The sequence below is a fragment of the Carassius auratus genome, unplaced genomic scaffold (genome assembly GCF_003368295.1).
Source record: "Carassius auratus strain Wakin unplaced genomic scaffold, ASM336829v1 scaf_tig00032131, whole genome shotgun sequence".
NCBI classification, from domain to species: Eukaryota; Metazoa; Chordata; class Actinopteri; order Cypriniformes; family Cyprinidae; genus Carassius; species Carassius auratus.
In genome coordinates, this window is record NW_020525978.1 from 1 (window position 1) to 53040 (window position 53040).

Below are 53040 nucleotides of genomic sequence, written 5' to 3' on the forward strand. Positions count from 1 at the left end.
TATTCATTCAGTCGGTTCAGTTTGTTGTTGTTACATGTGGGTTCTTCATTTTCATTAACTGAGCAGAACATCTCAGAACTTTGTTGGTGGGCTCTCGCGGTGTCACAACTAAATTTCAAAAGGCTCCTGTGATTATGGATAAGAATGAGATGTGGAGGATGTGGTTTATATCTAAATCTCTTTACACCATCCTGTGCTGTCCTACTCCATATATTTACAAGCGCACACACACACACACACACACACACACACACACATGTTCTTGCCCATGTAATTAGCAATGTTTCATCTTTTGTTTGTTTAATGCTGTGGGTGTTTGCAGATTATTTGACAGTGGAACTAGTGTGAAGAACAAATCTTTTTCACTGATTTAAATCATTTTGGACTTCCCCAAATCTATGGTTTTAGTCTAAGGAATGTTTATTAGTTTAGCTTAACCTGCAACTGAACTTGAGCAGCACTAAGACAACTGATACCCAAGAACAGGGGATTTCAAACTGGCCTCCAGGGACTGTCTGGGGAACTGAAGTGGGTGGAAACATGAGTGGAAAAATGTATGTAATGTTTTTTAGGGGTTTCAAAGTTTATTTGTTAACTTGAGGTATTCAGTAAATCTTTTACACATTTATGTGTGTGTGTGTGTGTGTGTGTGCGTGTGTGTGTGTGTGTGTGTGTGCGTGAGTGTGTGTGTGTGTTTTGGTCCAAAAATAACAAAAACTACGACTTTATTCAGCATTGTCTCTTCTCTTCCGTGTCTGTTGAGAGAGAGTTCAAAACAAAGCAATTTGTGATATCCGGTTCGCGAACGAATCATTCGATGTAACCGGATCTTTTTGAACCAGTTCACCAAATCGAACTGAATCGTTTTAAACGGTTCTCGTCTCCAATACGCATACATCCACAAATGACTTAAGCTGTTAACTTTTTTAATGTGGCGGACACTCCCTCTGAGTTAAAACAAACCATATCCCGGAGTAATTCATTTACTCAAACAGTACACTGACTGAACTGCTGTGAAGAGAGAACTGAAGATGAACACAGAGCTAACCCTTTCAGTCTGTGTGCGTTGATACACAAGTTTCACAATTTGAGTTGGAATTACTGAAATAAATTAACTTTTCCATGACATTCTAATTTATTGAGATGCACCTGTGTATAAATATACATTATACATATATAAATATATAAATTGAACTGCATTATCTGCAATTGTGTGTTTCTCTTCTTCTGCAGCAGCTCATATTGGCGTGGGCATCAGCGGTCAGGAGGGCATCCAGGCTGTGCTGGCATCAGATTACTCCTTTTCCCAGTTTCGCTTCCTGCAGCGACTTCTGCTGGTGCACGGACGCTGGTCCTATCTGCGCATGTGCCGTTTTCTCTGTTACTTCTTCTACAAGAACTTTGCCTTCACTATGGTGCACTTCTGGTTCGGGTTCTTCTGTGGATTCTCCGCGCAGGTGGAACATTTATTCAGAGGCGCTAAAAAGTTTTTGTTTAGTTTAGTTACTTATTTGATTTTCCCTTAGCCATACTTTAAGTAAAGTTTAAAAAAAATACTGAATGTTGTACATTCTCTAATATAAACTGGTCCTGAGTTACTGGTGTCACATGCATGAGGTGATGTCATAACCTTGGCTCTGTTTACTGTGATTCTTTCATTTAGACTGTCTACGACCAGTACTTCATCACTCTCTACAATATCGTATACACATCGCTGCCTGTATTGGCCATGGGCCTCTTCGATCAGGTAAGAAAAAGATAAAATACTGAATCTTTTTTTGTTTACCTTTTATAAAAAAAAATAAAAATAAAATAAAACTCTTACCTCAATCCTCGTCTATCTCAGGATGTTCCTGAACAGAGGAGTCTGGAGTATCCGAAGCTGTATGAGCCGGGTCAGCTGAACTTGTTATTTAACAAGCGAGAGTTCTTCATCTGCATCGCGCAGGGAATCTACACGTCCGTGGTTCTCTTCTTCATTCCGTACGGCGTTCTCTCTCACGCCACACAGAGCAATGGAGTCCCGCTGGCAGACTATCAAACCTTTGCAGTAACTACAGCAACAGCCCTCGTCATCGTTGTCAGCGTCCAAGTGAGTCCAATATTAAACATTAGCATTTAAGTAGTGCTTGTTGCTTTATATATGGTTTGCGGTTATTTTTTGTATAAGGTTTTGTATAGCCCAAGCTTTTTACTATTGTTTATAGATTGCTCTGGACACGGGTTATTGGACGGCTATAAATCACTTCTTTATATGGGGCTCTTTGGGTACATACTTCACTATCCTTTTCGCTATGCACTCCAGCATTCTGTTCAATATCTTCCCCAAGCAGTTCCATTTCCTTGGTGAGTCAGCACTTTGGCCCAACTGTGTGCCTGCCATCTTAAATAGAAACCCACATTTGATAATGTTTTTACAGTATTTGTGTCGAGGTATATCAGCGTAACATCTGCAAATGCAGACAGCATATATATTTGATTTAAATGTGTGTTACACAGTAGTATAAATATGTGTGGCTTATTTTTGTTTTCTTTTTGTGCGTGCTTTGTGTTCATTAACTACAGGAAGTGCTCATAACACACTCGGGCAGCCAGTGGTGTGGTTAACTATTGCTCTGGCTACCGTCATCTGCATTGCTCCAGTCCTTGCTTTCCGCTTTCTCAAACTGGACCTTAAACCTCAGCTCTCAGATACCGTAAGTGTGTGTTTGACCTTAGTTTGTTTGTCCTAAATTGCACGCCATCTTTGAATTATTATTATAACTGTTATTATCCTTGTTCAATCAAACATTCAGCATCACACAGTAAAAACAAGACTTAAACAATACTTAGACAAAAGAATTGAGTATGTATTGTAGTATATTATATATATATATATATATATATTTATATATATATATATATATATATATATATATATATATATATATATATATATATATATATATATATATATATATATATATATATATAAATATAACTTAAAAATATGAAATAAGTGCCTTTATTTATATGAATTTATTTTAAATACATTATAAATGTTTAAATGGTCCTAAGCATTGATCATTGACAATGAGATAGTTATGGTTGGTTGATTATTGCATATTCCTATTCATAGCATAGATTATATTTGTTTCACATCAGTAAGTTTGACACATTTGTTAGTTTCTGGTCATCCCCTCACACTCATCCCCACCCTTTATTATTTTCTCACCGTCTTTCTGCAGGTGCGCTACACTCAGCTTGTGCTGCAGAAAAAGCAGAAGCCTTGTGGTCGTGTGGGTCGTGGAGTGGGCGGAGGCTGGAGTAGCCAGTGGCAGTGCTCTTGGTCGCTTGGGGCGAGGTGGATCTCGACGCTCCGGTTATGCGTTTGCGCATCAGGAGGGCTTCGGCGAGCTGATCACATCAGGGAAAAAATATGCGCATGAGCTCGCTGGCTCTTGCCTCATTCGCCTCTCGCCACAGTAGCAATTGGATCGATACCCTTCGCAGGAAAAAACATGCAAACAGCACTGGTATGCAGAACACCCCGCCCACTGGAGAAGACAGTGCCGCCTCCTCTCAAGCCCCTCCCCTTTCCACGTCTTCCTCACCAGCAGGCAAGGCAGGACAAGCATGTTATGAATACGTCCTCACTCACAGCCCTGATGATATCGCTCTCAGTGTAATTAGGAGTCCTGAAAGAGAGGTTGGGGAATATAGTACAGGAACTGTGCAGGTAAATATACATCAGAAAACAAGTTCAAGCACAAACTGTATACTAGCGGGGTAGAATTGTTGCATTAGTCCAGTTAAATAGATTACGATCCAAAATAAATGTAAAGAGATTAACAAAAAACATATTGACAAATAAATAGAATGAGATCCACAAATAAATCTTACAGTTACACAAACATTAATTCCACAAATAAATAAAATTATGATCATATTCACATCACTTTTCCTGCCGTTCATTTGTGAATTGCATCTTGCACGTTAGTAGAGCGCTGCTGATTTCACATAGAGTGCCTGATTTCACATAGAGCAGCTGTTTCTAAACAGAGACGTTGTTAACTGAGAAGATGCGCAAACAAACGCTGAAAATGAACTTGGATTTGTGCATCTTCTCAGTTAACAACGGCTCTGTGTAGTAAGGGCTGTCAAAATTGCTAAAATATTACGTTCGAATATTCCCTCTAAAAAACACACAAATATTCGAACTATTCGAACATCTGGTTGTGCATGTTGTCAATGACGCGCATTGCGTCAATAACAGGACAAAATAATACAAAGAGACATAACTACTTGTATAGGTAGTCTATTTAAGTTTAAACATATATGACAACGTATTACCTACACAAAAACAAGGAAATCAACTAAATGGGGGGAAAAAGGTTCAGAAAATGGACAAGACTCCAGACCTCAAGCTCTCTCACCCTCACGTTCTCTGCGCATAATGGTTTAAATGAACAAACAAATTTTTGTGCAAGCAATTTAAGGTTGCAACTGTTGTCCCAAATATAGCAAGCTTCATTCAGTGATTGAAACAAATATTATTAGTATTAATTGAAGTTTTACAGCATATAGAACTGACATTGAATGCTCCGAGCGAGCTGTGCTGTGGTAAACATGGAACTTTTCGTTGACATGAAATGATAAATAATCAAACCTCGGATCCATTGCTTGACAGAACTCCCCGAAGCCTGTCCCATCCGCGATACTGATTGGTCTCATGTCCTTACAAATGAACGAAATTATTTTATCCGTTATGGCCTCTTGTCGTGTTGCAGACAAAGATCTTGTGGCGGGCGATGCAAAGTAACGTTAAGTGTCAAGACCTGACTGACAGTTCCACACATTATGCCATGCTCATTTGGGTGCACATTTCTGAGATTTGACATCATGTTGCTAGTGGTCGAATGGTATGCTAACTGTATCTTAAATAGCTTTCATACAACTTTGTCTCACGGGTCAACAATTTTACCTCACTTTCTCTGCTGCGGTCGAGTTGGGCTCTGCACTTGCTGGCATCTTCCATGAAGACACGTCAACTTTCAGCGTCAACACGTTCAACTTTTCACGTCAACTTTCTTTTTTTTTTACATTTTTGTTTTATTAGAATATTAATTTTCACCTTCGAAATTCTTTTTTTTTTTTTAACTATTCGAATACATATTCGAATTTAAAATATTCGTTGACAGCCCTACTGTGTAGTAACAGCTTCTCTATGTGAAATCACACACCTGATGGAATTTACCGCTAGATTAGAGAATCGGCTTTACTAACGAGATGCGCATTAATGATCGGCCGATCGTGATCGGAGCAGCCCTAATAAGGGCCATAAAATTTGATACGGTAAAAGATGTTTACAATTTTATTTAGTAAGATCATTAGACTGTGTATCAAGCCAAGCCACAGAATATTTTACATATCTTTGAAAATGACAGAAAAACAGCGCTTTAAATTCTATACTGGATACAAACGCATTATGAAAGTTTCATTCAAGATGGAAAGAAAAGCATCAATAAGTAACTGACTAATAAATTACTGGATTCAACCTCATGAATTAACATGCGAATTTGTGTAAAAGGTTAAATTGCCGTCACATAACAGCCAACACAACAGCGTTTTCCAGTTTTTCGGTGAAGCAGTTTGGATGAGATTGATATGAATATGAGTAGATGTGGATCTAACGATGAATATAGCATTGTGCTGTAAATTATATTTTCAAACATTAATTAAGAGTATTACAAAGTTATTGCCATTGTTTGTGCAAGTAAACATACACAAATATAGTGTTATACAACACTGGGCAGAGGGTTGAATCTGTAGGAGAACAAAAAAAAAATTTGTGGATTGAAAGAAAAAGAACATTTCCCCCAGAGAGAAAACGGAAGGAAGCAGACCTATTAAAAACACTTTCATTTCTCACTTTTGTAAGTAGTAGTGGTCTCAGCTCAGTTCCCTAATAATTAAGAACACTATGTTGCTTATATTGTTTTGTATACATTAGTTCAGAAGTTTTAAAAAATATATTAATAGATTTATTCAAATAAATGCTGATCTTTGAACTTTCGTTCATCAAAGAATACTGGAAAGAAATGTATCACAGTTTCGATAAAAAGCATTAAGTAGCACAAATCTGTTTTCAAAACTGATAATAATAAGCTTTGCTAACTCGTGAATAAATTAGATTTTAAATTATATTTAAATAGAAAACTGTTATTTTAAATTGTTCGAATATTCACAATATTCTGTCTGTATGTTTGATCAAATTAATGCAGCCTTGTTAACCATAAGAAACTCAAAACAATACAAATAAATATCTTACAACTCAGCTTATTACTTGCACAATATACAAATCAATGACTTTATTATTGCGGTGGTTGAATTTCAATGGTTATTTAAATGTTTCAAATCTGAAATCTTAGCTGTTTCACATTTTTTCCCCCATCTTCACATTTGCATGTTTTTCAGTACCTGTTCTTTGGACATATATCTCACACAGTGGCAAAGTTTCTTTAAATTCTGATATCTATAAATGTTTAGCTTGACTGTGGGATAGGACAGCAGCTGTTGTTGACACACTGTTGAACAGAAAAAGTATAGCTGTAGTTGCGAGGGGGAATTTAGGGCAAACTACAGTAAATTTGCGGAATAATTTGTAAATTAGTATGCTATTTAATTAAAAAAATAAGAAATGAGCACAAATTATTTATTATTATTTCCCCTGGCATTACATTATTACTCTCTTAAATGCAAAGGGGAAAAAGTCCTTAAATCCATGTTCTCCCGGAAAAAAAAAAACTTTTTGATTAATACTTGAGAAAAATTTGAATTGAAAGAAATCTTTTCCTGCAGAAAAAGTCAGTTACTCACCCTTATGTCATTCCAAATCTGTATGACTTATAAGTCAATGTTTGGTTATCAACATTGCTCAAAATATCTTTTTTTGTGTTCTGCAAAAGAAAGTCATTTTGGGTTTGTAGTAACATGAGGTTGAGTAAATGATGACAAATGTTTTTTTTTTCACATTTATTCTAGTGTAGATCATATCACTGTATGTTTTCTATTGTTTAGTAGTCCTTTCATACTTTCTTCTAGGAAGCACCGTTTGTGTGGAAGGGAACCGGTGCTCGAATCAATGGTGCCAGCAGTCCTGGACCACCTCCTATAGCAAAAGAAACTTCCAGCGGCGAGTGATAGATAGATGGTCCAACTGGAATTCTTCATGGGGATGCTCACACCTTATGACATGTGCTCATGTTTCTGTCTGAGGACATGTGCAGGAAAAACAGCGCCCCAGACAGTATGGGAGTAAACACATGCTAGAACTAAAACACAAATGGAAATGGATGTAGAAGTGTGCATACAGAGAGCAAAAGAACTGTGCTTATTATCAGATTTCCTGTCAGTCAGGAGGACAGATATAATGTTATTTGACTGGTTATGACTGAGTTTTCCACTCTAGCCAAGTTATCAGACATCAAACCACTAAATAGCGTTGCCAAGGCTCAAATTTAATTGACTATCCAAATAGCTTATGTTAATTGTTCTCACAGGCTAAATTACATTTTATGTTAAACTTACATGTATGGTAATATTAATTTGTTTTTAATTTGGAGACAAAAACATCTGAAATGTATACTTTAAAGCATTTCTGTCTTTCATATTTTACTATTCATTTAGCAATACATATCACAATATATCAATACACTGCACATGAACAGTTTTAAGTAAGAGTTGTACAAATATTACTGATAGCTAAATGACCTGAAGTATCAGGTGTTTTTGTTCATTGTTTTGTATTCACATTGGGTTGTTCAGTGTCTGATTTTGTTCATTTGAAATCTCGGTCAGGTCAAGGATTGTCTCTGTGTGGTTTATCTTTTCTTCCGTTTTTTTAATCTCTTAGTGACTTTCTTGTGGTCTCGTACTTTTTGGACCGTTTTGTCAGCATATTGTTTTGCTGAGTCAGCTTTTTGTTTTTTGTTCCTCAGAAGTTAATAGTGCGTTTAGTGAGTTTAGGCAAGTGAACTTTCTTATGTACGGTTAGAGAAGGCTAGAGATTTTTTGTTTTTCCCCACTGCTGAAAATAGCATTAAGATGTATTTGGTTCTGTGATAAAACACTATAGTTCTCAGTGAGAACGTAATTCTGCTGGATGAACCCGTTCTTTCTCATCCATTTCTTTGCACCATGTTGGTGCTGCGACCCTGACTGCTTGACATATGCCGCGTTTCCACCGAAATTACCCAGAACAATTATACCAGGAACTTTTTCCCCCCAGACTTGTTGCTTTCTACATTTCCACCGTGGTCTAAGTACCGGGAAGATTAGGCAAATAGACTGGTGACATAGATCTGCGCGCGTTTCTCAATACAAAGTACGCTGATTTTGGACTTGCATCCTCGGTAGTTCAGACTTTGCGCATTCGACTCGGGAGTGTGATGTCCGCGATGATGCAAATCCAGTAAATTTGCAAACAGCAGTGTACTTGATAACATCAGTCAGCTCGCCTCGGCTACTGCAATTTTTCTCACTGTACATTTACAATAAAACTAATTAATATAAAAAATACCACTGCCTCCTTTCGTTTTCATTTAAACATAATAACAGCTGCAGAAATTTACTTAGTTCAGTGTATATGTGTATATATACAGCAATTACAATGAAATTAAATATTATATCAATTTGCCTTTTTTATTTTCATTTTAACATATTGAACAAATTGAATACATACCAAATATTACCCGTTAGATTTACCCAAAACAAATTATATTTTATGTTTAACCACTAAAGAGACATCAGAGCCAGCGGCACATATCAGAAGATCTAGCAGAGGTGAAGCTGCTTCTCGGCGGATAGATGATCACTGAGCTCCCGCTGATCGCGTGGAGCTCACCATCTCCGGGATCAGTGAAACACATTTTTAAATAGGCGCTGTTAAATAAACCACAGATTTGAGTTTTAAACAACTACATTCTCGCCTGAAATAATTTTTAAATTACATTTCATGACACAATGAAAGTAATATTTTGAAAATGATCCAAATGAATGGTGGTTGAAATCACAATGCTGCGTGAACTCAAACAATCAGCATGTTTAGCGCCCAAGTCCCGCCCCTGAAAGTTCCGGAACTTTGAAAAAGTACTACCTCGCCAGCAGGGACTTTCTGAGGGGCATATTTTACCCGGAACTTTATTTAGTTCCTGGTTCCTGCGGTGGAAACACACGAGTACCGGCCCAAAATCCCTAGTTCCTTGGTAAAGTTCCTGCGGTGGAAACACGGCTATGAAGTCCAATTCAACCTCAAACTTTCCTTTACTGGACCTGGAGGGTTTAGGCTTTTGCATTGATCCAATGAACTGTAATAGATGTGTTTTAACTTTTTCTTTTTTTTTTCTTTTTGTAATGTTGGATTAAAATAATTCACATCAGAGTTACCACATGGATTCCACCTTGACCATCATGATCCATAATGTGGCATTCAACAGTGTTTGGATTTAGGTAAATGGGCTAATAAGACTGTAAGCGCAGTGGTGTGTGTGTATGTGTGGATGTGTGTGTGGTGGAAGTGTTGTTGTGAATGGGTGAGACAGACCAAGAAAGTTTTTAAAGATGTTTGAAAAGATACTGAGCTCCAAACTTGCTATGTTCCCTGTATAAGGTAGGCCTAGCTTTCATACTGTGAAATAGGTAACAATGATATGCCTTAAAAGCTAAATGTGTGGGTGTTTTTTTTTTTTTTTTATTATTATTGTGTATCTCTTTGCATCAACACATTTATATATTGCAATAAGAAGTTAAAGGTGCAGTAAGTGATTTCTAAGAAACACTGTTGAAAGTGGATCTGACTGAGCACCAAAACACACTTGTAGCCAATCACCAGTAAGGGGCGTGTCCAGTAGTGATGGGGTAGGTGCCTATGTTGAATAGCATGTTCGGAAATTTGGGGGCGGAGGCAATATAAGGGTGTGATTATATTGGGTAGGGGCGTGTTTGTTTTTGGTGATTTCGGATATCAACAGCATTTCTCAGAAATCGCTTTCTGCACCTTTAAAGGTCATTTTAGTCTGTTTCAGTGTCTTTTAGCCAAATCCAAATGATCTGTGAAGTAAATAGTATGACCACTCTTGTGAATGGGCTTAGTGCAAAATAAAATAAAAATAGATGTGATTAAATGATTTTAATCAAGTAAAAACCTGATCATGGCTGTGTGTCTAACAATTTTTGAAAGATAAATCATTTACAATGGAATAGTCCTCATTTGCTCATCATCATGTACAATTTGTGAGAAACAAAAGGAGAAATTTTGAAGAATTTTTCTGCTCATTCTTTTCCATGCAATGAAAGGGGACTAAAGATGTTTATAAAACACTATAAAAATGGGCCATATTATACTTATCTCACGAGGGAAATAGTGATGCTCGATTCATTCTGTTCGGTCAGATCTTTTCAATGAATCAGTTCATACGGTTCACAAGACAAGTCTGAATGATTTACTCAAGAGGTTTTTTCGAGATGCATCGGCGCTGCGCCGATCGGGGTATTACATCAAAGTACAACGAGAGCGATTAAAAAGCTTAAAGGTGTCATATGATGCAATTTCAATTTTTCATTTCTCTTTGGAGTGTTACAAGCTCTTGGTGCATAAAGAAGATCGGTGGAGTTGCAAAGACTAAAGTCTCAAACCCAAAGAGATATTCTTAATAAAAGTTAGGACCCTTCCACACCCTCCCAAAACACCTCGTTTAAACACACCCCCACATGTCTACATCACGATGTGGGACAATTTGCATAATGCTTCCCAAATGGTCATGCAAAGAAAGAAGACGTAACCTTGTATTCTCACTGTTGCCGTCGGCGCCATGTTGTGGAAATGCTGTTTCATTGTGAAAGTGATAATACTTTATTTGGCCTTCCAAAAGAGGGCACAAATAGAAATCAGTGGTCATGTTCCACAACAGTTCAACCCAAATATTCAGATGTGTGCAGTGCATTTTATGGGACTTTTTCTGGGACGTCTCCTGACTCTGGGAGAGAAGACTATGATGCCAGCTGTTCTGACTTACAGTCTGTAAGTACATTTACATATGTAAAGAATTTGCCACTGATGATTCAAATGTGAGTTTGGAGCAGTGAAGAGCAGTGGTTCTCAATTCTAGTCCTCGCGCCCCGTTTCTCTTTTTGTTTGTTCTATACGTAACTGTCCTGCGTATATGTTCCATTCGAAGTGCATTGAAGTGTGGGAGACATAAATGTACATTTTATTTACTTACAGAGGTATATGATGTAACACTTGTCCGTATGTGAAGACATTGCGCAGCGCAAATACATGAATGAATGTTCTGAAGTAAACTTCCAATGAACACTGTGTAGGGACCATGTCAATAGGAACGCAGTTCATGCATGGAGCATACTTCTAACGAGCTGACTATATGAATTAGGTGTGTTAACAAAAGAGAAATGCAAAATATGCAAAGCCTGGGGGGCACCAGGACTGCAATTGAGAACCGCTGGTGTAGAGTAGCGCTTTTGGTTTGTCATTTCTCCAATCAAAAATGCAGATATGGTTTTATGCTTACGCTGCACTATGTAACACAATGCGTAAAAACACAGTGCAAGTCATATAATCCGTAATTATGTCCCCACTGGATGCAACAAATGCCTCGTTTGTAATGGGTTTTATTGTTATTGTCACATCTGTGTTCTGACTGGCACACGCATCACAGTGTGGCAAGGGGCATAACATTTCCATCACATGCTTGAGGCATTCGGGCAATCATGACACTCTATATATCTCCAATCAGAGCACACCTTGCTTTTCAAACCGATGAGCTTTGTAGAAGACTGCATTTCAGAAAGTCGGGGCATAGAGGAAAAAACAATAATGTACAATATGTGGAAAATAATGTGTTTTTTAAAACATAGCCCGCAAATTTCATTACAGTCAAAAACACAAAATGATGTTCTTTTTAGCAGCATCATATGACCCCTTTAAAGAGTCATCTACACTCCAATTACTCTTGCAGGAGTCGCGGTACTTTGGTGTCACGCCGATCGGTCTGCGCAGCTCCGTGCATCGCGAACGAGTCTATTGAGCTGATCTGGTTCTACAGTTTATCAGTGATTCAATGATCCAGTCACAGACATAAAAAGTACATTGAATAACATAAATGGCTACCACGTATGGATGCAATAGTGGAATATTAATATTGTTATATGCATTTTAAGTAGCCCATATTTTAAATTTCTATTTTTAGTTTCCGTCCTTAATTGTTAATACATATCTACACATACACATATAGGCTAGGCTATATATATACACTGTAAAAAAAATCCCGTAAAAAAACGGTAAAATTCCGGCAGCTGGGGTGCCGGAAAATTACCGTTAAATAACGTGCACATTAAGTAACAGTAATTTTCCGTAATTCAAAAATACAGTTTTTTGCTGTAATTTTACATATTTTCTGTATTTTCTTCAGCTTTTAATGTTTGATAAGATGTTTTACATAAATATTGTGGAAAGTTAATAAGAAAAAAACCATTAAATTATCATAAAGTTTGAACACTGCTTTAATTCAAATAATCAGCCGTAAGTGCAAAAATGTGTTTTAATAATTTATTGACCAATCTGCAAGAATATACAAATAGTTTGTTCAGGACTGCAATTTACTAATATTCTTTGTACAAAACTGCAACAATATACCAGTATAGAGATTATAGCTAAACTGCAACAATATTCCAATAAAAAAATAAGCCCAAAAGTTTAAATTAGATCACAACTGCAACCACATACAATTCAGTTTTTTTTCATAACTGCAACAGTATATATATATATATATATATATATATTTAATAACTGCAACAACACACAAAAGAATTGTTCAAAACTGCAACAATATAGCAAATTGGTAAACAAATAAAAAATAAGAATTAATTTGTCCTTAAAACTGAACCACCTGTGAACAGATTAATTCATCTTGACAACAGATGATGCATTAAAAAAAAAAAAATCAACCATGAAAGCAAATAATCAGCAAGTATTTTAAGTCTTTGACACTGTCAAGAATTTCTGCTAGGCAATGTAGGAAGATCTGACACTCCAAGTTTTACTCCATCCTTTCAAAGTCCGCAATCTTGTTAATCAGTGAAAGAACCTTTGGACTGACTGCTGATTTCTTTCTCGATGTGGTCTTCTCCACTTTCGATCCCTTCTCGGGGTTCATCTTAAAAAGGAATCTGTTGAGTAAAAAAAACATATTTAGTAATAAAACATGGACTGTACCATATGCTGTGAATATATTTAAAATAAAAGCAGAACAATAAGAACTTGTAAAGGGCATGCTTGTGGTGGATGTTGTGAAGAAGTATGTGAGAGGTAGTTGTGTGTGAGGCAGACTAAGAAGGTTGTGACAATGTAAGAGAGTGTGTTGTGTGAGGATGAGAGTGTGAGGATGCATGTAGGGCTGCACAATTAACCACATGCAGTTGTCAGATGCATTTGCAGATGAATCGCATTAGATTATGAACAGGATACTGCATAGCTTGTCAGTGAACTACAGCTCTGTTTATTAAATGTTGCTTAATTTGAAAACAGGTGATGGATATTTACTACTAATCACAGGACCGACTTTAATGACGAGACACGCCTGAAAAACGCATGTGATTAATTATGCAGCCCTAGAAGGTTGTGTGGGGATGCGTGTGAGAGTATGTTAGTGTGTGTGAGAGTGTGTGTGACTGTCTATGTGAGAATGTTTGGATGTTTGTATAAGGAAGTGTGTGTGAGAGGATGCGTGTGTGAGAGTGTGTGAGTGTAAGGATGCATTTGTAAGAATATGTGAAAGTGTATAACTGTGTGTGAAGATGCGTGTGAGAGTGTGTGTGTGTGAGAGAGAGAATGTGTGTGAGGTTGCATGTGTAACTGTCTATGTTAGAGTGTGTGGATGTTTGTATTAGAATGTGTGTGAGAGTGTGTGTGAGGATGCGTGTGTGAGAGTGTGTGAGTGTAAGGATGCATTTGTTAGAGTATGTGAAACTGTGTAACTGTGTGTGTGATGATGCGTGTGAGTGTGTGTGTATGAGTGAGGAAACGTTTCTGAGAGTGTGTGTATCTGAGAGTATGTAAGTGTGAGGATGCATTTGAGAGAGTGAGTGTGTGTGTGTGTGTGTGTGTGAGGATGCATGTGTGCAAATGTGGACATGAGTGTGCGAGTGTGAAGATGCATTTGTGAGTGTGTGTATGTGAGAGTGTGTCAGTTTGAGGATGTGTGTGTGACCGTGTGTATATGTGAGAGTGTGAGGATGCATATGTGACATTGAGTGTGTGTGTGAGAATGCATGTGAGAGAATGTGTATGTGAGTGTGAGGATGTGTGTGTGTGACTGCGTGTATGTGAGTGTCTGTGTGTGTGAGTAGGCATGTGTGACTGTGTGTGGGTGCGTGTGTGACTGTGTGTGAGAGTGTGTGTGTTAGAGTGAGTGTATGTAAGGATGCGTAATTCAGTGTGTGTTGAAAAAGTGTGAGTGTGTGTGAGAACACACGTGTGAGTGTGATATGTGTGAGAGTGAGTGTATGAGTGTGTGTTTTTACCTTTGCACAATCTCTTGCGTTTCTCCTTGGTTTCCTGGGTATGAAATGTTCAAGCAGTTGTATGAAGCAAACATCAGAGCGTTGCAGAAGATGGTGATGTGGTCGTTAACTATGACTGGGTGAACAGAAAACATAAAGTTCATAAACCATAAACACCACAACTATTACAAGTGTAATATGTGAACATCTTTGCATTTTGCAACTCACCCTTTCATGTTGACCATGGTTTTAGCACTCACTGAACTTATCTGTAAGGAGAAAAAAAGCATGTAAATGTGAAATTTTAAGGAAATCTACAAAAATACAAAGAAATATATTGATAAATGTTTTATATCTATGGTTCTGAACCTTATCTGCGCCACCTGTTCATCCCTATCAGTGAGTCTATCAATAATCCCTATAAGCTATAACAGTCTTTAATTATAGAAGGGTGATTAAAACAGAAGTTGTGAAACTTTTTTCCCTAGGCGTAGATTACAAGATTACAAGGTTATATGAATTCTCAGATGACACACTGCAGACATTGTTTTTTCATTCACAATTTTAACTGGTCAATGGTTTCACCAGCTTTTTGAAACACTTTTAATATTTTAAATATTTGCTTAACCGATAGACAGATATAAAGGGTAACCAACAGAAATAATTTATTAAAAAGTGATTAAATACTGACTGTAACGATATTTCAGACCCTCAATAAGACTATATCTGGAAGTAAAAGAGTAAAACATGCAGACAAATTAAAGTAGTTAAGTGAATTTCATTATACAAGCGTAATAACCAGTGCTTGAAGAGGGAGAAATGCATACGAACATAACGTTTCAAATCGCGCGTCACTTTAAGCGCTGGTCCTAATGAGTCTGTTTCTAAATTCAGAATTTTCATCCAATCTCGCCTCGAAAAATATGATTTTTTTTTTTTTTTTTGCTTTTAGACGACGCCTACTATTATGTATATCAAAACTGATTAAAAACACTGCATTATGCGTCGAAGTTCGGTAAAGTTGGCAACATCTACATATTCGAACTTAACATTAACTGAGCTAACTGTTAAATTTATGAGTTCTTAAACCACAAATGATAATAATATTTAATAACAGTATCGTAGACAACCAGCTAACGACTTTCCTTAAAGTAAGCCTGTTTTTCCCTCAGGGACAAAATAACATTAGAAGTTAACGTTACCCACACTTAACGACTAACGGCACTGGTCAGCGCCGAAGTTTGAAATACTGGTTTAACGATTCAAAAAGGTAAACATTCTAAATTTTAGAACTCATATATAGTAGAAATAGCATTTAGTAATGACCAAAATGAGAAAACATGAACTTTACCTGCTTATTTTCGCCTCAGATTGAAGATTGACCGTGAAACTGAAGGTCGAGTTATTCCTTCTGCGCGCGCAGCAGCTCCACTGCGTGCTTGGAGGAGAATGTGTCCTTGCGCTAGGGCGGGAATTCCTTCAGTTCGAATATTAAATTTTTTATTTTTTTTATTTTAATATCAGCATATTATTATATTATTATATCAAATTATGAAACGGTACTATGAGAATAAATCCGTAATAAAACACCAAACTGAGCAGAACTATTTTGACAAGCGGAAGAAGATGTGGTCAGTTGACAGTACTTTGGAAATACGATTCTTTCGAGAAGGATTTTTCAACAAACCTGTTCAAAAAAGGATTAACCTGCTCTTTTATGCAAACACGCAATGTAGGCTACATATACAACATATTATATCAATAGTAATAATAATAATAATAATAATAATGAACGTTAACTTTTGTACAGTTGTTATTTATATTTTTAATCTATTAAAAAATATGGCATTATATTATTAATGCCACACACACGTACACACACACACACATACTGCACATACTACATATAAATATAGCGCATTATGTGAAATAAATCTTCAAAAATATTTTTGGGACGTTATGCACATTGACATGTTTTTCATGTGATTTTACATAAGATATGTAAATTTACAGTCTCTTTCTGTAATTTTACAATTTTAAACTGTATTTCAAAATTACGTGGAAAAAAACTGTAAAATAAAACAGTAAAATTCCGTAAAATTACAGTTTTTTTTACAGTGTATATTACTAGCAGCAGATCCAGCTAGGTCACGTAGTAATGTTTTAACAACAAACAACTGACCGCAAACAAGTTTGTTTCTCGGTCTTTGCCCTTTCAAATAGGAACTCGTATGTCTTGGTGGTTCATCAGTGTCGCAAGCGCAGATTTGCTAAAGTAACAGACCTCATGTGCTGTGAGGAGAGGAAGGGACTGCAGTCCTCTGGCTCTCTCACAAACTAACGAGCTCCGGATCGAAATCTAGTCTCAACTGAAAATATATTTTGTACAGAAGAATAGGGTTCGTTAACGCTTTGTCCTAGATCTGTAGGATACTATGATTAAAATAATAATGCAACCGTTTTAAGTTACATTTTAAATTGTAAGTTTATTTTTTATTATTTTGGCTGACTGAAATGTTGTTATGAGGAAAATGTAAATTTTCATTGTTAAACTTGCTGAACAGATTGATATTATGACTCGTTACCATATTGTATATTTTGATGGAGGGTTATTTTTATTTTATTTATTTTTATTTTATTTTTTTTATTTGCAAGTGAAATCTCGTTCATAATGTGGAGTCGATCTACACTCAAGTTTATCTTCGGTGTATTAGCTGTGATTAAAGTTCAGTCAGCCTCAGAAGAGCTGTGTCCTCGACAAGGTAATAAACCATTTCATTTCGAAACACAAATATTCATTTGTGGTTGAATTTGTGTGATGAACTTAAATCAGTTATTATTAACCTGTATTGTATATTTTGACTTAAAAAAAAGAAAAGATGATATCTCTTCCATGGTCTTGTTAGGCTGTAGCCAGAGTGATTCATCTCTGACTCAGTGGTTAATGGTTAATGACGAGCGCGTGTGGTTTACAATAGCCTAATATTAATAGCAATTAAGTTAAATTAAGATTAAAAACTTTCATAACGAGACCTTTCTTTTTTCATATTGAATGTTTCCATTCAAAACTTTTTGGAAACGTTTTACCTCACATTCATTCATTATTTTTTTCTGCGTTCAGTCTTAAAATAAAACAAAACAAAAACATATAAACATAATGAATAATGAAATTATTGTATTTTATTTATTTTTTTTTGTTAATTATGAGGCATAGAAGGATGTGATGCATGGAGGGAAAAAAAGTTTCATGTAAACTTCTGTTGAAAATAGTTTTATTGTGCATCATTTGCAGCCAAACCTTTTGTGTATTTCATACACAACAAATTATATTAGCCAAACAAAAGCAAAACAAAAGAGTCCTTTTTTACTTAAAAATATGAACATTTAATTTTTACCAAAAAAAAAAAAATGTTATTGAACACAATATTTAATTTGAGATGTGGTGGAAATTCTGTGGGGAAAAAGAGACAAAAACTCTTCTGTGAAATATGTATGTCTACTCTTGGACACTGTTAGCAGACAACTTAAATATTGATAGATCATTTCCTACAGCCCTGAGAGCCTGAAGTGAACATAACTGAATTAACACTCGAATCAAAGGCATCTCTGAGTATGATGAGGATTTCCCTGGTAATGTTACAGCAAATGTTTGTGTAAGAATGAAGCATATAGTGTAGATTTGATATGCTTTTAGTAATACTTACATACTAATTGTTACAAAAAGTGCTGTGAACTTGGATAAAAAAAGTTTACCATTTCTTTTACATATAGTGATCTCCTATAAGCATAATGGAGTTATATCATGTCCACTGATGCAACATAACTTAGAATGATGGAAAGAATGAGTGACAGTGGGGAAGAATCTGGGGGATTTTAATAAAAGGATGTGAAAGCAAAAGTTCCTGTTCACTGCATAATTTTATATAACCAACGCTATGAACTGTGGGTATAATGTACTAGAATAAGAGACCAGTACATATGACACATCCTGTAAAGGATTGCCAATGTGATTAATTATCGAAACCTGTTTTGAGTCTCTACAGAGCCCCTTCCTGGAGTTTTTGTCTTGAAGTTAGGAAGCAATGTTGTGCTTGGCTGCAGAGGCGGTGTCTCTGTGGACGGTGTGCCATTGGCTTCGTCCAGTGTCACAAATAAAAAATACAGAAACAAGCAGACAGAAGACATCACTGTCAGCTGGACACCCCAAAGAGGTGCTGCTAATGCTACACAGCTAATCAGTATGAATGGAAATGCTAAAACTGAGACATACAAAAAGTTTGATTCTGGTATGTATTCCAAAGCTAAATGGGACACAACAGTCACCGTTAAACCACCTGTAACCGTAAGAAAGGAACATACCACTTCTAGACGTGTTTTGCGTGCTGTCAGTCAAACTACTGGAAAGGAGGAGGAGGTCTTTGATATCACCATGGGGAATGATTTTCATCATGACTATTATGAGGACTATGATTATGAAGATGAACGGTCCAGGGTGACAAGAGGCATCAAAAGGCGAACACGCTGGACTCTCAATGGACGACAGTTGCATTCTGGAGTGGAAAGGGGAGGCATTTTAAGACGGCCATATATCAGCGGGGCAGATGCTGGGAATTACAGCTGCTACAGAGGAGAGAGACTTATTTCCAAATTCAGAATCAGCGTAGGGGGTGAAGACCTTCTTTCACACTAATATTGATAAATGATTTACAGATACACACAGAGGAAATTCACATCCTTGCCCTTTTTTTCCCACAGTGCCCCCAGAGAGTCCCACTGTCTACTGTTACAAGAAGTTTCACACCAGTAAAGTCCGCTGTGATTGGACATCCAAAACTCAAGTAACCCCGCGGCCACTGTGTTACCTACTTCTTTTTAGAGAGTGAGTGAGTGAGTGAGTGTATGTATTTAGCAGCAGTCAATACTTTATTAATAAATTACTCACTGACTCATGCCATTCCATACTGGTATGCTTTACCTATATTTATATATGTGAATTTAATGTAACAAAAATTTGACACATCACATAATTTATCACAGAATAACATTCGGAACCCATGTTAATAATAACCTAATGATTTTATTTATTTTTTTAAATTATGATTATCATCTTATCTCTCTTGTGGGTAACACTTTAGAAAAAGGTTCCATTAGTTAATGTTAGTTAACTACTTTTGTTAACATGAACTAAGCAAGAACAATCCTTCTACAGCATTTATAAGTCTTAGTTCATGTTAATTTCAACATTTACTAATGCATTATTTAAATCAAAAGTTGTGCTTGTTAACATTAGTTAATGCACTGTGAATTACCATGAACTAACAATGAATAACTGTATTTTCATTAACTGACATTAACGAAGATGAATAAATACAGTAATAAATGTATTATTCATTGTTTGTTCATGTTAATTAATACATTAACTAACATTAACTAATGGAACCTTATTCTAAAGTGTTACCCTCTTGTGCACTTCTCTTCTTCTCTCTCTACAAAGATCGTTTGGTAGCGTCACTCGTGTACCTTGTTCATTCTCCCGCTCGCGCTGCTGGTGTGCTTTCCACATGGAGGAGGGTGACAGAGATCTCTATGGGGCAAAACTGTGTGTGTCTAACACAGCAGGCAGTGCCACAAGCCCTTACATCAGGTTCAAGCTTCATGAAATCAGTGAGTGCTTGTGTTTTCCTTGTTTATTAGTCGCTTACACTTTTAGAACAGCATCATGTGCTGGTGAAACAAAAATCTTTTTCTCCGTAGTTAAGCCTGACCCTCCGACCTTCGTGGTGGTGAGAGCGGTTGAGGGCCAGAAGCATATGCTTAAAGTATCCTGGTCTTATCCCAGTTCCTGGAAGCATGACTTCTATACCCTGAATTTCCAGCTGAGATACCGACCACAGCTCACAGAACAGGTAAAATGGGAAGGCTTGTAAGTATAAATCTTGAAATGGCACAATTGTATTTATGTGTGTATTTAGTTCCAGTCAGTGCTGATAGATGACAGGACTTCCTGGACAATTTATGATGCTCTGCCACACACTCAGTATGCAGTGCAGCTCCGGGCCAAGGATGAGTTTGAAGGTGTCTGGAGTGACTGGACTGACACTGTCTATGCAGTCAGTTGGGCAGGTAACAAAATACATGGCAGTTTCTAATACTGTGAAACTTGCTTTAATTGTTTTATAGAAATTAGTTCAATTTTGGTGTATTTAAAATATTTGGTGTATTTGGCACATACCTGTATTATTGATTTTAAGAGCAAAGATCAGTGTTCAGCAGATAAGAGGCTCTAAACACATCCTGTCCAGATTCTATGAGAACATCATTTACACTGTTTGCTTTGGGGAAAGCGTCTAATTGTCTGATGGACATTAAAAGTTTAGTTCACCCACAGAAAATGAAACTTTTGTCATTAATTACTCACCCTCATATTGTTCCAAACCTGTAAGACCTTTGTTCATATTCAAAATGAATATTAAGATATTTTTGATAAAATCAAAGAGTTTTCAGACCATGCATAAACAGCATGCTCATGGCCAGAGAAGTAGTAAGGACATTGTTAAAATAGTCCATGTGACATAAGCAGGGCCATCGCTAGTGGGATGAAAGGTGGTGACCCCCCCCCCCCCCCGGTGATCTCAACCGGCTGGCTGAGTCCAGCCTAAAAAGATGCTCAGGACAGTTGACGGACCAATGTTGTGCATCGCCATGAAATAGGGTGACCATATGCGCTGTTATTGACCAATAACATGCATGTATTGTACATAATCGCTGCATGTGAGAAGGTGAGATCAAGAGGGAATGATCAAAAAGATGCAAATAAGCGCACATGCATGTTCATTCGATTGACTTGAAGCATCGCTGCGCTTCGAAAGCATAAGAAGCCGTCTGCTTTGCTCTTTATAGCTCTCATGAATGTTACACAACGATCAACCTGCACAGTGCAAATAGCCAAAACCTGGATACGTGCATTTGTACGTGTTTTTATTACTTGCCACTTTAAACATTCAAAAGAGTTTAAAGCATTCAAACACAAGACAGAAAAACTCAACTGAGTACTCGAGAAGATGTGAAAGAGCCCACTTCAGCAGCCACGTGTGCATGCAGAGAGACGGGTCTTTAAGTGCTTCAGCACCAAAATATGCCTCTTCTTGCTCTTGTACCGACAAATACATACAAAATTATGTCAGAATACCCGTATTGGAAAGTATTCTTGAAAAAAAAAAAACTATCAGTTATCGCTGACCGTGCCTAATTTACTAGCTCTGCTGTGCAGGGCATTATAATTTATTTATGTAAGTGAGTACAGCAAAATAAAGTAAACTGTTGTATATTATACCCAATAATTCTTCATACAGTGGACTACCAGTTAAACAGATTAAAAAACAATTGGGACCAACAATTATTCAGGCACTTTGACCTGACCATGTTTTGCCAAACTTTTGTTTGTTTTTTTCATTGCTAATGCAACCTTTTAACAACAAACCTTTGCAACCTTTTAACAAGAAAATTAAGCATTTCTTGGTAATTGGTCAACAAAGTATTGATAGTTGTGTAAATATTTTCATAGTTACAGTTCTCTGAATTAGGGATATGCCGGTGTCAAATTTTCATGTTGTGTTTAATTGCTTTTATCACAGTATACATGAATTTAGTTTTGAAAAAGTGGTCATAATACAGTATAACAAGTTAAATAACTTTTTTCTTATATCAAAAATAACTGAAAATGTAAATACAATAAAGCAATACAGAAAAACATTTAAAGTTTTACACAGATTGAAGTGCAAAAGAACTATAAAGACCCATCACTTTACAATAAGACCTCTTAAGTTAACCTTAGTTAATGCATTAACATTCACAATGAGCAATAGCTACATTTGCTACATAAGTTATTAATCTTTGTTAAAAAATAGAAGTCTAAGTTCGTGTTAACTCATTATAAAGCAGCTGCAACTTTCTGTTTTAAAAATGTGTTATTAAATATTGGAATACCTAAGATTAATGAATGTTCAGAATAATTTTTCATGGCAGTTTATGTTAAAGGTATAGTTCACCCAAAAATCATAATTATGTCATTAGTAACTCACCCTCATGTCATTCTAAACCAGTAAGACCTCCATTGATCTTCAGAACAGAGTTAAATATATCTTAGATTTAGTCCGAGAGCTCTCAGTCCCTCCATTGAAGCTGTGTACGGTCTACTGTCCATGTCCAGAAAGGTAAGAAAAACATCATCAAAGTAGTCCATGTGACATCAGAGGGTCAGTTAGAATTTTTTGAAGCATTAATGGAGGGACTGAGAGCTCTCGGACTAAATATAAAATATCTTAAACTGTGTTCCGAAGATCAATGGAGGTCTTTCTGGTTTAGAACGACATGAGGGTGAGTTATTAATGACATAATTTTACTTTTTGGTAGAACCAACCCTTTAATGTTAAAGAGAGCAAGGTAAGATGAAGCTGCAAATCATTTAATATTAATCAACTTTTTAAAATACGTTTTACGATAGAAATGTTAAATGACTGACATCTATATCCAGTTATGAAAAATTTTCTCAAATATACCAATTTTGAGAGAGAGAGGAAGAGAGAGAGAAAGAGAGATGTGTAAATTGTCTTTGACTATCTCTCTCTTTACAAACAATGAAGCTATTTTGTTCCTTGTTGTCGAGAAATATAATGTAATGATTCAGTATCGATTAATCAAAGTCAGGTGGCAGCACTGACAAGTTTATGAGCTTCTGAATGTTAAAAGTTAAAAAGTTAAAACCCCAGCTACACACAACCCGTGAAGATCCCGTAACGACACGTGACATCAGAGCGAGAAGTTTTATGTATGAGTCGAAAACATTAGACATGTTATACTTTCAATGAAGCAAGCGAACGATCTCTGCGTCAGCGCGGAAAGTGAGGAACAAACTGATCTCTGCTTCATTACAGTTTGCACATATTTTTTCGTCGCAAACGTTGGTCTTCCTTCCAAACCGCTGGTAAAAGAGTCACGCGATAACGTGCGTCATCACTTTGATACGGCATTTAGATCTTGCTTTTGTTCACACAGAGCTCGTCCCGGGTCGAACCCGGAAATATTACTAGGTCCCCGACCCGGTTTCAGTGCGGGAATCAATCCCGGGACGTGGTTGCTTTCACACAGAAGGCGATCCGGCAATGTTCCGGCAATATGCCGGGTCCGACATGCAGTGTGAAAGGGGCTATAAACTATGTCCTTACTACCTCATGGGCATTGAATGTCGTAGTTGCTGCTCACAAATCACAAATATCTTAATTTGTGTTCCAAAGATGAACAATTCTTACGGTTTGGAACAACATGAGGGTGAGAAATTAATGACAAGCTTTCATAAAAAACTATAATTTATGAAAGGTTGTCACATAAAATCAATTTACAGATGTAAATTTGGTCTTATTTTTTTTTCAGATTCAACAACTGTAACATCTATATCTCACTGTTTTAGTAGTAGCTTTTAGGACCATCAGGTTGTGACAACCATTTTTTTCACCCATTTTTTTCACAATTGCTTCATAGCTCCGGAGATGACAACTACCTCTAAGAGCATTACTTTGGTGAGTTCATTCAACAAAATATAATACATAAACACACTGACATATCTCATATCCTTTAACATGCCTGTTTAAAATAGTCAAACCTTTATATTTATTATTTCTTCAATTGTCTTTCAGGAGCCCTTTGAGATGTTTCCTGAAGGTTCAGGAGGATGTGGAGAAGACCATGTTGTAGTTAAGTGTGAGCAAGAAAGCATGGGTAACATGTCTCATTGTTCTCCTTCAAGTACTGGTACTCACACATCTGCTAATTCTATAATGAATGCAAACAGGAAATTAATGTGACACCTTACTGGAAAGTCAAAATAGGAAATGTTCACCATTACATGTTTAGAGTTGAACAATATGCTGTAATGTCCACTCGTTTCAGCCTTCAGTGACATTTCCCCTCTGTCCTCACTTCCTCTTCCTCTCAGGTTCAGGGGCAGTAAATGGAGCTAATGATACTGACTATGCTACAGTGTGGCTGTGTGTGGTGTGTTTTTGGGCTGTGTTTTATTGTAGTCCTCATCATGCTCACAGTCTATTTACTCAGGTAAAACTCTTTACATTTTCCATCGTTTAATATCTAATTAATGGTAGTTTAGATCTAAAAAAATTATTTTGTCTTTTAAAAAGTTGTTCCAAGTCTGTTTCTTTATTTCTCCATCTAGTCCTCGTTTACTCCCGTTTACTTTCTACTTTCTACAGGTATAGGCTGCATTTCACGTCTAGAACAGGAAAACAGACTTTGCCCTTTGCATTTCTCCTTCATTACCCTCGGCCTCTTCCCGCTCCTGCTCTTTCTGAACAGCTTCCAGAGGAGGAAAAGTCTCTGCTGTCTCCTCCAAAACACAGCCAGCAACATTTCCTTCCTGTTCAGTAAGAGGAGCAGGAGGGCATTCGTCTCATTAACATGGATTATGACATGAGTAAACAGAAGAAACCCCACTGTAGTGTATACAAAGAGACTGACTAAGATTCACATGCTGTTTTTATGTGATTCGGTAGACTTTTATGAGTTTGAAAAGAAATACTGAGTGTTATTGAATAGACAAAGTATTTAATCTGTGACTACATTTCATCCGTTACTGTATATCATGGATATTTAGACTACTTTCAAAACCATTTGTAAATAAGGGTTTATTAAATGTTGACCATGGCAGTCTCACACGTGAAGCAGAAGCACTTTCTATAAGTAGTTCTGAATAAGTGTGTCTGCTAAAAGAATTACATGAATGTCAACCCTCTGAGGTCTTTAAAGGGGGTTTTGGGGGCCTGGAGAAGTTTTGACATGTCCTGACTTTTGTGCTTGTAAACATGTGTATAGCTAAAGTCTGAAAACATCGTATTCAACAGAAACTGGGCTACAATAATATGTAAATAGCATGTTTGTAGATGACTGTGTTTTTGAGAAAACAACTTTTATACATGGTTAGAGAAAAACTTTTGAAAAAAATTTGAAGTCACTGAAATAAGGTCATAAAACACATACAGAACATTTGTTCACAAGACTGTCAAACCTGGAGCTTGTAGCCTAGAATTTTTGCTTCAAAGTGACGTGAAAATCGTCTTGTTTACTCGCTCACAGAAAACAATAGATTGATTTAAATGTAAAAAAAAAAATTCACATTTGCACACATTCACTGGTCAAAAACTATATATTGATAAGTAATACAACACCATATAATTTGTTTTTACTATCGAAAAATCATAACAGGTGCGCCCCCACGCTGTTTCGTACCTCGTCACCTTGATAACATATATTTCTAAGAAATTTTCTTCTTTGATTTATGATTGCTGATACACTTAATTTATTAACATTTAGGCTAATCATGTTATGGTATACTCTCCGCTCGTCCTGACATGTATAAAATGTAGTAAAACATGGTTTACGACAGTAATGTAGTAGTAACTAAAAAAAAAATTACAGAAGATCTCTGTGAAATCTTTATATTTTATCATGCAGAATGTAATTCATGATTCATTCCAAAGCTTCATTTATTTGATCCAAAATACAGCAAAAACAGTAATATTGTGTAATATTTTTTACAATTTTAAATAACTGTTTTCTATTTGAATATATTTTCAAATGTAATTTATTTTTCTGATCAAAGCTGAATTTTCAGCATGATTACTCCAGTTCAGTACTCTTCAGTGTCACGTGATCCTTCAGAAATGTTTTTCACTGCAACTGTACTTTTCACACTATTTTTATTTATTTTTTCATTGCTGACTTATTTTAGGGAAAGTGTAGTTAATAAGAGACCTTCAAGAGACCAACATCCCTGGTCCACCAAAGTATCAAATTTTTGCCAGGTAGGCTGATACATGTTGGATATGTTATAGTAACGGTATGGCTATAGTTTCTTATAATCTGGAATTTAGTTGTACCGTAGTGTTGGACATAATTACTTAAATTATATTTCAAAAAAGTTTGTCAAAAATACTTGACTCATTGCTCACCTTCCCCTCTTCTCAATGTCATTCATAATCATGTTAACCAAATAATACAAATTAGCTTATAAAACCAAACAGAATAGCTAAAAAAGAGAATATATATATATATATAATTGATATAATAAAAGGGAGGGTGTGCCCTTTTTCGGTTTCAGCACATGCCCCTCAAAAGGTCTGTGCACGGCCCTGTCAGCAGCAACAACTGCAATCAAGCGTTTGTGATAACTTGCAATGAGTCATACACACCCTGACTTCTTAGAGGACCGCACTTGGAACAGCGAGGCTCTCTTCTCCCACTACCTCTCTCTATTTCCCCTTTCACACACACGGGGTGGAGCCTTTTCCCCATCCAACTCGAACATTCAATAACAGGTCACAACACAAAAATAAATAAAGTGCAACATTAAGCACATTGTGTTATCTACAGCACAACAACATTTCGAAAATGCTCCAATATTCAATTTTACATTTGAAAGAAAAGGTAGTTTTAAGGTAATTAAGTGATTGAGTTGAACTTACTTTTATTTTACGGATCTTGTTCTCTGCTGTTTTATTAGATATACATATTGATTATCGTGAGAATCAGAGGTATGTAGGCTATGAAGCATTGTCTAATGAAACTATGAAAAGGATGAGTCTGTCTCTTTTGCCCATTGTTCAATTCAATTCAAGTTTATATGTATAGCGCTTTTTACAATACAAATCGTTACGAAGCAACTTTACAGAAAATTACGTTTCTACAATATTTAGTAGTAGCTTATAAGTGGTGACTGTCAGTTTGTGCGCATATGACAGGATTTTTCAGAAAAATGAATACAAGACATAGTCAGCCAGACGATGAACATTATTAACAGCAATTATTATATGATGCAGTCACACTTGTAGCAATATTTGTTAGTTCTGTTTGTTGATTCAGGTTTAGCATCATCTCTTCTCAGGTGTTCTGGATCCAGACTGGAGCTTGTGTAAATCCTAGTTACCACGGGATGTAAATGGAAGGCTAGGTATAAGGCTAGTTAGGTACGCAGGAGCTATATAGGGCCTTATAGGTAAGTAATGATAATTTGTAACTGATACAGAACTTAATAGGTAGCCAGTGCAAAGACTGTAATATTGGAGGAATATGGTCATATTTTCTTGACCTTGTAAGGACTCTAGCCAATGTATTGTGGTCTACCTGTAGCTTGTTTATTGATGAATCAGGACAACCACCTAGAAGTGCATTACAATAGTCCAGTCTAGAGGTCATGAATGCATGAACTAGCTTTTCTGCATCAGAAACAAATAACATGTTTCGTAGCTTGGCAATGTTTCTAAGATGGAAGAATGCAGTTTTTGTAACATGGGAAATATGATTTTCAAAGGCAAGTTGCTGTCTAATATAAGAGCCAGATTTCTGTAAGGAAAACCACTAGATTAAACATAAAATAGTAGATTTGAAGGCTCAGCAGAGAAGAAATTCAAGTTAGAATGAACTGCTTCAACAGTGCTAAACTTATACTAAGAAATTAGAAACCTGTACAGGGATTAAATTGCATCATATACCATGCTCATGAAGTGATAGTAAAGTAAGCCTTCTGTCTGAATGACAAACAGCCTGTCTGTTTAGTTTGTCAAACATCCAAGAAACATAAAAAACATGACCCCTGTCCTGTTAATGATGTTGTGCAAGATCAGAAGGTGAGAGTTTATAAAGGTCAGGCTTAAGAAATGACAAAATGCTGACATTTCTGATAGTAAATATTAATAAATGGTTTTATTTCACTTTGTTTCTTATCATAGTAAAGCTTTATACAGTAAAGGTAAGTTTTGAAACGGTTATTGTGTGAAAGAAGACATTTTCAACTCAATAAACGTGATAAAACGATTTGGATTATGTTAAATGTGAGATTTATACTAGCACAATTAAACACAAACAACAAAGAGCAGTCAGATCTGTCTTTTTAAATAGTTCTGGACAGTGTTAAAATCTCATCAGTTGTAATAACAAGAAAGGTTGACTCTGTTTGCTTTCCTTTGCAAGTAACCAGTCTGCGTGTGCTTGATTGTGTTCTCTTCTGTTCCTCTACCGTTCCATACTCTGTATATGTAGCCATTATGCCAGTTTTAAGGATCCTCCATCCACCACCCGGGGCTCCACGTATTAAACATTATAGATAGCTATATTAGTTAACATGAACTAACATTAAAAAACACTTCCAAATGCATTTATTTACATTAGTTAATGTTCATTTGATAATTTACTAATACATTATTCAAATAAATCATTGCATCTGTTATAATATTAATGGACCTGAGCTAATGTGAACTAACAATGAACAGTTGTATTTTTATTAACAAAAGAATAATACACTACTTTAACAAATGTATAGCTAATTGTTAGTTAATGTATTAACCACAGTTAACTTATATGACTTACTGTAAACTGTAAACTCGTTCAAATGTCCAGACTCTCAAACTTCTCATAGCCTTCAGACATTGTCTGGGATTTAAAAGAGCAGTGACACTTTTTACATTAAGCAATGCAATTTGAAACCACCAAGAAGGCTCGCCCATGTTCATAATAAAGAAACTATTAAGATTGACTGATTATTTATTTCAGCAGAACTAAACGCTGAAACTGTAGGGGGCTCCAAAGTCCCAAAAATACATTGCTTCAAATTAACAAATAGAGCTAATTCTTGGATTTAGACCCTGCTTCGTGACTGTGTCCACGTATAATAATTAATTGTTTGCCTTAGATGCTTTTAATCATGATTTCAGACCACGTTTAAACTAGCCTACGATATATGTCCAGTCAACTTTGTTTGTGAAGATTTTTATTTAGGCATATTCATGCATACTAAATAAATAAATAAGAAAGACTTTAATTTATTTTCAAAACAGCTAAAACGTTACTTGAAGTGTAACATTTATTGTGTAGTTGCAGAGCCGACTGTCCCTAATAGGTCACCAGGAAAAACCTTTTCCTTGAAACATCTAAATAAGTTTTCATAATTTAGAGGATTATAAAGGGAGGTTTGGTTGTGCCCCTCGCCTCCTCAGTAGAAACTGTGGTCCGGGGGCAACTACATCCGAAACATGGGCGATTAAAAGGGCACCACCTATTAATCTCAAGGAAGGGCACCCCCAAGGACTACCAGTAGATAGAAGTAAATACCTAATGTACTGGATTGAGGTTATATCTCCATGAATTTGAAGTTGTTTGCATACAGTCACTCCACAGACACTCAGACACTTGAATTCCAACATTGGAGAAATGTAAATTATTCAGACTTAGGCCAACCTACAGGGCCATACAAGTGGGCAACCAAACTCTTAGGCATGGCTATTGCCAGGTTTATTTATTTATTTATTATGACTTCTAAAAACCACATGACTCCAGTTCATTAATTAACATTTTGTCAAGTGAAAAGCTGCATGTTTGAAAGAAACATTCTCCATTAAGCAACGGATTAAAGTTAAAAACATCCTAAAGTTGGATTTGTTTCTTACAAACAGGCAGCTTTTTACTTCACAAGATTCTTATTGATGGACTGGATTGGAGTGGTGTGGATTACTTGTGGATTATTGTGATGTTTTTGTCAGCTGTTTGGACTCTGATTTTGACGGCACCCATTCACTGCAGAGGATCCATAGCTGAGCAAGTGATGTAATGATACATTTCTCCAAATCTGTTCTGATGTAGAAACAAACTCATCTACATCTAGGATGGTCTGAGGTTAAGTACATTTAGATCAAATGTTCATTTTTGGGTGAACTATTCTTCCTTTAGTGTTTAAAGGCTTTCTAAGGCCGCTGTGTATCTTAAGATGTTTATCTCTCTCTGTCTCCTATGCTCTCCCAGCTGGATTGTTCCAGTTTGGGCAAAACTCCCCAACTTCCCACTTTCTGGTGTCATACATACCTAACAGGAAGTACACAACCACAGACTTGCCGACTGCTCCCGTGGGCTTCATCTTTCACTTGTCAGGGATTCTACCATCTTGTAATTGGTTGTAAAAAAGAATTCTGTCTACCTCAGGATTCAGGCAAAAAAATATAACATTTTAAAAATAGGATTTGGTTTATGGATCAGACTAGGGCTGGGTATTCACAATGCATTTGCAGACAGTTTATCTTTGCTAATTCAATGCTATTGTTGCAAGAAATCTTTTCTGAACATTTTTTTTAATAAACAATTAGTGCTTAAGTTTGAGGTCAATTTTTGAAAGAAGTAACTTTTGTTTGGCAAAGCCTTCATTTATTTGATAAAAAATTATTAGAATTTAAAAGAACAGTTTTCTATGTTAATATAGTTTAAAATGTCATGTATTCCTGTAATGCAAAGCTGAATTTGTGGCATCATTACACCAGGCTCATCTAGTTGACAATGTGTCCGCTGACATTCAGGGCTGTTGAAGTTTAGCCAATTTTGTTTAAATGACGTGTTGATTAGTCAGAAAAGTGCATCACCACAGTCTTCGGGACTACAGGAAAATTCCAGGCAAGTCTGTTTGGTCAGATTGGAGATGAACTCCTTGGCCTCCAGGAACAGGATTAGACACCCCTTTAATCCATTCTATAGCAGCTAAAAAAGCTAAATGTCCAATAATCTCTCTTCAGCATCACAGAGAACAACAAAACAAGTATGAATGTTTTGTGACAGCAGGTCTCTGCTTTGGTCACACGATCTTGTTACTTTAAATTGCAGGAAACAAAGATGTCTGTACAAGTCCTTTAACTTTGTCTTTTTTTTTTTTTGTTTCAAGGTACTTTCCAAGCTTCCCTCAAAGACACACAAACACACCACCAGTATGAAAAAATAATCACCATGACAAGCCTGTTGTGGAATTTTCCATTAATTATTAAATACTGATAGAATGATCATACTGCAGACGCGGACTAAAGCGAACAGCAGACTGAATACAATACATCACTTTTCAGATAATCCATGACCCAGCAAACACAATTCAACATGTTCAACCGACAAAATCAAGCAACAAAAATCAACAGATGCCCACAGGGACACTGATCAGACAAAACCTTAAGAATATGTCAGTCCCTGTTAGTACAATGTGAATTGGCCTTAAATCTCAATGTGCAATATACAAATAATGCAACTCTGAATATGTCTGAATATGTAAATGTAACCTGATACTCAGGCATACTTGGCAGCCATGTTTGACTGTTATCACAGGGTCTATAATCTACTGTATCAAAAATGTAATGTTTGTTTTTGTCATACTTTGACATTGATAGATTATAAGAGAACTGTGTGTGGAAATTAGCCAGCATCAGTTGTCCGTGGCAAACTGGCAGACTGAATAATAATTTTCTTTTTAACTTGATTGACTGTTTTGTAATTGACATATTTTTGCCTGGAAAGAGTGGTATAGGAGAGACTAGGAAGTGCCTCACATAAATCAGCAAAAATATTTAACATACAGTAGTAACTGAGGCTATCTACGTGTGAAAGCACAAAAAAAAAAACCCATAGCAAACAATGATTTGAGGCTCACATTTAGCCTCCTTTTCCTTTCACTCCCTTGTAACACACAGCCTCACTCTCAAGCTAGTCCTTAAAAAAAAAAAAGGAAACTTAAACTGAATTAGGGAAGTCTACCAAACAAACAAGAAAGACGGAAAAAGAATTAAACTACTGTAGGAATGACAAGTGAACGACTGCATGTGTTCATTTTTACGTCAACACATTTTTTACTGTAACTAAAGAGTCACATTTTCCGAAAATCTGGTAATTGACAGGAAGTGATGTGCTTGTGATTCTGTAGTGTACTGCTCTCTCACGTAGCCGTGGTGGAGTTTGATGACATGGAAACAAACAGTGGTCTTCAGCGTCATAATTGGTGCAGTCCAAGCTTTGTGAGAGTGTTTTTAACGCAGCGGCTGTGAGAGCGATGGGAAATTTGACATAGTTCTCTCTTCTGACTGCTGTCATCAACTCTCTACTTTTCTATATTTTTGAAAGACGTGAAAAACACGAAAATGAGGAAATAATTTAAAAAAAAATTATTTCACTGCTATAGACGTTTACCTGAAAACTTCTGCTTCTAAGAGATCCGGAAATGTGAGAATGATCTATGGTCTCCATGCTGCCGAGCTATCCATGGTGGCTATGAAGAGACATTTTTGGCTAAGCCTGGCAGACAGTGAGGAGATGGAGAAAAACGTTCTCCTCGATGTGCCAATTTTGCCTTCTGATCTTTTCATCACAAAGGTCGAGACTGTGTTTAGGACGTTTTGGGAGGCGAAGGTGCACTTTATGACTTTTAAAACCTTTATACCTCGCCAGTCCAGGCCCAAGCCAGTTTGTCCTGAGCTTGGGGCATAATTAGGCCTCCTCTCGTTTTGGAGGGACATCACACTGAGGCCTCATCTCCTAGAGCTTGGTCATCTTCTGCTAGCGCTGTTAGGCCTCCTCTCGATACAGAGAGGCCTTCTCTAACCAGAGCTCTGCTAGGACAGCATCTGTGATTTGTAGGCTCTCTATAAACCTCCTTGTGTGTGTGTGTGTTTGTGTATTGATGAGGTTTATCATTTAGAATGTAAGTAAATCTTTTTATTCTAAGATGTTTATCAGATGTTTATTATTATTATTATTATTATTTTGTGTATACCGTGACATGTAAAGTGGGTGTTATTAACTCACGTGCAGTGTGCATATATATTATTAATAAAGAACCTATCTGGGATGTTCTTGGTTATATTTTTATGTTAGGAGGACGTAGTGACACCGTTCAGTGTTGTCAGTTTGGGGATTTTGATACCAAATTTAGCTCCTTTCTCATTGTAGGTGCAACTCTTTTTTTTTTGCGACAAGGAGCTATTTTAGCTATATTTAAATAAAACTAGGGATTTTTTGGAGATATTTTATTTTTTACCTGGTCACATCCTGCCAGGGATGCACATTGGTGACACATAAAACAAATTCCCAACATTATGTGTCTTTTCCAGCATGTTTGATGTGCTTGCAGATCACAAGCATTTCCTAATTTCACTTCAGAATTTTTGTTACACTTAATCTTTTGTTATATTTTTATACTGTCATCATCTGTAAAGTATATATATAGCAGCTAACACTTTCAGTGTGTAACAAGCGTTAAGCTTACTTGACTACAACAGTTCATGATTCATAATTTAAGCTACTTAGTCAGCACTAACAGTAGCTGGACCCCTGTTCATGCCGGAAAATATTGCAACCTCCTTTCAGAATGAGTTGATTATTTCTTTAAAAATTACATATTATATATATATATTTTTTTTGAATGCACATGCCAGTGTTCCACGTCCTGCGTGAGAAATGCCAGTCAAACCTCCCACTCACTGAGTCATGCAGCCGACAGTGACCTTTATTTGGTCCCGTCTAAAAACCCAATAAAAATCCACCATTGCTTAAAGTTTCTGAATGCATCCAGTGATTGGCCTATATCAATGCCAAAATAAAGTGGAAAGTCAGTCAAATTATTGAAATTCCAAAGCTAATGTATGAACAAAATGGATGAATCTTGGTTAATGTTAACAAATAAATTAATGGAAAAAAAAATTGCATGTGTACAGTAATATTTTTATTAAAAAATGAACTTACCAACTGATAGAAAGATCCACGAGCAGAAAGACATGTTAGTGAAGGCATAAATAGTCAAAGTGAACAATTTTTTTTAAAGGTGTACATTTATCTTCACTAATTTCCCTTTCTGCTCTGTTCCTTATTTAATGTTCCTTATTTAAGGAGCAAACGACAGACACAGTGGTTGTGTTATCAGGCCTTGGAGAGGCTTTTATTCATCAGAAAATAAACATAAAATGGGGGAATAAAGTGTCCAAAGGAATGTTCAAAATAAACAGACAATCTGTTTACTAGTTGTGCTGGGGAATGGTGAAGGAAGGGCAGTATCGAACAGGAGGGTTCTAGGTAAGGGCAGTGTCCGGCGGTCGCACTCGTCCTCTTTGTGGCCTGAGGCTCAAGGGGCAGTGGCTCGTCTTCCCTGGCCCATGACGTATGAGGAGATTAACAACCTGGCTTCCAATGAAATTTCAGAAGGCCTTCCATGTCTTGTAAAGTTACTTTCTTGCTTTTACACTTTCAAACGTAAATGTTGCCTGTTCTTTTGACATGTTTCTAAATGCTGAAATTCAAAATGCCTTACTAACGCTACATCTTCCAGTTGATCTGGTTGTTTAAAATGTATCTGTGATCATTACAAATAGTGGTAAAAATCAAACTGTGAAGTGAACCACAAGAGAAGCAGGAGCTAAATGAAGCTTGAATTGAGTGAAATTATTTAAACACTGTTGTTCCTGGCTGACAAACAGATCTAAGTTATGTGTGGGACTGGGACTCATTTTCAGTTTAATTTTATGGGGGAATTTGATCTTGTCGGCATAATATAAATTTGAGAGTTACATTAGGAGCTGTGTGAGTATGTTTCTCATAAAATTATCTTCAATTGACCAACAACCTTTTTAACAACCTCCCCAGCTGTGCTATTTAGGAGATAATCAGCCTTTAGTCATTTCAGCAGTAACTGAAACCAGCTTTATGCACTGAGACATGAAATGTAATTATATTTAAATCTGACAATCCTAATTGTTACTAGAGATGTTCCGATACCCTTTTTCTCTTCCCGATACCGATTCCGATACCTGGGCTCAGGGTATCGGCCGATACCGAGTACTGATCCGATACCTGGGTGTATATCTGTATATACAGCTGTATATACTACTAGCCCTGTGTAAATTGCTAGAATTTTTTTATGGTGTGCTTCAGACAGATCCCTCAATAAAACATGAACAAATACATGGTGAACTACTGTATTTATTACAGTATTTTTATTATCTAACATGAATTTGACAGTATTATTTATTTTCTTATGCAAAAAAGAACTTCAAATGCAGCCAAAAATCTAACACCGCAAACTAAAAAAGGTATTTAAGTTTTACAATATAACTGTATAAAAAAACTGCAACAAATAAGTCTAGGAATATAAAAAAAGATCTATTAATCAGATAATCTCTTTACAACAAAACAAGTAAAAAACAAGCAACCATCTAGGCATAATTATTATTATTATAGAGATGTATTATTATTACTGTAGGCTACAACAGTAGCTTTATATATTGTCAATTTACTCATGTAAACCAAACATTTATTTTAATGGGCTGCCATGAAGATCTTTGAGTGTCTGTGTTTATGATATGACAGTATTCTCAAATGAAACGGTAAATTCTCATGAAGTGACGGTTTATGCGTTCGTGTCCTCATGACACACAGCAGAGACTACAAAACAGCGAGCTCTCGCGCATCTGTGCCAGTCACCCACAGAGATGTAGATTTTGCGGGAGTAATATTTAAATAGTATTTTGCAGTTTAATATTCACAGACACTAGTATATATTCGGCTACTGTCTGGAGCCCTGCGTTTTGACTTACACGGAAGCGACTGAACGCAGTTGCCGGTACTGAATATACTCGAGAGTCTGTAACTACCGGTACTACAGAGACATACTGCTAACCACTGATCTATAATATAGTAGCGGCTTCACTGTCTTTTGGCAGTTTAGAATGTGATGAGTGATCCAGTCATATATAGATAAGGGCTGCTAACGCGTTTTCATTTCTTCTTCGCTGCTCTAAACAGGGGTTGCTTGTGGCAACACAGCACAACTTCCTGTGTTTTCAATGCATTTTGAGCAGCGAAGAAGAACCGTGCAGCGGTTAGGCAAAGCTTGCGGTCATAACTAGGTCTTTTTTAAGAAAATGGTATCGGATCGGTATATGGGTTCATGTACTCGCCGATGCCGATGCCAGAATTTGTTGTGGTATCGGAGATATTTCCGATACTAGTATCGGAATCGGAACAACTCTAATTGTTACTGATTTTATTTTAGCTTTAGAATTTTTTTGTTGGTGGCTAATTGAAGTTCTGATAATATGGTAACATAGAATTGTGTCTAAAGTCTTTGGCTAGGCTCACAGCTTTCTGCCTCACATATTTAAATGAACATTGTACATTAAATAATAACTATATATCAAATTTGGTCTTTTAATTGAACTTAACATATCCTAATACATTATGCCATATTAAGTGTTTGTTTTTTTCTACAGGAGGAAAACGCTTTACGAAAGACTTTGCGTGTAGTAGTAGGCCTACTAATTTAGTTTTAATCGTTTAATCACCACCACAGCATCTTGTCTCCATTGGCAACATGCACGAACGTGTTGATTGCAAGTGACGTCACAGGTAGCGGAGAGTGCAAGTAGCGATTGCAAATGACATTGCAATTTAGTTTCTTTTTTCTTTTCTTCACCACCTGGCTACTGTTGTAAAATGTTGAAAGATTCAAACAAAAAGTTATCAATAAATAGAAAAATAATAATAATAAAGACTGCAAGTGACGTGGCTAGCGGAAGCACAAGTGTCTGAGAGTGCAAGTCTGAGAATGCAAGTCTGAGAGTGCAAGTCTGAGAATGCAAGTCTGAGACTGCAAGTCTGAGACTGCAAGTCTGAGAGTGGAAGTCTGAGAGTGCAAGTCTGAGAGTGCAAGTCTGAGAATGCAAGTCTGAGAGTGCAAGTCTGAGAGTGGAAGTCTGAGAGTGCAAGTCTGAGAGTGCAAGTCTGAGAGTGGAAGTCTGAGAGTGCAAGTCTGAGAGTGGAAGTCTGAGAGTGGAAGTCTGAGAGTGCAAGTCTGAGAGTGCAAGTCTGAGAGTGCAAGTCTGAGAGTGCAAGTCTGAGAGTGCAAGTCTGAGAGTGCAAGTCTGAGAGTGCAAGTCTGAGAGTGGAAGTCTGAGAGTGGAAGTCTGAGAGTGCAAGTCTGAGAGTGCAAGTCTGAGAGTGCAAGTGCAAGTCTGCAGCCAGACCCTTCTCGGTGGTTTGGCTGAAGGCCCATGTTAGAAGTGAGTGACTCAAGTGTTCATGTGTGGGTAATCTTGCTTCTGAGAAGTGTCGGTTAGCCACAAAGTAATAAATCAGAAGACCTTAGCTTACTTCGCTTTGCTGTGCATGTTAACTATTCCTTTTACCTTGTGGCCATTAGCCATAGTTATGAAAAGCCTTTTGATAAACCTTTTTTAACAAATAAATGAATTTGATGGCAGATCTCAGGACACAGGTTTGATCTCTCCTTTGTTTTTGTTTTCATTCTTTGTATGTGGTTCATTATCTCTCAGCTGTTTCTACTCTACTGTTTTTGATTCCTCCTTTTTATATTCTATTCCTTCTGCTGTTTCTTTGCCAGTGTGTTTTTACAGAATCACACAATGCTTTCTGTAGTTCTCTGTCAGTGTAATTAGTGCAGTAACCATGTTTTGAACACTTGAGGGGAATTAGGGAAGTAGGAAGCATTAGTCATACATTTCACCTTTTTCTGCAGCAAGGGCCCAAGATCCCCCTGGCATGAACTGAATATAGTAGGCCTATCTGCTCTAAAGTTCTTTATGAATACTTTCCACATCAATCACTACATAGAAATACCTCTTTATAATAATAAGTATTAAAAAAAATTATTTTGTTGTCCTACTACATAACTCAGTTTTCTAAGACTGTGATCTTATTATTTTCAGTGTGAAAAAGAAAGAAAGAACCATTTAGTCCAAAGAACCCTTTTCCACTACAAACAAGCAAAGAAATATATTTTATCCTCTATGAAATATATATAAAATATATGTTTGCTAAATATATGTTGTAAAGAGAGATGATCAATGAAATATCTATTGTATCAATGGTATTTGTTTGTAAGAAAATACCTTTTCAGTCTTGCAGCTTACCCTATCACATCTCAGAGGCAAATATGTTGATTTTTATTCCACTACAGTTTTTCGATTTTTCTCATTTTTCATATCCCACATGTCCAGTGAAAACCATGTATCTCCACATTTGATGAATTAATGTTTCAGATAAACTGCGGGCTGAAGATTTCCTTCCAGGAGCAGGGTTGGAGACCCCTAAATTACCTATTCATTTTAATGAAATATATTTAAATTAATCAAATAAAGAAAGTGTACGAGGTGTACAAGGATATCACATTGTTAACGTGCAAAACCATGAAAAAAACCTCACAAGAAGTGAAAAATGGTTTGTCGGATTTTATTGACAGAAATCTCTCAAACAAGACAACTAGAAAGCAAAGATACCATCCTGGAATATGTACATATGTACGTCTTACAGCATGGTTGTTTAACAATTTAAAAGCTACAAAAGCTGCATCAGCTAGGGTTAAAATATGTTTTGCAAAACATATAAGATGCCAGAAACATATTAATCACTGCAATAATATTCCAGAACTCTTAAGTATTTGCTTATTTAAATCCAAATAGTGACCTTTTATTTGGCCAGGCAGGGTATAATATAAATTTATAATAAATATGCTATGATGTTTACAGCTATATCAACTGATTTTACAATTATTTATCATTTATCATATTACTACACATAATATGACATATTTGAAATGCATTCATCATTATATAACCTTTATGATAATCGTTATGATATTCAGTATCAATTATTTAAAAATACTTTCTTTGAAAATAGCATGGCACATAGCAATACAACCAATTCAGTTCATTCTGGATAAGCATGTACAAAAGTTTTAACTTGAGTGTTTTTATTTATATACAGTTAGAATAGTTTGATAGGCTTCTTCATAACATCACTTTCTCTTTTAATTAACATTTACATGCTGAGTGAATTGAACTAATGCATAAGATGTGTGTACTCACTTGCACGGGATTTCATTGCATTTTGCTTCCACAGCGACAATGCAAAACTCTGCTCCAGTTGGAGATATTGAACCTCAACAAGTCTGAACAAAGTCAATATCTGATGGGATGTTTACTCTCTTCCTTATACACATTTATCCACTTTTTCAGGAACTATGTGCCATGCTATGTTTATACAGTATATATATATATATATATATATATATATATATATATATATATATATATATATATATATATATATATATATATATATATATATTTATACATGTACGTTTATGAGTCCTATAAAAAGTCAAATATACCATACTGTGCAAAATCTAGTCCCACTTTATATTAAATTAAATTAATGCATTTAGCAGATGCTTTTTTCCAAAGCGACTTACAGTTCATTCAGGCTATCAATTTTTACCTATCATATATTAAGTTGCCTTAACTACTATGTATTTACATTTAAATAAATAATTTGGTACAATGCACGTATTGTTTACATACATGTTTTTACATGGTACTTATATTAAAAAAAATACCTGCATGTAATTACATCTGTAATTCATTTGTGTTATTACATTTATAATTACACTGTTGACCCATCCCTTACACCTTGACCCACATTTAAACCTACCCAAACCTCCAAACCTGTCCCTAACCTTACCCATATCCCACTTCAATGTCAAGTGTTTAGCAATACAATATGAACATAATAAGTACATTTTACTTATTGTTTTTATTTAAGCACATAGTAGGTAAGACAAACTAGCACTAGAGTCTTAAAGCTGTGATATGCTAAAAGCTATTAAAACAGTAAAATTATAGATAAGTGCAACAATAAGTGGCAATGGCAATAGCATAATGGTTAAATTTTGGTTAAGATCCAGATCTATAACCTCTTGACCTGTGGAAAACAAAAGGGACCAATAAGTAACTATGACAACAAACAAGGTGGAGGTGTGGTCAGTGAATTGCTATGACAACTAACAGGGGTAACCAGAGAGACTAAGGAGGCCACAAAGAAAACAGTGGCAAAGCACACACAAGCTGCAACCCAATTCAAAGGCTGCATCCTTCGAAGGCCACGAACGTTGGATAGAGATGGGACCCAATGGGTTCGGTCGGGTTCAGGCTTAATTTATGTCATCTTACACGGGCTTCGGGCCGGGCTCGCGTTCCGATTTGCGAGGTAATCTAGCGATCATGTGTTTCGATTAGCGTGAGAAAGATGCGAAAATGAATGCTACGGATGTGAAACGGAGGTGAAACGGAGGCTTGCCTCTGGCGATTACGTGTTGGTTGCACCAGTGACTAAAGAAAAGTCTGAGGTGTGGAAAAGTTTTGAGCGTGTTTGTAATGAGAATAATGAGCCAGTGGGTTATATTGCTGGACACACCATCAGTGACCGCAGGAACGCACTGAAGACATCTAAAGTGCAATCATTTTCCTCCACAAATACATGTAGACCTAGACTAATCTTGATGAGTAAAGGTTTTAAAAATTATAAAAAAATAATAGTCTTAAATGCATAATGTAGACAGAATATATAGGCTAATGTTGTCATTATTCTTTTACTAAATGTCAGCTGATAGTGGCAAAGCAAATCCTGTGGAGCCAAATAGGCTATCCATCTTAATTTTGAGTTTATCTTCATTTAATTTGTTAAGAAAGACTCGTTTTTATTGGTGTGTTGGCCTTTTTATAGGCTAAATGAGCCTGTGCCTATTTAGAGTGCTGAGATGTTACGATGTTACAGAGGACTTATTTTATTTATTTTTTCCAACTTCCAAGTGGCCTATAGTCTACGTTAGTCATGAATAAATTGTTAAAACATCTATAAATGACTCATTCTTGACAAAAGGCAAAAGAGCTGTGTGCCTGCACACATTTGAATAATGTCTGGCTGTAAACGGGTTCGGGCCTTTAAAAAGGGCCTAACTTTTAAGGCCCGATTACAGCTCTAGAAGACTGTTCTTGTCCCCTAGCAACTGTGACAGCTACCGTTGCTCAGCAAAAATAACGTTTGTACGGGACTGTTTTAAGTTATATTCAACTGCCTAAAAACAAAACAAGATTAAAAACCTGTGTACATGTTCACCAAAGTTTATACACATTTTTCTTTATTTTTACATTTGTAATATTACTAGCTGGGCCACATTAACAATAGGGATAGGCGGGTCTGAAGCCCCGGGGCCTGTGATTTGCTGTGGAGTAGATTGACTGGCCATCGGTGGCACCAATCGCCAAAGCCCCACCACACCCCCAACTTATTAGTGCTATTATTTAGTGCAGCTTTTCTGTAATTCCATGCATTACCATTACAAACTGAAACATCATGTTTTTGTATTTGGTTTACCAATGCATTTATTCTATATTTGAGTTTTGCACCACCCGTGCACGGTAGGCCTATCTATCAGCTGATCACTGCGCCCGATGTCCACATTCACCTACACTCTTAACTTCGTTCTGGTGTAATCTGGAAATGGACACACAAAGGACAATCTTCGAAAAGTAAAAAAGCTATAAAAATTTTTTTTTAAAATGTGAGAGAGGAGCTCAAAAAGGAAAAATATTTCAAAGACAAAACAGGGAAAAACCCCAGCTATTAAGCTGTTTTACTAAAGCTGATGCTGAAGTGCAAGTTGTCGAACAACAAGTGGACTGGGCAGATGGAGCAGATAATTTTGGAGACGCTTATTTGGTGAATTGTTTCAAGAAGATCCGGTTACATCAAATGATTCATTCGCGGACCGGATATCACTAAACTGCAGTGTTTTGAAATCTCACAACAGATCTGGAAGAGAAGACAATGCTGAATAAAGTCGTAGTTTTTGCTATTTTTGGACCAAAATGTATTTTCGATGCTTAAAAAAATTCTATCTGACCCTCTGATGTTACATGGACTACTTTGATGATGTTTTTCTTACCTTTCTGGAAATGGACAGTAGACATCCTACACATAGTTTCAATGGAGGAACAGAGAGCTCTCGGACTAAATCTAAAATATCTTAAACTGTGTTCCGAAGATAAACGGAGGTCTCACGGGTTTGGAATGACATGAGGGTGCGTTATTAATGACATAATTTTGATTTTTGGGTGAACTAACCCTTTAAGCAGAAGGGCAGAATTAATTTTGGTAAATGGCCAGTTCATACAGCGCCTGACTAAATTTGAGTTCTTTTTCGCATTTATACACTGAAGACTATTCAGTTTATTTGTACGTTGGGATGAGTAGGTCGATTTCTTATGTATCTTTGTCCTGTTGTAATTTGTGACTTTACGTGTCTTCTATAAGCTTGTTTTTACTAATGCTAGTATGAAGTTTTGTGATACTGAAATTAATAACAAGAATTATTCAAATTTCAGTGCATCAAAAATTGTGATATGATAAAAATCCCATTTAAACTATATATCATTATTGTGATGGGAGCCCTGCAGTAAGTCATAGCCCTGGGGCCCAGTGAGGTCTTAAAGCGACCCTGATTATTACATAATTACATTATCTGAGTAAGAAGAAAATAATTCTTACATTTCAAAGTGTAATCCATAATTTTTCCTCAAATTAATCCTTTTGTCACAGGCGCACAATGATTTCTGGGGCATGCAAGGCCACAAGGGATCTTTATGTTGTATCTTCTGCAATTATAGGTCAAATTTAAGAAGCCTTCGAATTGGGACAGCATTTGTCGCGCCACATGTAATTGGCATTCGAATGCACTCTTTGAAGGACACCTCCTTTGAATTGGGTAACATGTAACAACTATGATAATGTACACATCTATAAAGGCTGAATGGCCTTCAGAAGTTTCAAGTTAGACAGAATGACAACATTAATTGTAAATATTAAAAGCAGTTAAATTAACTCACTTGTTTCGATGATGAAACCAAACAGCAATCAATCCAACAACCATTCCGATCCCAATGACAGTCCCAATTAAAGCAGTACCCCATCCAGGTAAACCAGCTGAAATATAGTCTATATGCAAATAGAAAACAGATGGAACTTGAATTTACGTATTAAAATTGATATAATACAAAGCCAACACATAGTCAATAACAATAAACATTTAAACTAACTTGACTGCTACACTTTACTTCATTTTTGGTACACTTTACCATTATGGTTGCCATCTTGTGTTCTCTCAAGGCCTGTAACTTCAGACAAACACACACAAATGCATAATATGTACACTGAAAAACAACTGAATTAGAAAAAATAATTTCAAGGTGCATGTATATGATGTGAGACTTTTTAATATTTACCTGTGTAATTGATAGTACAGTGAAACTGTAACGGAAAAAAAAAAATGTTAAAACCTCAGGTTTGCTTGATGCATTTAGTACTGATTGGCTTGTATGAAATATACACATTAGTTGTTAATACCTGAATGTCGTCACAGTGAAGTTGCCACTGCAGGTCCTCGCAGGCGCTTACTGTCACATTCTGGAACGTCATAGCCACAACAGGTCTTAACTTTTTCCCATCTGAATGAGCAACACATGTTCCATTCTAGGCAAAGAACCAAAGAAGTCATTTCAAATTCATTTTACTTTTCTTATATTATATTGGAACAATTTTGTTCTTAACAACCAAACGTGCCTACCACCAGATGCCACGAATATTCGCAGTCTCGGGTTGGGATGTTCAAGGGCACGGGGTAAGTGAATCCCTCAGTCGTGCGCAGACTCACACATGAGGTCTCCTGCTCTGCAGGACATTCTGATAAACACAAGATACCATTTAATAACAACATATTTCGAGAGTAGATAGGTCGAAATGTTAGGTAGAAATTGGATTCGTTTCGTTTTCAGCAGTGATAATTTAGATACGTTACGGGAGTTCACCACGCTTATTGGTAATTAAGTTTTATAATGCTATGTTTTTTTTTTCGGTACAGCTAACTCTTACCTTCATTTTTTCCAGAAACCTGACTATATCCCGTTAATGTAATTATCGCGAACATAAAAACGGAGAACGGCGTTGGTCTCATGGCTGTGCTGCTCCTAACCATTCCTGCAGCCAAATGCGGAAATGATGAGGCGCTGTCAGGCTGAGACAATGGCGCTATAAATTCAGACATCATTTCTTTTACTGTCTATGATTCAGACAGGACGTGATATTTTAGTGGGCCAGAGCTTAAATGAGGCTACAGCGTGCGGAATGAAATTCATACACGAGGAGCTTTTGCATAGAGAGTGACGTGAAAAGTTAGCAGGCAGTGCAAACATAAACTACAGATACAATTGATTGAATTTCTTCCAACAGATTTGATTTGTGAATGCTATGGAGCCATTTATTAAGCCTTCAGTATAAGATGCAGTTCAGTTTAAAGAAAATTATTCCTCAGTTTACTGAATGTATAATTTTCTTAATCCCTGTTAGTGCTTTTATTGTGAGTTATCTGTGTGTATATCATTTTTATATAATACACATAGACCTAGTATTTAAAAGTTTAAAATGAATAGTTCCAAATGTCCACTGGCATTAATATCACCAAAAAACTGTGCAGTGGAAACTTCATGGAATGGGTTTCCTTGGCAAAGCAGCTGCATGCAAGCCTCATATCATCAAGTACAATGCCAAGTGTCGGATGTAGTGCGATCCAGCACATTAAAGATCTAGCAGTATATTTCACTGTACAAACAAGACACTTTTTTTACCTTGTGTGCACCAAACCCATCTTAAGTGTTTGCTGCTAAAAGGCTTTTTTTTTTTCTTTTTTTTTTTACTGACCATTGAACCCAGTCCCATTTAAAGTTCCAGTCATGTCTAGCAAATAAATATGCTGGAGTTTTTGGATGAGAACTTGCACAGGGCCCTGACCTCAATCTCATCAAACACCTTTGGGATAAACTAGAATGTAGATTGTGAGCCAGGCCTTCTTGTCCAATATCAATGCCTGAGCTCACAAATACTCTACTGAAAGTATGGGCAAAAATTCCCACAGAAACATTCCAAAATCCTGTGGAAAGCTTTCCCTAATGAGTGGAAGTTGTTATAGCAGCAATGGGGGACCAGCTCCATATTAATGTATTTAGAATGCAATGCCAATACAATCCCTGTCGGTCTAATGGTCAGGTGTTCCAATCCTTTTATCCATATAGCATATACAAGGCCGCCAGTAATACTCAGATTTGATCATTTCATAATAAATTAGCAAAGTCAGTTACAACTGTTTTTTCATGCCAACTTTGTCTGTGAACCCAAAGGAATCTGTCTTGACATTAAATACAGTGAAAGTATTATCACAATAGTAAGAGTTACAGTAATAGTAATTGTAATAGAATGTTTGTGAATTCAGCCTGAAATCATTAATGTGTGTATGAGACACATAGCTGAGTACAGGAAGACACAACAAAGAACAAAGAGATCCAACACAGCAAGGGAACAGAACACAGGGAAGAACCACAACGATCTGACAACATGAGACACCAGTTACTGCACTTAAATAGACATATACAATGGGACGCAGGTGGTGCTGTAATAGACTCCAAAATTTTTGCTCTAAGGGAATTTCACAAAGCATCTTTGTGCTAAAATTAGCTCCTAAATCTGTGAAACATTAGGAGTAGTGAAGAGGACTCCTAAGCCACTAAGGCCAAATCTGAACTATCCTAAAATTGCTGTTGCTATAGCAATCTACCTCGGAATATACACATTTTAGAAATACTTTTTCTAATTGGTTTGGTTTGGTTTGGAGGTTACCCCAACTCCAAAATGTTTGATTAATATATGTTCTCGCGTCCAGTTTGGTTTTCTTTTGTTTGCATGTCTTGCCATGATTTTTCTGCTAATTAAAAGGCTGTTTATATGCACATTACCAAATTTGTATTAGTTGCTTAGTCGCAGGAGAAAAAAAAATTCCACATGAAGTTGTGAAATCACTGCCCATGATGGACAAATCCTTAACCACTGGTCTATAGTACATTGGGCAGGGCATCCATATGCTAACATTCATCGACCTCAAGTATGGTTTATCATCTGAGATATGTATGTAGTAACTTTACATGGCAGCTCAATCTAATGTTAGTCTAGAAAAAAAGTGTGCATGTTGTGCGGAGTGTGGAAGCTGAACAGTGTGCTTGGGCTCCTGTGTGACAGATGGAGGCACCGCTACAATCATTTTCTCATAAAATATTTGTCATTTTTAATCATACAGATAAGAGTAGGCTAATGCATCTTTTGTATTTCATAAAAGCTTCATAAAATCCATCACTTACCCGTATCTAGCACACTTTCATGAGATTGGGTTGTCTATACTATAGCCTTTGATTTATATTGATGTGTACGTTATATTTACAAAGTAAAACAATTGCAAAGTTGTGAAGCAGAGAAGACGAGCAGCACCGTGAGAGTTGTACTGGCTGTGACTCATGTGATCTCATAGATAGCTCTGCTCACAAATATTAACATTGTGGCTCTGTCAACATGAAATACCAGTGTCAATCAGCTAATCATATCTGAATACTGAATTTGATCTCAACTGCAAAATTTGAACTCAAGATGAGGAACCAAAGAGCAACATCATGTAAAAATTTACTCTGCTGATGACCTTTTAGTGACACACCTCACATACAAGAACAATCATGCAAACACGTCTATTGATGTGGGCATGTTTTTTTGAATTCGCTAAGGAAGCTATTAGCGATTAAAAAAGTTGACTTTTCTCTTCAATTTCACACTTTAATGTAAACTGAGAATATAAGGCATTTTTAACTTATGAATGTTGATACCAATTTTCCTGATGTGAATGGATGCACATCTCTGCGTTTAATCTTCTGTATCTGTATTTAGTACAGTACATAGTGATATCAAGTGGCTAATGAGAAAGGACCAGAGATCTAATAAAGGCACTAAGTGAAATATCATCGTATTGTAGGTGATATCATTTACGGCTTCAGGATGATAAGTTTGAGATAACAGCACGTGACATTCCAGCTGCTGACGTCTTCAGACGCTTTTCTACAAGTATACGTCTCTGCAGGAAAGTAATGGGAGTTATGAGATCAAGGTGTTTTTACACTATGATACCTGATTAGTTGATGTAATAGTGACGTTAGGTTTAGGGGTGAGGTTGGGGAGACTTAGGTCTCTGCAGAGCAAAAGTGGGCGTTTATCACCATGTGGGTGGTTTAAAACTGCTGAGTGTTTCTGAATCATGCAATCTAAATGATCCCCCTTACCCAACCCCACCCCTAAACCTAACGTCACTATTACATCAACCAATCAGGTATCATGGTGTAAAAACACCTTGATCTTGTAACTCCCATTACTTTCTTGCAGAGACCTATACTTGGAGGTTGGGTAAGGGGGATCATTTAGATTGCATGATTCAGAAACACCCAGCAGTTTCAAAACACCCACATGGTGATAAACGCCCCCTTTTGCTCTGCAGAGACCTAAGTCTCCTTATTCACCTTATTCCGCCCCGCCCACTTTTAATATTTCGCATTTCTGCATTTTGTCATCCGACTTCCGCTAAACCGATACGGCACGTCCGGTTACTAGTTTAGTAGTTGTACGATTGTTTATAGTTTGCTATAACTGTGGAGAAATGACAAAGAACGTTATTTTATAAATTGGGAGCACGATGAAAACGTCTTACGACGATCAAATGGTCTCAAATTGTCCCATCCATCGTCGCTGTTAACGTGGGTAATGTTAGACGATATGAAGAAGTGGCCAGAGTTAACCTATATATTTAACTGCCCTGTCAGGAGGAGTTGATGGAGCAGCAAGGAAAAATGATTTAAAAAAAAAAATGTACCGAGGCTTACCAGTATTTACATAGTGAGACAGTTGGTCGTGTACTGTTACACAGCGAGGGTTTTTTCGTCTTTTTAAAATTGAACGTGCAACCAGCCAGTCGAGCAGTCTAACCTCTCAGCGTGGTGCTGGTTAGTTTTGTGTGTGTGTGATGTTAATATACACGAAGTTATAAATGTTTAAAAGTATAATAACGTGTTTGATGACCATCATCAGACTAAGTATTTTGTCTAATAACTTAATTGCACAGTGGAGTAAGGTAAGTGAACGTTTATCAATTACACATTAGAAAAGGAGGAGGCTGGAACTTGGAAGTGAAAAACGCCTTATATCCAGGTATGCATAATTATTAGGCAGATTTTATTTTACAGATAAAACAAGCCAAAAAAAGATTATATATCACTTATAAAAGATTAAATGCAAAATTAATAGTTAAGATTGGTTTGGAATTGGTAAATTTTACAAAAAAAATATGATCAGAAAATCAGCTTGCCTCTTAATTCTGCGGTGTATATGCAAAAGGTAAGGTAAAGGTAAGATTTGGTTGGTGTACGTCAAGTCTAATCAATGAATAAGGTAAACGTCAAGTGTAATAATAATGAATGATTCTGAAATAAGACAACTGTGAAATCTTTGAAATGTATTTTAGGTTTGCCATGTTCTGTACAGGGCTGAGGGCCTGTAAGCTGCTCATCTGGGTTCCATCACAGCAAGTTACATGTGCCGCACAATCAGCAATTCTGTGCCAAGACTGTAGCTAGACTACAAACCTTTTATTTTAAGTGTATGCTTCCTCGTGTCAGATGAGTTTCAGACAGGCTACCTGCTGCTTTCAACAAGATAGTTGCAGCTTTGTAAATAAGCAGGAATGAGAATAATTAGGTTAAGGATAGGATATTAGGTAATTGGGGTGGGGTGTAGAGGGTGTGGGTGAAGAACTATATCAAATAAGTTGTTTTAAATCAGTTGTGTTATACAAGAGACAGACTGTGTTTTGTTTTTTAGAACATGGATCATTTAATATAAGTTGTATAAAATCATTTGTGATGTATTGATCAGTGTTTGTTGTTTTCAGGAAGCAAGAGACACCTTCTACTGACCATCCTATAAAATTTCAACATTTAATTTCCATATGTAATAAACCAAGATGGAATTAACTTGCAAACTTGACATGAGTTATTCCTTCAAATCAGAGATTAAAGATGAAAAAAAGATCAAATTAAGATAAATAAATAAAAACTATTTACAGCAGGTAATGTCAGGTGACACTGTAAAGGTTCATAATAACTATTACAGCAGGTAACTTTTGGTGACTTTGTAAAGGTTCATAAAAAAAAATAACTATCACAGCAGGTAACTTCTGGGAAGGGACTCGGCTCTCTGAACTGACGGGTCGGTACACCTCGACGTTGGTGGAGAAATGGCGTGTTCAGCGTCTCGCAGATCAGCATGCCGAGAGAAGGAAGGACAGCGTGGCGGGTTAAGCGACGGCTGTGGTGTGAATGAAGAGAGTGAAGGGGGTAGTTTAGATGAAGAGGATGATACAAATAACATGAAGTCTGATGAATGGATGCAGGTTGAGCAGTTGTCTCAGAAACGCAAAGACAGAGGCTCAGACTCTGAGGAGTTCGGCAGAGGAGGAGAAGGTAGGAGTAAAACGATGAGAAAGGAGGATGAGTACAAAGTGATCTTAATGTTTGAGACGATGGGTGAAATAAGTAATCCTATGCGATTAACGAAAATACTCAAAAAAGCAGTTGGTGAAATAAAATCAGCCAGATACTTAACCAACAATCGGGTGATGGTATTTTGTCTTAACAAAAAACAACAAGATATGCTAAGTAAAATGAAGGAGTTAGGGGGTCTAGGAGTTAAATGTCATGTGCCTGGTGGGGAGAGTGGAATTAAAGGAGTGATCTCTGGAGTTCCAATTTCCTTATCAGATGAGACATTAAGAAACCAGTTAATGAGTGAAAAAGTAATAGAAGTGAAAAGATTGGCAGCAAGCAGAAATGGGAAAAGAGAGCCAAGTACAACAGTTATGATAACAGTGAATGGGGGACTGCTCCCAGAAAATGTTAAAATGGGATATGTGTGCTACCCAGTTCGACCTTTTATAAAACCTGCATTAAGATGTTTCAATTGCCAAAGGTTAGGTCATGTAGCTGAAGTATGCAAGGCAAAGAAACGATGTTGTAAATGTGGAGGAGAACATGGTTATGGAGAATGTGGGGATTTAGTTGAACCTAAGTGTTGCAACTGTGGAGGCCCACATAGTGCAGCATATTTAGGATGTGTGGCACAAAAACAAGCAGTGGAAGCAATGAGGTACAAGTCAGAGCATAATGTTTCATATGCACAAGCAGTAAAGAAGGTTCAAAATGAGCAAGGAACTAGAATTGGTCATGAAAGGTCTGATGCATATGAAGCACCAAACAAGGGAACAGAGAAATATAAAAACAATATAGATGCGAGTATGCTTATGGTCAGCAAAGTAAGCTTCATTGCATTTATTGCAGAAGTTATTAATTGTACAGCACAAACAAACAAACGAACAGAGAAACTGAAAATCATTATATCTGCAGCCGCTCGTCAGCTGGGTATAACAGAGGTGACGGTTGAGAAAATTCAGACGCTACTCGGGCAATCTGAGAATAATGTAAGCTCTCAGGAAACACCTGACAGACAAAGGTTAAAACAAATAATATGACATTTAGGATAATACAATGGAATGCAAGGAGTTTGATTGCCAATGGTCAAGAATTCAAGAAAGTTGTGCATGAAATGACAGACCTTCCTGATTTGATATGTATTCAGGAGACTTGGCTTAAATCGCAATTAGACTTCGTCATTCCAGGGTATATATCCATTAGAAAAGATAGGTCAAGAGCAATAGGTGGAGGGTGTGCAACGTTTATAAAGAGTGGGGTGGCTTATAGGGAAATAAGGGTAGATACACAATATGAATGTATTAAGGTGGAAGTATGGACAACATTAGGAAAAATAACAATAATAAATTACTACAATCCTTGTAATCAAATATCATTGATGGAATTAAGTAACATTTGGAGTAAAGAAGAAGGTATAGGGATATGGTGTGGTGACTTTAATGCACATAGTGTAATATGGGGAAGTCCAAACTCAGATAAAAATGGCACAGTGGTGGAAGAATACATGGAAGACAATTTATTGGTATGCTTAAATGATGGTAGTGGAACAAGGTTTGACATTAGGAGGCATATAAAATCATGTGTAGATCTAACAATAGTCTCAGCGTCAATAGCAGCAAAATGTCAATGGGAGGTGTTAGAACAGTCTTCAGTTGGGAGTGACCACTTTCCAATAATTTGTAAGGTAGGAGTTGAAATGCAAAGAAGTATGATGGTAAAACAATATAGGTGGAAATTTGAAAAAGCTGATTGGGAGAAGTATAATGAAATATGTGAATTAGAATTAAATAATTATAGTACAGAAGATGATATTGATAAGTGTGCAGAGAAATTAACTTTGAGTTTAGTCAAAGCAGCAGAAGAAAGTATACCAAAAGTTGAAGGAAATGGGAGGAAGAAAGCTGTTCCATGGTGGAACGATGAATGCAGAAACTCAATTAAATCCAGAAATAAAGCATTTAAAAGGCTGAAAAGAACTCTCACATCAGAAGCAGTAATAGAATATCAGAGGGAGAGAGCAAAGACTAGAAGGACAATTAAGCAGGCAAAAAAGAAATATTGGAGAGATTATTGTGCATCAATAGGGAAGGAAACTGAATTAGGAGAGGTATGGAGCATGTTAAAGAAGATGATTGGAGTATATAAAACCAGGAACATACCAGTTATCTCAGGAGATGGAAGGACAGCTATTACAGAAAAAGACAAGGCAGAATTATTAGTTAAAACCTTTCAGAAAGCACACAGTACAGAAAATCTAGATCAGAAATACAGAATGAATAGAAAGGGAATTTTAAATCAACATCCTGGTATTTATACTAAGAGACGTGATGGAAAAGGGGCATTAGATGCTGACTTTGAAATATGGGAACTTAAAAGAGTATTACAGAGGATAAAACGAACAGCACCTGGACAAGATGGAATTTGTTATATTATGATTAAATACGCAAATGATAAAACTCTTAAAGCAGTATTGGACTTGTTTAATAAAATATGGACAGAAGGAAGACTGCCTAGGTCATGGAAACATGCAGTAATAATTCCAGTAGCTAAACCAGGGAAAGATGCATCAATAGCAGGGAATTACAGGCCAATAGCGCTTACATCAAATTTATGTAAGCTGATGGAAAAAATAATTGTGAACAGGCTTAATTATGTACTTGAGAGTAAGGGAGCCTTGGCATCTAATCAGTATGGTTTTAGAAAAGGACGATCAACATTAGATGCATTAGTAAAACTGGAAACGGATGTTAAAAAAGCTATAGCAGTTAAAGAGGGACTAGTGGCAGTTTACTTTGATATGGAAAAAGCATACGATATGTTGTGGAAGGAGGGATTACTTATTAAAATTAAGAGCATAGGAATAGAAGGAAGAATGTATAATTGGGTTTTAAGTTTTTTATTTGACAGAACAATTCAAGTTAAAGTGGGTGGTGAAGTATCTCAAATTCTAAGTGTGGAAAACGGAAAACCTCAGGGAAGTGTGATTAGTCCTATATTATTTAATATAATGATTAATGACATATTTGGAAAAGTGGCTCCAGGAATTAGCACTGGATTATATGCAGATGATGGTATAATGTGGAAAAGAGGAAGAAATATATCTTTTAATATTAATAAAATTCAAAAAGCTATAGAAGTAGTTGAAAAATGGTCATTAGAATGGGGATTTAAATTCTCAATATCCAAAACATGTTACCAGATATTTACAAGGAAGAAAATTAAAGAGAATAAACTACTTAAATTATATGGGTCTTCTTTAGAGAAAGTGTCAAAATTTAAGTATCTAGGAGTATGGTTTGATGACAAATTATCATGGAAGGACCAT

The 53040-nt window shown here is 36.5% G+C and overlaps 2 protein-coding genes and 1 long non-coding RNA gene across 4 annotated transcripts; 2 read left to right on the plus strand and 1 right to left on the minus strand.

Moving 5' to 3' along the window:
* Positions 1-1214: 1214 nt before the first annotated feature.
* LOC113080829 (phospholipid-transporting ATPase ID-like) lies at positions 1215-3302 on the plus strand (the record flags this gene model as incomplete). The annotated part of the gene is made up of 6 exons (XM_026252883.1): positions 1215-1457; positions 1664-1747; positions 1847-2092; positions 2208-2346; positions 2566-2696; positions 3228-3302. Coding segments are annotated over 6 exons (918 nt in total), but the record flags the coding sequence as incomplete, so codon positions are not given.
* A 9288-nt stretch (positions 3303-12590) lies between these two features.
* LOC113080832 (uncharacterized) lies at positions 12591-16035 on the minus strand. The gene is made up of 4 exons (XR_003282030.1): positions 15908-16035; positions 14785-14825; positions 14578-14692; positions 12591-13224 (listed from the first exon to the last, which is right to left on the minus strand). It is a non-coding gene; the product is annotated as an uncharacterized LOC113080832 (long non-coding RNA).
* An 800-nt stretch (positions 16036-16835) lies between these two features.
* Positions 16836-25282, plus strand: LOC113080830 (interleukin-6 receptor subunit alpha-like). 2 transcript variants are annotated; one of them, XM_026252885.1, is made up of 11 exons: positions 16836-17036; positions 17212-17318; positions 18600-19223; positions 19312-19435; positions 20051-20220; positions 20311-20462; positions 20529-20679; positions 24094-24131; positions 24249-24312; positions 24548-24666; positions 24822-25282. In XM_026252885.1, the coding sequence occupies exons 2-11, from the start codon at positions 17228-17230 to the stop codon at positions 24825-24827; spliced, it is 1539 nt and encodes a 512-aa protein (XP_026108670.1). In that variant the 5' UTR covers positions 16836-17036; positions 17212-17227; the 3' UTR covers positions 24828-25282. The 2 variants fall into 2 exon arrangements, with proteins under 2 accessions (XP_026108670.1, XP_026108669.1); XM_026252884.1 differs by having other exon boundaries at positions 16837-17036; positions 24249-24330.
* The last annotated feature ends 27758 nt before the right edge of the window (positions 25283-53040 follow it).

What these genes read in the sequence shown, in the direction of transcription:
- LOC113080830 (XM_026252884.1), top strand. Translation starts at nt 17,228, where the DNA reads ATGTGGAGTCGATCTACACTCAAGTTTATCTTCGGTGTATTAGCTGTG. An exon ending in TACCTACTTCTTTTTAGAGA is followed by an intron (nt 19,436 to 20,050) that starts GTGAGTGAGTGA and finishes CTCTCTACAAAG; the next exon opens with ATCGTTTGGTAGCGTCACTC. An exon ending in CCTCTAAGAGCATTACTTTG is followed by an intron (nt 24,132 to 24,248) that starts GTGAGTTCATTC and finishes ATTGTCTTTCAG; the next exon opens with GAGCCCTTTGAGATGTTTCC.